The sequence below is a fragment of the Cavia porcellus genome, unplaced genomic scaffold (assembly GCF_034190915.1).
Source record: "Cavia porcellus strain 051 isolate PalLab524CR breed Dunkin Hartley unplaced genomic scaffold, mCavPor4.1 scaffold_46, whole genome shotgun sequence".
NCBI classification, from domain to species: Eukaryota; Metazoa; Chordata; class Mammalia; order Rodentia; family Caviidae; genus Cavia; species Cavia porcellus.
In genome coordinates, this window is record NW_026947529.1 from 2,448,105 (window position 1) to 2,520,193 (window position 72,089).

A 72,089-nucleotide genomic window follows, 5' to 3' on the forward strand; every position below is an offset into this window, starting at 1 on the left:
TGGACTTGCTTTGAAATCTGTTTGCTTAACTTGTTTCCTTATGAACTGTTCTGTTCTGTTTTGTCATGTTTAATCTTACCCTCTTTAGGGGCTGGGGGTTTAGCTCAGTGGCATAAGCACCTGCCTTGCAAGCAGGCGGTCATGAGTTTGATCCCTGGTACCGATAAAAATGAAAAAAGACCAAAAAAAAAATCTTACCCTTTTTAAGAACAAAAAGTGTGTAGGACAGATAAGCATATTAACAACTTTTTGTTGGATCATTGAGGTGAACTGTTGACAGTGTCATTATTTGAATATCACTTTGTATGCTTTAATTTTGTTACTTGAACAACTACTTCTAAGATGACAATATTTAACTAATCAACTAGTGATTTCTTATGGTTTATTTTTCTGAAATTCTGTATTATTTCTACACGTTTTCTTTTTTCTCTTTAAATAAACAACATTACAATTCACCAAAAAATATAAAATTTAAGTTTTACAGAAAAATATTAAGTACATAGACACTATCCATACTTGAAAGTGAAAAGCCCATTTCAATTTAGCATGTTTAATTAAAGATGCCATGTTGAAACACAAAGACACTTTAAAAAATCTAGAGAGGTACAAGTGATTAACTGAAAACCATACAACATGTGCACCTAAGGAGAGCTCCACCTCAGGTTTGTCATTTCTGGAATATTTGTGAAGATATATTGACATCTAACTTCTGTATTGATTATTTCTTCAGGTCTCCCTGTGATTTTTAAAGTAAATTTAGATCTAAACTGTCTGAACAGTGACACTTTTTCTATGGATTTAACAAGAAACATGGATTGCCATATTTCTCACATTGTTAATCCACATAGGATCTCTGCCCAGTGAGCTCTTTCAGATATGTAACAATGATCAAGTATGCTGAGAGTATTCCCGTAACACATAAGATTTATCTCTTGTGTGAGTTTTTTCATGTATTTCACTTATAATCTGGCTGCTGAAAGTGTCTCCACTTGCTTACATAGCCAGTGGTTTTTCCCAGTGTGAATTCTTTCATGTGTTTTACAGTGACTGTATGTGGTAAAAGCTTTGCCACATTGTTATATAAATAGGGTTTCTCACCAATGTGAAGTCATGGATGTATTTTACAATATCCATGTTTGGTGAAAGCTTTCCCACATTCTTCATGTACACATGGTTTCTCAACAGTCTAAATTTTATAATGTATTGCACGATGAGCATTTCTGCTGAAACCTACCCCACATTCCTTACATATATAAGTTTTCTGCCCAGTGTGAAGATTTTCTTACATTATGCAATATATACGTGTGCTCAAACCATTCTCATGATTCTTATATACACTGGTTTTATCTTGAGTGTGAACTTTCATGTTGCTTACAATGTCCATGTTGGGTAAAAACTTTCCCACATTGCTTACATACATATGGTTTCTCTCCAGTGTGAATTCTTTCATGTTGCTTACAATGTCCAGAGTTGGTAAAACCTTTCCCATATTGCTTATATACATAGGGTTTCTCTCCATTGTGAATTCTTTCATGTTTCTTACAATCTCACTACATTTTAAAAGCTTTCCCACATTATTTACATACATAAGAGTTTGTCTCCAGTGTGAATTCTTTCATGTTTCTTACAATCTCCCCATGTGCTAAAAGCTTTCCCACATTGCTTACATACATAGGGTTTCTCTCCAGTGTGAATTCTTTCATGAACCTTAAAATATGCACGTGTTTTAAAAGCTTTCCCACATTGCTTACACACATATGGTTTCTCTCCTGTGTGAATTCTTTCGTGTTCGTTACAATTTGCATGAGTGGTAAAAGCTTTCCCACATTGCTTACATACATATGGTTTCTCTCCAGTGTGAATTCTTTCATGTCTCTTACAACCTTCCCGTCTGTTAAAAGCTTTCCCACATTGCTTACATACATATGGTTTCTCTCCAGTGTGAATTCTTTCATGTTTCTTACAATATCCCTGTGATTTAAAAGCTTTCCCACATTGCTTACATACATATGGTTTCTTTCCAGTGTGAATTCTTTCATGAACCTTAAAATATGCACGTGTTTTAAAAGCTTTCCCACATTGCTTACACACATATCGTTTCTCTCCTGTGTGAATTCTTTCGTGCTCGTTACAATTTGCATGAGTGGTAAAAGCTTTCCCACATTGCTTACATACATATGGTTTCTCTCCAGTGTGAATTCTTTCATGTCTCTTACAACCTTCCCGTCTGTTAAAAGCTTTCCCACATTGCTTACATACATATGGTTTCTCTCCAGTGTGAATTCTTTCATGTTTCTTACAATCTCCCTGTGTTTTAAAAGCTTTCCCACATTGCTTACATACATATGGTTTCTCTCCAGTGTGAATTCTTTCATGTATCTTACAATCTCCCTGTGTTTTAAAAGCTTTCCCACATTGCTTACATACATAAGGTTTCTCTCCAGTGTGAATTCTTTCATGTTCCTTACAATGTCCAACTTGGGTGAAACCTTTTCCACATTGCTTACACACATAGGGTTTCTCTCCAGTGTGAACATTTTCATGTATTTGAAAATGAATTTTCCTGCTAAAAGCTTTCCCACATTTCTTACATATATGCGATTTTTGCCCAGTGTGAATTTTTTCATGGATTACACAATAAGTACATGTGCTGAAAGCTTTCTCACAGTGCTTACATTCATAATGTTTTTCTCCAGAGTGAAGTCTTTCATGTACTTGACAATATGTACGTGCTGTAAAAGCTTTCCCACACTGATCACATATGTAGGGTCTCTTTCCTCTGTGAATTCTTTCATATTTCTTACAAATTCCATGTGTGGTAAAACCTTTCCCGCATTGCTTGCATACATAGGGCTTCCCTCCACTGCAATATTTTTCATGAATCTGAACATTGTCATGTGTTTCTGTTTCTTTCACATTCACATTACCTTCTTCAGTACCAAGGAAGACTTCTTTACACTGATTCCAAGATGTATGTCCATAGGATTTCCCTAGCTTTCTGTAAAGAAACAAATCACATATAATATTTATAACCATATTACTAAGTTTTTGCAATCTCGCTGTTTGAATCCCCACTTCATATGTTTCACTTTTGTATTTCATAACTATTTCCATGAGCAGCATATGTAATCATCATCTTGCGATTTCTCACTGTTTATTTTCACTTTGAAAGTAGCATTATTTCTACTTATTTTGTTTTGTTTAAACTTTCCTTATATAAATTTAAAAAAGAAAAATTCACAGTGAAATGGGTCTCTGTTTAATGACTGCATTAATGTCAAGTTCTGTTTTTAATGCCTGCTAAGAAAGTCTGACTATGAAGCAACAGAATGGCCGTGTAAGATATGTTGTAAACAACCATTCCCAAAAGACTGGCACACATTTAGAAATCTTAAAAGTTGGTACTTTGAAATGCAGAATCTTTAGCTTCACTTTGGGCATGGGCACATATGTGTATCACATATGGATTATTCTGATATGTTTCCCCATTCCAATCTCCCTTCTGTCCTTAACCTGTAGTTCCCTTTTCCATATGTTCAGTCTTACTTTTATCTATAAACTGTCTTTCATTTCATTCCACAATTTATATTTTGGTGTCTCATCTAAAAGAAACCCTGTGACCTTTTAGGTTTTATAGCTGAGCTATTTCACTGAATTGATGGGTAAAAGACCCATCTATTTCTTATGGCAAATGACATTATATTATTTATTTTTTGACATTATATAACACATTTTTTCTTTTCTGGGCTGGGAATTAACAACACGTATTAGCATAAAATCTGTAGTTTTTAAAAATCTATTTTAAGAGATTCTCACTGATCATTAAGCTGTGAAGTTTGAACTTGAATTTGCCATTCTGCAAAATCCTATTCCTAGTGTGTTGGGTTTACAGAAATGCATAATCACAGAGAGTCTATTAACATTTTCCTTCTCCACAAATCCAGTGATAGATAGCTAAGCCTCAAGGCCTGATCTGTTATAACTTGATCTGCTTTGTATATGAGTAAGTATGTATCAGTATTTTATGCAGATTTGAGATTTTAAAAATATCCAGGACAAGTACGAGGGGATCAATTTCTAGAGACAACTGCATATTGATTTTCAAAATGAGTGCACTAACATTCCACTAGCCTACTAAGAATATTAATCAGAATGGCTGATTCTCTAGAGAATGGCTGGGAAACATGAGCACTCAGTTTTATTTCAAATTCTATTGCAAACTTAGCAATTGTTAGATAATGAATGTGTTATATTCACATGTAGTCATGGGTAGAAAAACTGAAGGCAGAATGTAATAACTCAAAATGTATTCTTTTCATACTCATCTATATGCAATGTCATACATTTTCATGATTTAATTCCCTCATATATACACCAGCTTATACATCTTCGGAGAATATTACTGACACTAAATTGAATGGTGCCTCATTTCTTTGGCGGTCATTTTTCTGCTGACTCACTAATTACTCATTCCTATACTTGTGTGTATGAATTACCTTAAGTAACTCCAGTAAATTTTGCCTTCTTTTTCAGCTTCCTGGATATCCCCGAGTCCACCTGAATTGTAGACATAGAAATACCAGGACTCTTAAAGTAATACATACAAATTAATAGGTTTTGTTTAGATTTATGATATAATCTGTCCAGGTGTGAGATATTTTTTAAAATGTTTTCATATTCTTTTTCATGAAACAGCACTAATGAGCAACAAACAATATTCTGACAGCATGAGTGACAAAAAGATTGCATCCTTACCTATCATAGTCATGTTCCTAAAGGTTTCACCCATCACATCTCTGTAGAGCTTCTTTTGGGATGGACTCAGCAAAGTCCACTCCTCATTGCTGAAGTTCACAGCCACATCCTCAAAGGTCACCAACTCCTATAGGATCATAAATATATTTCTCAATGGAAGGTTGAGACCCCAGGTTTGGGATATCTTAAATTCTCTCCTAGAAATCTGAATCAAAAGCAAAGTGTGGTGGTGCATATCTATAATCCCAGCACTCAAAAGGCTGAGACAAGATGGCATCAATGAGGTCAGGGCAATTCTAGGCTCCATAGGGTGTTCAAATCCATCTGATATACATACAGAAAGCTTGTCTCAATAAAACAAAACTAAACTAAACAACTAAAACCAAACAAAACAGCTGAATGAAGACTGATTTCTTCAAATTTTAATCCATGTCTTGGTCAGTAATTTTGTGTATATACACATTTTTGAAGACAGCAAATTTGATGCTAGATTGCAACTCTCTGTAAATGTAACAGCCAAATAGGAACACTGATTCTTGTGCTGAATCATGGCAAGATTCCTCGTGCACTGTCTCTAAAGCAGAGCGCACAGTAACAAGCCTACAGGACCAGCAACCACAAAGCACAGAGGCAGATAAATATCCCACCAATTGACTGGAATGCCAAGCAAGCACCTTCCCTCCCAGGTCAGCGGTGGTGGTTTGGCAAATTGAAGCCCTTCCAAGGGGAAAACAAGCAGAAGCTCCTGAGATCCATCCCATGCTGGAATTTAGGACACTGGGGAGCCAGTCAAGCACCACTTCTCCCTGGTAAGCAGTGGCAGTCTGTCAGACTGCAGCCCTTCCAGGGGGAGAACCAACAGCAGCTCCTGAGATCCATGCTATGTTGGAACTTAGGATGCTGTGAAACAAAACAACCAGCCTGTCTCCCTACTAAGCAATAGTGAACCTACTGATGCACCACCTAGAATCAAACATCCCACTTCCCTACCCCTCTTCTTCTGTCACCCCCCATTAGCAAATTGGAACCAGAAATCTAAGTGCCTCCTGGGAAATAAACCATAGCAAATAAGGGGGACTTCCTTCTACTATCTCTTTGAAGGAAAATGGTTTTATTATTGTTTCACTCTATTCTGATTAATAGTATTGCTCTATTCAATATTTTGTTTTGATAAGTTCTATAATGTTCTGTATTTCATCTCATTTTGATATATGTGATTAAGGAACAACTATTACAAAGATAACAAAATATACTGTGATACCTACTACTGTTATCCCAGTAACCCGTTGTGAAGTTGTGTACCAACTTCACTGTATGACCTTAGTTGACCTTATGCTGCCTTGTTCTGTTGTATTTTACCAATTTCAAAATTAAATTAAAAATCTAATCAATCACTTTGATAGACTACAGATGATGTCTCTTCAAATCTCATTTAGGCCAATGAGTACTTTGTTCTTAATATACTTAAGCAGCATTTTGAAACATTAATTTGGATTCATAGAACAAAACATAAATAACATCAAATATGGTATATAAATAATAACTCAAGTGTTACGGAAAAACAGCTGTATTTTAAAAATATGTATATAAAATGAAACCAGGCCCAAGCTGTAAATTATACCACACTGTCACCAAGTGATCACTTTCAATTCAAATATAAGAAATATATCTTGGGATGCTGGTAAAGGATTTCTTCCTTGAATTTGGGGCTATCCTAAGTTACAGAGCTGTCTAAAATAGACAAACCCTGATTGAGACACCGAACAGACAAAGTAAAACGTAAAAAGAGACTGCATAAGACACCTTTGGTTTGTTTTTAAAAAATTATAGCCATACAATACAGAAAAATTCCAACAATATTCAACACTTTCTGAGAAACTATGTGGATCTCTTCCATACTACACAGAAAACACTTTCCTAGTTGGGTATTGAGCTCAGTGGCATGAAGGACTGCCTGGAAAGCATAGGTCATGCATTTGATCCTTGGTACAAAAAAATTGAAAATTTCACCTTCATGACACTGGGGCATAATTAGAGATAATCAAATTAGATCTCAAGTATGGAATACAAAAATCATGTGTTGACAGGGATGTGGAATACTGATTGTTGCCAGAGCTGGTGTTGATCACCTCAATGAAGCAATCAGAACCCAACTTTACTTCATACTTACTCTAAAAACTACCTGACTTTCAGTGAAGACGCTCTCTGTTGTATGTCCTGCTATTTGCTGCCTGTATCCTGTCAGCCACTTCCACATCTTTTCCACACTCCTCTGATCCATCCTAAGCAGGAAACCCTTCATGCCTAACTACAATATCACTGCAAAATTTCTATTTAGGGCTTCTCATTCACACTACTTAGATAAGTCCATTGTACAGAATTTCCATATTTAAATTGTCTATTAACAACGAAGCTACTAAACCAGCTCTTAATTCAGAGATGACACCTCTATTCCTTTCCATTCAGAAGGATATCACATGTATATGTCCATGCAAATGCCTAAATTTTGGCATTTTCCGATGAGAATTTAACAGGTAGCCCTTTCTGGAATTTCTCCTTCACAAATTTTTACCCTCTCCTTGATAACACTTTCATATTTGCTTCATTTTTCTCAGACTTCAAAACTCTATGGCTGTTTTCACAAACCTAGTCTGTGAGTATGGGTGACACCTAAATAACTAAGTATGTTCAGAAATTATTTTGCAATGTTCAAGAATACACAGGAGTTCACCAATTGTTTGGGAAGCCTTTCTCCACTGAGGCACACTACTACATATCTCTGAATTCTCAGGACCTTTGTCACTACCTGTCATGAGGATAGAAATAGGAGAACATACTATAAATTTAGGAGATCACTATAAATACAAAAAAGCCCAAGTTTAAGTTGAGCCATTGTGGCTATGAGGCCCTGCATTACATACATTAATAAACTCTGGACATTCCAGATCAGCTGCTCTGAGGAAAGAGAGCATAGACCTAGCTCATTACTGCTCTACAAGCTACAAAAGCATCATAGTCAGGGTCTTCCCAAGCCCCTCCCAGTGCCTAAGATGGTGAACTTACCAGGCTAGCAGTGAATTTCAAAGATGATACTTGTGTCTGCTGCTATCATAGTGAAGCCAGGGTTCTGGTGACCCCAAATTACCCTTGCCAACGGCAAGAGGCAAAAGGGATAGTGAATGACCCATGGCCAAAGCTGGAGGACCTCAAGAGCTGAAGATAACTAAATACCTGAGGCTACAAACACCGGAACTACTCCTAAACACTTGGAACTGGTTCCTCCCAATCCATCTTATTTCTGGGCTACTATCCACAACCTCACTATTCCATGGATCCAGGATCTCTCAGGTTCTTTGCTAATCAGGCCACAGGACATCAAAAGTATTAAATGAGATCCAGCAAGCATTTTGCTACCAGTGTTGTACTCAGAACAGGTAAATCATGCTGAGACACCAGAACAGACAGAAGTCACAGCCAGCAATGGCCCACCTCATTGGACAGTTCATATAGCCTGCCCCTTCATCACTGATTGACTCCTGCTCTATTGACCTCCTTCTGAGTCAAGAATAAACAGAGAAAGGAACCACTCCCTGCAAGAGAGGATCCCAAAAGATAGACTGTAGTGCAGAGACTTCTGGAGCTGCCATTCTTCTACAGTGGTGAACTCAGCTCGACAAAGGAGTGTTTGTATTGAAGAGCTTTACCTCAGACTTTTAACTTTTAAATCCATTTTATTTCAAGGAAAAAAGAACACATCAACTAAAATTAAATTTCAAAACATATCAATCAGGGGGCAACAATGGTATATACATTGCACATTGTCATCCCCAGATCATTCACCCAGAGCACAAGACATCTGTACTCAATTTTCCAAACAGTACTGTTACAGGGACGTGAGTTATTTAAATACTATTGGCATGAGACATGGCTAGGTCCCCCAAGGAGCCCATGCAGGAGACCAGATACCTTGCAACTATGGGGAAGACTGACACCTCATGCTATGGGCCAAGGCTCAAGACAAATGATAAGCAAATTCATCCATATCCTAAGGATTGATATTCTAAATAGTTCCCTAGCACTCTGAGGAAGTCAGGAGTCACCATTTAAAGAAATGTATCCTTATCCTAAAGACTGACATTCTAAATAGTTCCTATCATCCTGAGGAACTCAGGAGTCACCCTCCCAAACCTCTAAGGGAAGAGATACAGCTGCCTAAGAATGCCTGCTTTCTATGTGACTCCCTTCCCCCTTTGTTCCCAATTTAATCAACTTTACCTGAACTTATAATCTTATTGGCTACCATAACTCTGTCCCATCTTATGCCCATCTGCATTGTGAGTTCTTAGTTTCCCCCACCTTAAACTCACTTCACCACATGATTTTACTCTATAAAGGTCCCTAGAATGCACAGTGTTTGGCAACCTGCTCAGGATACCTTCTCTCTCTCAGGCAACATTTTTTCTCTCAATAAGTATATTCTTCTCTTAATTTCTGTTGTTCCTAAAATTCATTCTTGGACTTTACAGGACAAAAACCTAATATCAGACATAGTAGACAGGGAGATTCATTCCAGTATATCAATATCAGTATAAACTTTTCTCTTTCCTGAAGTCAGAGAAATCCAGTAGTTTGTATCACACATTGTTGATCTCACCATGCCATGGATATTTGCATTGAAGGCTTTTATCCCTGCCTTTAAGTGCTGCTTCTTTTTCTGAAACTGAAGTGATCTGTAATTTTGGTTATGGTATTGAAAATGCATTAAGGAATTGACTCAAAATATTTCTTATGAATGGTTTACCAACAGCCATGGAGGAAGACAGATAGCAAAAATTCTTTGTTTTGATTTCTTCATTCAAACCAAAGGATGTACTTGAAAGAGCTTTGCCCTTCAAACAATTACAGGACCTCATGGTTGTAGTTCAAGGTGGAAGAATATGAAATCAAGGATACTTACTCATAAGGCCACTTCCTCTTTTCTCCTTGAATACAACTTCCTCTTTCTTTCCCAGAGGCCGAAAGAAAATTCCCATCAGCTCCTTGCATGACATCAATGTCCCCTCCAAGCACCACATCCAGTCAAAAGTCACATATACCCCATAACCCCATAGTCATTGGGGGGGGGGGAAACCCTTGGTGGGTGTGGGCTCCTCTCCACATTCTTTAAATAAAAGGCCACTTTTACATTTCTTATATTCTGCTTCTCTATTGTGCTAATTTACCTCCTCAGTAATCTCAGTAATCTAACCTACTTTAAACCTATCTCATCACATGATTTTATTCTGTAAGGTCTCTAGAAAAGACACAGTCTTTTGCTACAGGATCAGAATCTCTCCTGTTTTTCTCAGATAGAAGCTTTCTGATAGGATTTTTGGTGTAGTAAAGAAGAGAATACAAAGTCAAAATGGCCTTTATTCTAAGAATATGGGGAGAACCCCATGACCACTGGGGGCTCTTGCTTTTTCTTCTGGAAGTATGTGTGTGGCATACATATAGTTTTTGACTTGGGTGGTGCTTAATTAAAGATGGCATTGCTGATATGCAAGTAACTGATTGAGATTCTTTTCTGGCCACAGGTAAGTTGAATAGGGGAGAGGAAAGTGACTTCAAGGTAAAAGTCCCCTAGTTCCACCTCCCAATTCCAAAATATCCTATTTAGAGCAAAACACATTCACTTTCTATCTCTCAATAAATATATTCTGCTCTTCAACTCTGTTGTTCCTAAAATTCATTTTTGCAGTTTAGAGAACACAAACTCATACCAGACATAGAAGTTCAAGAATTTCATTCCACTATATCATGGTATGGTTGCCTGTATTTCTAACTAACTCAGCTGCCTGTAACTTTAAGAATTGTTTATGAATTTGACTTGGGGTAATTGTAGCAAATAAAATGTTCTTAATGGATATAGGGAAATATATCACTAAATTGAAAAAAAATGATTATCACAGTTTTTCTAGCTAGCAACAGCCAACATTTTCAACTTTCAAGTATGTGGGAAAACAAAAAATAAAAACAACTCAGAAAATACCAATCCTATAGGGGACAGTACATCATTTACTGAAATTGCCATGTTATGTGCAGGTATTTCATAGACCACAAAGGAAACATTAAGCCTAGTAATTAACAAGTATCAGTTTCAATAAATGTGCTCATAGCACTGCATCACTGAAAACTGTGATTTTTTTTTTGTATGAGAGATTGAACTCATATCCTTGTGTGCTCCAGGCAGCTTCTTGTATCACTGAATTCCATCCCCAGAATCAACAACTTTAGATATTAAATATGACTATTAACAATGTTTAATTTGCCATTGACATATTTAGTTATAAATTTTGTAATCCTACATTTTTGCAAATGAAATAATTTTATTTCCTTGCAGTTCAAATTACTTTTGTTTATAGGTACTGGTGATCAATGTTACAACCTAGCACTTACAGGCAGACATTTCTGCCTGCTGAGCTTAAATCCCTGGCCTGTATTAATGAATATTTTTAAATGTATAAACATCACTTTATTCATTCAAATACTATTGTGATTTTAGCAAAGGATGTCAATGTAGACAGAAATTGATATACAATCAGAGAAGAACTGGAACCTCAAAGAGTCAATGCAAAAAACTAAACACAACAATCACTGCTACAGGCACAACTGAAGAAAACCAGACCTGAAGGTGAAGATGCAGTGACAATGTCTACATGCTCCTGAAGAGAAAAACAATAGTTTGAAATGTACTGCAGTTTCCACCACCTGCTCCAGGAAGTCCTGATAGGCCTCAATTACCATACTCAATGAGCAGAACAACTGGACTATTGTTCCCACAAAATGCCTTGGCTCTTTCCACATACCTTTTCTGGCTGACTTGTTCCCCTGCTGAATAATATTAGTTAAGCAGCTATAACTTTATAGGTTGATTGTAGTCTGAGACCCACACTGTACCCACATTGGGACTTTCCTGTATAACTCCCCTGACAATAGTTCTGTGGCCAAACCCTGAAGACCACTCCAGAAAATTCAGGGCTATTCTTCTCTCTTTTTTTCTAAGAAAATTTTTGAACTTCACTTTGTGACTTCATTTCTCAATGTTGCCCATTTGACAGTAAACAGAGCAGGGCTATATTTCTCTTATTTCAATTTAAATATGAAATGTCTGCTAAAGGCCATGTTCCAAAGCCTGAATTTTAAGCTGCTTGTTTGCCATGAGTTTCACATTTCCATGAGCTTTTAGAAGTCCTCAGTCTAGTGAACTGCAAATGTTTTGGAGGAAGGAGGTCACTGTTGTCCTGTAGCACAATAGGTGCCATTCCTAAGTCTGTGTTTGTCACTGTCTCCTGGATACCTGTACATGGCCTTCTTTCCTCTGCAGCATCATTCAATAATTCTCATTTTACATGAGTCAACTTTCACTCAGCTCTATTATTGTTTTTTTAAAATACTTTTTCTGTCTCCTTGGTTGTTTAATTTTTTCATTTAAATTTTTTTATTTAATTTTTTATTTAAAGACATAGTCTCTCTTTGGGGTTCTGGCCAGCCTTGTACTGACTATGTAGGTTAGGCATCTTTGAATAGATGGCCATTCTCCTTTTTGAGCTTCTTCATTGCTGGGGAAAAGAGGTGGGCATTATAGCACATGGCATTTGTCTTTTTTCTCCTCTCCTTTTCACTACTATTCTTTCATTTCAGTGCCACTGTCATTTAATCCTAGTGTCTGCTTGTGTCAGTAAGGTTTCTGCAGCCTGAGTTGAGTTTGTGAACAATAATATAGGAAACCAAGCAACCCAGTTGCGAAATGTGGAATTTCATTAGCAGTTCTCAGGACCACTTGCATGCAGAACCCCTACCCAATTTCAGTATCTAAAAAAGACGCTCTGAACTGGAAAGTTAGAGATTTTTTAAAAGATAAAATCACAAAAAGATCCTGTTGGAAATCATTTAGCTAGAATCTTATAATAATTTTTGGATGACAAATGTATTCTGCTTCTTTTGTTGAGCAGGTTAATTTTTTTCTTTAGGTACAGCTCATTTTGTTTTTCTCCTGGGACTTATACCCTGTGTGATTTTCCATTTTTCTGAGTGAAATACAGGGCACTAGTTAAATGCAAAGCTCAAGATGGCATCTATTATGTCAACCTACAACACAGCTAAGTTACAAGCCTCAATATTTTCTAGGGTAAAAACACACATATCTATAATCCCACACTTAAGACGCTGAGAGAGGAGTGTTGCTTTGAGGTTAGGGCAATTCTGCACTCCATAAAGGGTTCAAAACTAGCTGATATACATAGAGAAAACTTGTCTCAATAAAACAAACCTAAACTAAACAAATAAAACCAAACAAAACAGCTGAATGGACCCTGATTTCTTCAAATCTTAATTCCATGTCATGGGGATTAATTTTTGGTATATACATATTTTTTGAGACAGCAAATTTAATGCTCTATTGCAACTCACAGCTAATGTAACAGCCAAATAGGAGCACTGATACTTATGCTGAGTCACTGCAAGAGTCACTGTGCACTGTCTCTACAGCAGAGTTCCTAGCAAGGGCCTGCAGGACCAGCATCCATAAAGCACAGAGGCGGACAAATATCTCATGAATCACTTTGATGTACTAACAATGATATCTCTTCAAATCTCATTTAGGCCACTGAGTCCTTTGTTCTTAATATACTTAAGTAGCATTTTGATATTTTAATTTGGTTTCATAGAACAAAACATAAATAACATCAAATATGATACATAAATAATAACACAAATGTTCATGGAAAACTGCTGTATGTAAAAAATGTATAAAAAATGAAACCAGGTATAAGTTTCAAATTATAGTTCATTGTCACCAAGTGATCACTCTCCATTCAGATATAAGAAAGATATCTTGGGAGGCTGATGCAAGAGAACTTCCTTGAGTTTGGGGCTAGCCTAAGTTACAGAGCTGTCTGAAATATAGAAACCCTGACTGAGACACCCCACAGACAATGTGAAACTTGAAAAGTAACTGCATATGACACCTTTGGTTTGCTTTAAAAATTATATCCATACAATATAGAAAAATTCCACAATATTCAACATTTTCTGAGCAACAATGTTAATATCATACATAGTATACAGAAAACACTTTCAGAGCAGGGTGTTTAGCTCAGCAGCATGAACACCTACCTAGCAAGCTTGAGATCATGAGTTCAATCCCTGTTACAAAAAAATTTCAAATTTTGCCTTCATAACAATGGGTCATAATTAGAGATAGTCAAAATTAGATCTCAAGTGAAGAACAAAGAATTCATGGGTTGACAAGGATGTAGAATACTGATTCTTACCAGAGCTAGTGTTTTTCACCTCAAGGAAAAAATCATAAGCCAACTTTAACTTCATGCTTACTCTAGAACTACCTGACTTTCAGGGAAGACCCTCTCTGTTGTATGTCCTACTATTGGCACTCTGCGTCCTGACAGTCACTTCCACATCCTTTCCATGCTCCTCTGATCCACCCTAAGCAGAAAACCCTTCATGACTAAACTATTGATATCCCTGCACAATTTCAATTTATGGCATCTCCTTTACACCACTTAGTAAAGTCCACTGCAGAGCATTTCCATATTACAACAATGTATATGATCAACCAAGCTATTAAATCATCTCTTAATTTAGAGATGACACCCACATTCCTTTACATTCAGAAGGATATCACTTGTATATGTTCATGCAAATGACTACATTTAGACATTTTTCAGTGAGAATTTAACAGGCAGCCCTTTCTGGAATTTGTCTTAGCAAGCACACTTTACCCTGCCCTTGATGACACTTTTATATCTGCTTCATTTTTCTCAAAATTTAAATCTCTATGGCTGTTCTCCCAAACATCGTCTATGAGCACATGTGTCACATAAAGTATGTGCAGAAATTCTTTGCATTGTTCTGTATAATACACAGCATTTCATCTGGTGTTTGGGAAGCCTTCCTCCACTGAGGCACATCACTACACGTCTTTGAATTCTCAGAACCTTTGCCTCCACCTTTCATGAGATTGGAAATATGAGAACATAGTATAAATTTAGGCGATCACAAAATACATAAATGCATAAGTTTAAGGAGAGCAGTTGTGGCTATCAGGTCCTGCAGCACAGACATTTATAAACTTCTGGCTTTCATATCTGTTGCTGACAGGAATGAGAGCAGAGACCTAGCTTATTACAGCTGCACCCAGCTTGAAACCACATCCGAATCAGACTCTCCTCCTGCCCCTTCCTGGGTCCTGACTGTTGGAAGAGCAAGGGCAGCAGGCAATTTCAAAAACAGCATTGTGGCCTGGTGGTATCACAGTGGCGACAGTGCTCTAGGGAGCCAGAGCTGTCCTGGCCCAGGCAAGAGGTAAAAGGGACAGAGGGTGACTCACTGCTAGCACTAGAGGACCTCAGGGTCTGAGGCTAAGCACACAGGCTCTAGGGAGCACAGCTGCTTCTCACCACTTATTTTTCTCCACCCCCCCCTTTGGTCTTCGTTTTTTTTTTTTATCGGTACAGGGGATCGAACTTATGACTGCCTGCTTTCAAGGCAGGCGCCCATGCCGCTGAGCTAAACCCCCAGCCCCTTCTCGCCACTTCTAACTGGTCTCAATCGGATTCCACCCCATTTCACTGCTCCCATCCCATAACGTCACCATTGTGTAGTTTGGAGGTCTCCCAGGTTCTTTCTAAGCACTCCACCGCGAATACAAGCAAAAAATAGTGGTCTAGCAAACATCTAGCGCTCCCATTTGTGCCCTGGCCTTGACATTGACGCCATGACACCGGAAGACACCGCCTACCTTGGCCCGCCTGATTGGACAGTTCTTCAGCCAGCCTCTTCATCACTGATTGGCCCCACCAAGAATAATTACAGAAAAAAAAACCCACCCTGTAACTGTGGGTCCCCAATGAAAGATGGTGGAGGCTTTTGGAGCTGGCTGTCTTCTGGAATGTTGACCTCAGCTCATCTGATGGGTATTTGCACTGAAAGTCTTTACCTCAGTCTTTGTTTTTTCTCCCAAACCCATTTTATTTGAAAGTTAAAAAGTAAAAAAGTGGTCCAGGGATTTAGCTTAAGCGCCTGCCTGGCAAGCTGGAGATCATGCATTCCATCCATGATCTGGCCTCCACAAACTGCTGCTATAAACGTGTGTGCACATATATCACTGTGGTATGATGATTTTTATTCTTTTGGGTAGATACCCAGAAGGTGAATAGCTGAGTTGAGTGGGAACTGTAGACGTCGTTTGTGTGTAATCTCCACACTGATTTCCACACTGGTTGCTTTACCACCAACAATGGAGAAGGGTTCCTTTTTCCCCCACAACCTCTCCAGCATTCGTTTTGCTTGATTTCTTCACAGTAGGCATTTTTTCTGGGGCAAGGTGACATATCAGTGTTATTTAATTTGCAATTCTTAAATGAGGAGTGATGCAGGACATTTTATCACATATTTCTTTGCTGTATCTATTTCTTCATCTGAGAACTGTGTCTCACCTCAGATGCACATTTTTGGATTGGGTCTTTAAATCTGGGAAGACTGAAATTTTTTTAGTTTTTCATGTTCTCAATAGTAATACTTTGAGGAACAGTTGGCAAACATTTTCTCTCACGTTGTGGGTTGTCTTTTCACTCTGTTAGTGATTTCTCTTGGTGTTAAAAAGTTTTTTACTAGGGTGAGATTCTCACTTAATTCTCTTTGATTTTTGCTGTTCAATGGAAGTTTTCTTTATAAAGACTTTGTTTACATCAATGTCTTCAAGAGTTTTACTTACTCTATCTTGCAGCAGATTTAATGTTTCTGTTTTAATATAAGATCTTTGATCTATTCTGATCTTAGCTTAATACACTTTGAAAGATAATATTCAGAATGTATAGAGCCAGTTTTTCCAGCACCATTTAGTAAAGAGGCTGCTTTTCTTCCAATGACTCTGTTTGGCACCTTTGTCAAAGATAAGATGGTTTAGTGGTCTGGGGTTGTTTCTCCATCTTCTAATTTGTTCCTTTGATCTTTGGGTCTGGTTTTGTTTGTTTTGTTTTTTGTCAGTACCATATCTTTTTTTTTTAATCACAATACCTTTATAGTATAAATTCAAGTCAGGGATTTTGATGAACCCTATCTTTCCTTTGTTGCCCAGCATCACCTTTGCTACTCTAGGTCTCTTCTGGTTCCAGATGAATTTTAGGATTTCTTTTGTGTAATTCTTTGAGATATACTACGGGGTTTTGATTGGGATTGCACTAAATCTGTACAATAGCTTTGGAAGTATGGTCATTTTCACTATATTGAATTTCCCTATCCAAGACTATGGGATAGCTCTTCATTTTAGAATCTCTTCTTCAATCTCCTTGTTGAGAGTACTGTAGTTTACAGTGTAGAGATCATTTACATCCTTTGTTAGATTGATTCCTAAGTATTTCATTTGGTTGGATGCTATTGTAAAAGTTATTGTTTCCTTGATTTCTCTTTCCATGAGTTTTTTATGCTTGGTTATGAAGTCTATTGATTGTTGAGTGTTGCCTTTGTAACCAGCTATATTACTGAATTTGCTTCTTAAACTGGAAGTCTTTTGGTGGAATTTTTAGGGTCTTCTAAGTAGAGTATCATGGCTTCTGCAAATAGTGATAGTTTTTTTTTCCTTTCCTATCTTTATACCTTTTATTTCTTTCTCTTGTCTAATTGCCCCAGCTACTTTCCAGTACTATATTGAATAAGAGTGGAGACAGTAGACATGCTTGTTTTGTTCCTCATTTTAGAGTGAAAGCTTTCAGTTTTTGTCCACTTAGTATGAGGTTGACTGTTGGTTTGTAATAAAAGGCTTTTATCAGATTGAGATAAAGATCATCTCCCCAATTTTTGTAGGTTTTTTGTTATAAATAGGCGATGGACTTTGTCAGAATCTTTTTCAGCATCTATTGAAATGATCAAATGATTTTTGCTTTTGGATTTGTCAATACGGTGTATTATATGTATGGATTTATGTACGTTGAACCACCCCTGTGTCCCAGGGAATAATTCCACTTGATCATGGTGTAAAATCTTCTTGATGATATTCTGCAGTCTGTTTGCCAGTATCTTATTGAGGATTTTTGCTTCAATGTTCACTAGGCAGAATGGTCTGTAATTCTCTTTCTCATTTGGATTGTTCTCTGGTTTTGGTATGAGGGTAATGATTGCTTCCTGGAATGAATTGGGAAGTACCATTTCCCATTCGATTTCATTAAATTTTGAGAAGTGATGGTGTTAGGTCTTCTCTAAATTTCTTATTTGACCCTGCCATTTCATGGCTACCCCTGCTTTGTTTCAAGGATCAGTGGACTCTTTCCATAATGGCCTGCAAATGTTTTCAGGATTCAGGTTCAGTCCTCCAGGAATAAAAATCAACTGATGTGAGAAAATATTCTGAGAACAGGCCAGGGCAGGACACAACAGAACAGAGTTGGAAGTCTGTGTTAGAGTCAGCAGACTTCATTTTCATAATTTTCACACATTTCTATTAATTTTCCACCAAGAAACCCAGTATGTGAACACAAAAGGAGCACAGTTACCGTTTATAGTGAAGACATTACATTTAAATGATAGTAATGGTCTGCAACAGAGTAAGGATGAAATAAAAGCAAGCATCAGTTCTCCAAGACAAGCTTGCTACTCATTCAGACTCATAAAAATGCTGAATTCTGAAAGTGATCATATTGCCAAGCATGGGGGTGACAATTATTGCTGAAATGGAACCAAATTCCTAATCCAATTAAACATTTCCTTCTGGTGAGGAAGGGACACTCAAGGACTTCACACTCTAAGTTCTCCTTGCCATATATTTCCCTTGTCACTAATTGGCACTCAGCTCTTCGTTGTACTCTACTTAAAAAAAAACATGGCCCCATGATGAAATACGGGGCAAGACCCCAAGATGACAAATGGGGCAAGACATCTTTTTTAAAAGAAGCACTTTTATTTTAGCTGGCTCAGTGACACAGTGCAGATGGAATTTGCAAAGCTGTGCAACTGAGTTAGAGTTTTGACTGATTTTTATAGTTCATTTATGATTAGCTCATTGATCAGTAAGTACATAGTGATGAGAAACAGAACTAAGGTGGGCATATGTTCCCCTTTGCTTGAGGACAGAGGCATTTCACAGTGGGTGGTTAGCCAATTCATAGCCCTTGGTCTGCCAATTCCAGGAACATTTGTCTCTCATAAAGGGAACAATGGTGGACACAGCATCATTTGTCTCTTACAAGGGGAACAAAAGTTGACATAGCACACCGGTCACTAAGTGGGGGGGGGGGATGATGCATTACAGAACAGCAGAAAGATGTGGTCAGTTAATTTATAACTATGTGGTTGGTGCTTGGTTACTAGGGCAATGAGCTCATTAGAATGATAATATTACTAATAACTATCTTTTTAAGTAATTATTTTTGTTAATTATCTTTTAATCAATTATTTTAATTTTTAGCATCTCAGTATAACACTTTTCCAGATTTTAATATTCCTAGAAGTCATATATTCGCTAAAGCCTGGTCATCCATTTGTTAACACCTTTTTGGCTTCAGAAATGTTTAGGAGATTACTATGATTGCTTCTATATGTATAAACTGCAGCCATGTGTGTTGGAACCCATAAACGAAATCTGGTCCCTGGATCCTTCCTCTCAGGTTCTGAAACAGTTCTCTGGCTCCTTGACCTCATAAAAAAGTTACCTTTTCCTTTTCACTTTTTTCCAAGGTATTTATGCTTTGGAAACAGTCAAAACCAAACATCCCTCATGGAAACCATGAGATAAAGAATATATTTAAATTAGATTCTGTAAGTCAGGTATTTTGTACCTGTATAAAAGTAAAGAAATAAACATCTAATATAATTCAGCTAGCTGTATGTTCTGAATAATCTTCCAAATGCATCAACTCATTCTTCAACTAATTATGTAAATGAGTTTTTAATCTATGTAAACCCTAACAGTTTTTTTAGCATTTATGTGTTTCAGTTTGACTCCAGCAATTTTTTGGCGATCAAAACCACTTAACTTTCTGTACAATCCATTCGCTGCCAAGCAGGCATAACTGGCATCTGCTCAGGAATTCATGGTTAAAACAAATGAACTGCTAGAAACACCGAGACTCATGTTACATAGTACTTAGCAAGTTGGTGGAGGCCTCCGTTATTATCTACCAATTTCACTTATAAGTACTGACTTATAAAAGTTATGCAGAATACTGACAATGATGTAAAGAGGTGTATAATCATGCCTTCTGAGAAATCACTATAATACCCCTCAATACGTTAATAATGAAGCATATGTTGATAAGTTAACAATATATTTGTTGATAATAACACTTCCATCTACAGGTAAAGAAAATTTACATGAAACAAAATTTTCAGGAAACTTACAGTTATCCTACCTGGAAGTTAATTTTTTATTGTAGCCTATGCCTAAATACCTAGCCCCCAAAAATTTGCACAGCAAAGGACCAAAAGAAGGAGAAAAGTGGCATTGTCTTGAGGGCAACAGGAAGAGTGAAATCTTCTTCAGAACTCATAACTCTGCTAACCAGCCAGCCACCTGTCACTAGGCAGCCCATATTTAATCAGAACAAGCAAGGAAGTGAGTGGACAATGGTAAAAACCTGAGCAGGCCCCTGGGAGAGGTTCAAGAAACCCACAGAGCAACAGATTATTCTAATTAAGAAAAATTATTCAGGAAGTCTCTAGGTGGCCTCAGCTGTGGCCTATCTTGTTCCTTGCGGTGTCTCCTCATTCTCAATTCAATCATGCCCAGGCCACACCACAGCCCTGCACATGTATTCAACTTCAACCCTTTCCAACAACTCTCTCTTATTTTGTTTTGTTGACTCTCAGGATGGGTGGCCAGCTTAAGGTGGGGAAGCATTGAGGAGAACTCCAATTTAAACTCATCATAGTCCATCAGTTCATAACAGCAGTTATTTACCAGAAGAGCCAGCAATTGTCAGAGGATGTTAGCGATCCTAGCTCCCCTCACAGCGAAGCTTTTGCATTGCACTATATCTTCAGAGGCCAGACTTTTCTTCAGGATGTCCAAGGCCAAGCTAACATGAGACCTGCATTAACTACTGTCTTAGTTATCTTTTACTTGTTTCTGAGACAAAATACGTGAAGCCCAAGTTGAGAAAGGAAAGATTTATTTTTTCATTTTTTGGAGGTTTCAGTCCACACTCAGTTGGTTCCAAGGCAGGTGTGCATGGCTGGGCCGCATTTCATGGCAGCTGCAAACAGGAAGCAGGAAACAGCAAAAAGCAAGACACACTTTCTTCCTGCCATTATATTACATCCTGGCTCCACCCCTATGTGGGTGTAGCACTAACACCATCAATCCAAGTACTACACAATGAACCATCACAAATGCACAATGCAAACTCATGAAGCCTGGGGGACACAGGCACAACCATGACATTCCAGCCATGGCCCCAGGACTCATGTATATCCATTACGCGAAAGACATTTAGTCCACTTCCAAGAATTGCCAATGTCCTGTGTTTCAGCATTCCTGAACAGTCCAATTCCCAAGTCTCCTCCAAGATCTAAGGCAAACTCTTAACCATAACCCCTGTACAAATGAAACAAGGTTAAACATTTCTCAAATGCAAAGGCACAAGGTAAACATTACCATTCCAAAAGTTACAAGAATGGGAACATAAAGTACTGGAAACAAAAGAAGTCCAGCAGGGTGAACATTAAGTCCTAGAATTCCATGTTCAGCATCAGAAGCAATCTGGTTGCAAACTCCAAAACGTTTGGGTAATTCTACCCCCATGGCATTTCCAGCGATTTTAACTCCAGCAGCTTTTCTCTTAAATCTTCTCTGCTCTCTTTTTGCAGCTTCCCTTGAATCAACTACATTCTTGTCTTTTCCAAACATCTGAAGTCTCCACCGCACCTTGGGCTTCACCCTTACGTCTTCACAAATGGCCCTCTCAGGGGAACACCTTTTTGCCTCCCAGGCACTTTGCAATTGAGGTGGATGCCATCTTGCCTCAGAATTTGTGCATTTTCCTTGCACCTCAAATCAGCACCTTGTGGATGCCACCAAGGTTTGCTGCTACATACACTTTTCTGCCTTTTGGCTATAGGGGTCAGTTGCCTGGATTGCAGGGCTCTGTTTACATGATTGTGAGGAAAAGCTTCTCAAAGGGGCCACCATTCTGGAACCTCAAGTGGCTTCTGTTGCCATTCTAAAACATGTTACTCTGCAGCATTTCCCTCTGAGCAAATTCTTTCACTTTGGCAGTGAGGCTGCACAGGGTGGGGACCCCCTTCCTATGATGCCCTGGGGCCATCTTTCTTATCTCTCTGTTTCTCCTCAGGAATCAAAATCTCAACTCTGTCTTTGCAACCCACAATCTTCCTGGAATTTTCCTTCTGGCCAAACTCACAGCATTGTACACTATCCTGCTGTTCTCTTTGCTTTTGATATGCAACATAAATCTGGCTAAAAGCCCCAACAATATCCATGCCACAGCCTCAAGGTTTGATTGCTTTTTAATTTCTTTTTCAAGATTAATCAGTCCATTGCCCTTTGTCTCAGTCTCAGCAAAGTCTCTGGGCAGTAGCAAAATGCAGACAAACCTTCTGCCAAGCCATACCACACATCAGGTGGAGTCCAACAACCAATGCAGTCCTTCTTCCCAACAGAAACCTCCCAAGCCTGGTTTTTATTATCAGGCCCTCTATCAGCCTTCTGGTCTCCTGAGCTCTGACCAGAATCCCCTCTACAGAACAGCCTAAGCTGCTCCAGCTCTACACATCCAGGCAACATGTCCAAACCTTTCCAAACTCTGCCCACAAGCCATTTCCAAAGCCTCTAGAAAAACATGGTCAAGAATAGTCACAGCAAAAGACCCCACTCCTAGGTACCAAATTCTGTCTTAATTACTTTTTACTTGTTGCTGAGACAAAATACCTGAAGCCCAATTTCAGAAAGGAAAGATTTATTTCTTACATTTTTTGCAGGTTTCAGTTCACACTCAGTTGCCTCCAAGGCAGGCAGGTATGTCTGGGCCACAGTTCATGGAGGCTGCAAAAAGCACACAGGAACCAGCAAAAAAGCAAGATACACCTTCTTCCTGCCATTGAATTACATCCTGGCTCCACCCAATGTGGGTTTAGGACTTACACTATCAATCCGTACAGTACACAATGAACCATCATAAATGCACAATGCAAACGCATGAGGCCTGGGGGGCACAGGCATAAACCATGACATTCCACCCCTGGCCCCCAGGACTCATATACATCCATTATGCAAAAGACATTTAGTCCACCTCCAAGAGTTGTCAAAAGACCTTCCTATCAAGGTCACTTAGGTCTTCTCAGGAGTTATCTTAGAACCATTCATAACACCTCATGGCTCTTCTATCAGTGTCAGCCACTTAGAAGAGTCACAATCATTGCTTCACCACGTTGCTCTCTGTGAAAGCTTGGGAGATTTTTCTCCTGTGACTCTTCTTAGGCACACCTTGCATTGAAGGTGACTTTCCTCTGTGGTTTCATCATCTCCTTGATGAGACAACCAGGGGCTCACTGAATATCTTAGGATGATGCAATCAGAGATTATTTTATATCCTGGGTCTCCACCACCCTTGAAGGGCTGGGGCCAAAATATTGGCTATCCATTTAGCCCATCTGTTTCTCTGAGTTTTGGCTTCCAAACCTTAGCTGTCAAACATCCAAAAGAAGTTTTTCATAACAATACAGTATATTACAGGCAGTAAGTGTAATATTACTATTTTATCTAAAGATGAAACATCTTAGAACATTAAATGAATCCTATTTTCTTCTATCCATGGACATTTTAGCCTTTGAATACCTACAGTATTAACACTTGCATATTTTACATAATATATCAGGAATCAGAACCATACATAGTATTGCATCATGACAATCACGAGATTCTTGTAATAATCTAAATTCTTGTTTGACATAAAATATCCCTTTTAGTCAATCACCCTTATCTAATACACAAGAAGTTTTTTGTATATTATTGAAAAACTTATTGATCTTTAGTTGAATGTGAATCTCACAAGTCTTTGTGAGCAGCAAAGGTATGCACATGAGACAAAAATCTGTTACCATAAGTAATCCCCATTTTACAATCATGGAGTCTTATGCATCCAGAATTATGAATATATGCAATACATCATATAGTTGATTAAAATCAACTGTCATAACCGTGTGAAACCTTTATACAGGCATCATCAAACCAAAAATATGTATTACTTCATTTGATAATGACCAATGTGAACATTTAGGAATAAATTTCATAAATTTATTTGAGGTGTCTCCTATAGTGATCTGGAGATCATTGAGGTCTCTAATCAATGGATAAAAACTGGTTAAAAATGTTACCAGACAGCTGCTTTCTTATTTATCAATCAGAGCTTGGTCCACCAATCTAACTGCTAAGGGACTTTATTTATTTATATTTTTAAATTTATTTTTATTTAAAGAAAGACAAAACAAAACAGAAAGCAGGTATAAATAGTACATACATTCAAATTAAAGAATAAACAGTAATAAATCACTACTTTGTGTGTTTTATTGTCCTCTTTCAAACAATTGTTCAAGATACAAATGTGGACCATATAAATGGGAATTCAAACAGGGAGACTTCAAGTAGTTCTGTTCAACTATCTAATAAAAACTAAGTAATATGGCAATCAATCCTATACACTTAATCATGTATGTATTTATCCATATCTTCATTTATGTTGAGTTTAAACAAACCAAAGCAGATGAAAATCACTCTAGTTGAAGATTAATAGTATTGTTTGATTTCACATCATGACACTATAGAACCAGCACTGGGTACTGTAGTCCCCTTTTTTCTCCTTCAAAGTATTTGTTCATCGTGTATCATAAAATCAGTTTTTCTAAATTATTGATAGGTTTTATGGAAGCATGCATCTTAACATGTGTTACTATCCTTTCTATATTAGAGGGAGAAACAGAACAAAGCAGGACAGAGCAAAACATAATCCTAGACATACAAAAAACTAAAAAGACATATAAAACTGCTGTACAAGGAGTTCTACCATGGTTACTGTGTTGTCTCTTGTTATCATCAATAAAAATGGCTATATCATCGGATAAAGTATAATTGAATACATCACTGCATAACAGTATTAACAGAAATAGAACTTTGTAGATAGTGTAGAGCTACAAAAACAGATATTAATCAAGTCAGAATGGGTATTATAGAGAATCATTTCTATTTTCAGTGTAGTTGTCTACACTCTGACGATACTATCAACCTAACGGTTTTGAATAAAATAGTCAATAACAAGAAGCAATCAAACAAATCAGATTTAAATAAATTCAGTAATGATATAACAGTATAAGTTATAGAGGAATCTGGTTTAAGTTAACAGGAAATTAAAGATGATTACTGTGGTATATCCTGATATTTTTGGGATAGCTGTCTGTGCCCTCAGATTTAGTGCTTGTATAAAAACTGGGATGGAATAAGTTCTATCTAAACAGAGTGGTACAAGTAATATGGGTTTTAATTCCTGATACACTTATAGCAATGTCTTCTTCTGTCTTTTTAAAGTCTATTCTTCCCTGGAAAAAAAAAGAGCTCTAACGGATATAACAGCAAGTGTGTATAGGGCTGTTAAATAGCTGACTATATTAATGTTTTTGGATCATTGAACACAGCTGTTTGCAGTCTCTCTGTTTGAATGTCTACTTTGTATTCTTTGATACTGTGATTTGAGCAACTATTTCCAAGATGATAATATGTAATCTATTAACAGGTGATTTCTTACTGTTATGTTTTTTTTTTTGTAGTTCTGTATTATGTGTAATCTTACACTGCTTTGTTTTGTTTTGTGTTTTTCTCTTTTTCCTCTTAAATTAAAAAAAATAAAGTCTATTCTTCCGCTTTCACTCCCCCAGGGTGTACTGTGTATTTTTGGGTCTCTCCAACACCTTTGGTTTTATATTGTGTGGGCAACCTGCTATTTATCTAAGTGTTTCTGAACTTTCTCACTCCAGGACTTGATCTCTAGTTATATTTCTTTACTTATTAAAGCCTTTCTTTCCAACCTACCCATAAATACTGGTCCAGTTGCCCCTATTACTCTCTCATTCCCTATCACATCGAGTTCTATGTTCTCATATTCAATTTTGGTCCAAATACCCTTCTTCAGGTCAATTTATACTTCCTATAAAGAGCATCTCAGTTGGCCCTATTTCTTGATCCACTCTGTCTGTGATTCTCTCTTTTTTTCCTTAATTTAGTGTATATAGGACATCTGCATTAGAAATTATATCCAACCTTCTCTGTCTCATTTCTGTTGTTCTATTTTTCTGTCATCAGTTGTCTATTTGTCTTCTTCACTTTGCTTTTTGCTCCATTCATTGTGGCCTCTCTACCACTGTTCCTGAAATCTTGGTGATTTTCTCTCTCTTTAGAATGTCCTATAGTATTCTCTGTAGGGTTGGATTGGTGGTTGTGAATTCTCCCAGTTCCTCTTTATCTTGGAAGCATCTTATTTCTCCATTAATTTCTAGAAAAACTTTTCAGGATACATCAATCTGGGCAGTAGGTTATTTTCTTTCAGGACTTGGAATGATTCACTCCATTTTCTTCTCGATTTGACGGTTTGTGCTGAGAAGTCTGATGTAATTCTGATGGACTTTCCCTTATAAATGATCTGTTTCTTGTCTCTGACATATTTTAATATTCTGTTCTTTTATTGGATTTCTGGGATCTTAATTATTATATGCCTATGTGTAGTTCTGTTTTGGTTTAGGTGGCTGGAGTTCTGTACACCTCATGCACCAGAGTATCTTTTCCTTTTCCAATGCTTGGGATGTTTTCCTTATTTTTGTGAATAGCCTTTGTAGTTCCTTTGTTTGTACTCCTGCTTCTTCATTTACATTGGTTATTCTTGGGTTATACAGAATTTTGTCATCATCTAGCCTTTGTATTTTTACTACTTGTTTCCTTGTTATTTTTAAGAATTTTTTCCTTTCATGATCCCACAGTGCAAACCTGTCCTCTAGTTTGGATAATGTATCCTTAGTTTCTTGCAATCAATTTTGCCAGCTTTCAAAGGAGCTTTTAAATTCATGGTTGTCTCTTTGAACCAACTTCCTTTCTTCTATCTTTGCTCTATTTTCCTCATGAAACAATTCTCCCCTTTTTTTGTTTTCTTCCCTTTTTCCATGTTTTTTCTTGAGAGGTGCTTAGCATTTTTTAAAATATTCTATTTATATCTTGCCTTCCTTGGTTAAATACTTCACCTTTCAAATTATCTGTGCATTCCTGAAGATATTGCTTTATGTTTACTGGGCCCATGTCTGATATTGCATGTTTACTGTTCTCATTCTCCTTTGCTGGATCCATGTTCTCATGATTGGGGAATGGGAACCCTTTCTTGTTGCTTCCTCTTATTATTTTTTATTCCTTCCATACAGGTGTATATGGGAGGTCCAGGTTCTTTCTTTGTTGGTTACAGTTTGTCTGAAGTGCTGATTGTATGTTCCTACCCAGTGCAGTGTACTATGTAGATACAGACCAGGGAAGTCTATGCTGGGCCCACCCCTCTGGATTAATCAGCCTGCTGAAGGCTTCACGGCATTAGGGTGAACTTACAGGCATCGGGACTGGTATGGGCTAGCCTATTGGTCTCAGCCTGAGGCATGACACAGGTCAGGTGCTCCCCATCAATCCCACTTGAGAAGGGAGAAGCTGACTGACGTCACTTCAGCCCCTTGTTTTGGCCAATTTGCCCCATCCCAGAATGTCATTTCTTGGAGCTCTATGGAAGGGGTTTATTCCCATCACTTGCCACAGGTCGATGCAGGGTTCCCTGCCATCTCAGCTTGTCATTTAAGATCACCGGCTCCCGTCCTCAGTGCAAATGCATCTCCAGTGAGATTAAAATGATGAGCTTTTGTGTAGTTCCATAAATCTTGGCTGCATGAGATCAAGTGTAGGAGTGGCAGCACTGAGACTGTAGCTGTTTCAGGAGGAGCACTGGGACTGTATTTTTAAATGGTTTCTCTCAGCTTAATTTATTCCAGGCTTGGGATGGTCTATCTCCCTCTGCCTGGGTCTCACTATGCTGTATTATTTTTGGAATCTAAGTTAACATCTCAGAGAGTCTCTGTAGCCTGCTGTTAACTATCCACCATCTTTTCTCCTCCAGGACTTTGTTTATTCATCGTAATAATATAATTTCTAAATAATAAGACTATAAATCAGTGTTGAATAACAACATATTGCAGTCATATACCCAGTATTTGTGACATTTCGAGCAGCTGGCAACCAATGTGAATCCATGCCTCATAAATTCACAACCCAAACATGTCTTTGATCAAACAATGCAAACTTGGAAAAAAAGAAAAGTTACTGAGCTTAAAATGAAAGGAACAGCTGTTTGCAGAGTGGACAAATGGACAAACAGACAGATGATCAGTGTGGATTCAAACAAGCACAGAAATCAGCACACAACTTGTTGGGGTCTCTGAGAATATTTAAGTTCCCAAAGGCCATTTATGTACTTGTACCATGCCTCTTTGTTAAACTAGCTGCCCTTTTAAACCCCATGCTCCCAGTGCTGGAACACCTGTTCACCTCAAGCACTCCATGCCCTCAGCATGTTTCCCAGATGTTCTGTGCCTGTATGGGTATTTTTGCTTTCTGCTTTACAGGTATGAACAATGACTAGCTCAGCAATTCCCAGCAATTGCTTAAAAATGGACTGGACAAACAGGCAACTGATATATGGACAGATTGATAAACATCTTATGAAATCGGAGTGCACTCAAGCATATCCTTAATCAAGCCAAATTACAATACCTTCTTTCAAATTTCAAATCTACAACTATGAATCAACCAAGTGGATTTGCTTTAGACCAACTTGTAGAGATCTTACGAAAAGGATCAAAGGCCTGATTCAGGGAGAGTTGAAATGGTGGAATTGCATTTTGTAGCCTGTGATGCCAACTCATTCCATACAGGGCAAACACAATTAGCATTAATCCACACAAGACCTTAGCAAAAACACAGAGGATGCCCCTTCCCCAGATCAACAGAGGCATCAGCTCTAGCCCACATGGGCCTTGGGGAGTTTTGTAACATACAAAAGGGTTGTCAGAGGTATATACTGGCAAGAATGTATTTGAATCAGGGAAGAAAACAGCCTAAAATTGAGACAGACAACTGACCTAAAGTAAATAGCACCATGAAGAGAATAGTAAAACCTGTGCAGGAAGTGCATTTTTCTTTTTTAATTGTTTAAAGAGAGGAAATATTCTTTTCTTATTTTTTATTTAAAATAGACTAAACAAAACAGAAAACAGGTAGAAAAGATATACGCTTTCAAAGACAAACTAAACTATAAGAAATCACTGGTTGATGTTTACATATTGTCCTCTTACAAGTAAGTGTTCAAGATACAAGAGTGGATTACATAAAATGGGGATGCACATGATTCCTCATTATGTGGCCTTGAAGCCTTACAAAATTTTCACTTATTATTTGGAATGGCTTTATTCTGGGATGCTTGATATGGAAATATTTGAAGCTATAGTATATTAAATTATATTCAAATATTTCAAGGAAAAAGACAGACACTATGGTAACTACTATTAAGTCGGGTTATTTGTGTGAAACACTAGGTTGCTGAAGTTGTCATGCTTTGACCTGTATTGTTATGTTGTTATGTTCTCTTTTATCTCAATCTCTCCCTTATTTATTAAAAATATTATTTAGTTATTTTTTAAGATTTTTAATTAAGGTGAAAAATTAAAAGAAATCAGCAGGATATATTATAGTGATTTTTTGATTTCCTATTAACTTGATTTGAAGTCCTGTAATACTCCCACTATCTTGTTATGACTGATTAGACTCTGTTCCATTCTGTATGATAGTATCAAGTTTAAGAGTATAGGCAACTACTTAGAAGGCAATAAGATTCACTAAGATACCCATTCTGATTTGACTATTATCTCCTTTGGAAGTTGTGTAATGTTTACAATGTTTAGGTTTTATTGGTCTTATTCTCTACTGTTTAGTTCAACTTTATAATACCTAATGAGATAGACAATTCTTTTCAAGGAAGCAAGAGGCTTCAAGGAGACCAACCAGACTATTACAACTGAAAAGGCTCAGCACCATCCCCTCTAGGAAAGGGAAACTACCCATCAGGGACACAAAGCCCATGGTCTGATTGGCATGGGAGGAAAGGAAGTGACAGCAGCAGCTAGGAGGCAAGTTCCCCAGGAGTGATGCACATGTGTCCTTCTTCAGAATGGAGTGATGATGTTAACTCCCCTTCTACTCATCACCTGCTGTCCCCCCTCCCTGGAGGTCAGAGTTTGGAGCACTACAGTGTATAGCTGAGTTGAACATCTAAGGATGAATAAATAATCTTTCCTAAGCACTTGAGAGTAAAACTGGCTATGAATCCTCCTCCCCTGGATATATGGGGTTTATAACATGAGAACTTCAGATTGTTTGGTAAAATTATTATGGGTATTCTGCTTCCTAATGGAACTGAAATTAAACTAATATAAGCCCAAGAAAGGAATTCATCCTAACATTTGACGAATCTTTAACAGAAGACAATGTGTCTTTCATCCTCCGAGACAATGGATCCTTTGGATGAACATTTCTGTTTGGCACCCAGCCTGACACATCTGAAGCATCTACATGTTTGCTGCATTAAAATTTTCAAAGTCTAAATGTATACACAGTTTTCTAGCATTTTAACTTGTTGCTTCTAAGGAGGACATAGATTTGTTCCACAACAAAAATAAAGGTGATATCACAGAGGAAGGCCAAATTGTGGATCCCAGTGCATGACCTCACTTCCTTGGTGACAGGTCCAAACAGATCTCTGAAGGCTCAGGTCACCAGGCACCTTGGTCTGGTGACAGTTGGTCTTTACAGACAGTTGGCTCAAGACAGTGAACAGCAAGCAGGTTATGCTGCTTTCCCAGGACACGGGACCCCAGCCTCAGGATCCCACATAGGCAGACCATGTGGGAATGGCTGAAAAAATGGTTCTCTCATCCCAGAGCCTTCAGGATGATTGCTGGCAAATGTCAAATGACAAGCGCTTTAAAGGACAGGGCTCATTGTCCCCAGCCTTCTGGGACCCAGAGGCAGGAGAGAGACCAGGACAGGTATCACAAGACTCAGCCAAAGCCACTCAGACTCACTGAGTCCATCAGAGTAACATTAAGGCCTGACCACCACTGTGAATCCCCCTACACAATTCCTGCCCTAAGTCAAGTGTGACTGGGTCTGACATGCCCTGAGGGCAGATACTCATGGGCAGGTGCAGGTCTGGAGGGGATGCAAGCCTGGGCCACTGTCAGGTTCCCATCCAGACCGGGCTGGCAGAGCAGAAGAGCAGCACCCCTGTCTAATCCACAGTCTCCAGATTCCTCTTCTGTCTTCCTGGGTAGAAATATGGGACAGAGCTGTCTGTCTTACAGAAACATAAGATTATCTATGTTCACAAAGAAAAACCAGTGGTGTCTCAGAGCCTCAGAGCCTCTGGCTTCCTGCCAGCTGTACTCTGCCTCAGCAGAGTGGCATATAGGACACCAGTCTAGAGGCGGTCACAAAGCTATGTGTTCCATGGCCTTGCAGCAGACTCTGGGACCCACAACAGGTGCTGGCTCAGGCACAAAGTGTGTGTACAGAAAGGACTATAGAGACTCTCAGATGACAGAAAGTTATCTTTAGGTCAGTGCTACACTGTACTTAACTGTCAGCATTTGCATGAAACTCTAGCCAGGGTTATTAACCCTCTGATTATGCATGGAAATTTTAAAAATGTTTTCTAAGGAAAGTAGAAAAAGAAACAGTTATGTACAGCTATGTTGCACTGCAGTACACTGACAGCTCTGAACCCAGCATACAGTGTCATGAGGTTGGGGATATGCACATCACCACCTCCATAAGGCCAAAGTTTCTACAAATGCTGGAGGTAAAATATGGAAATACTTTAATGTTGGGCTCAGGCGCTCAACATACCATACCCCACCCGGGACTAAGGACCACACCAGCTTCCGCAATGCGCTACGTCCCTCTTTAAATTAGCCAACCCGTGCGCACCCCGCGCTCACTCCGTACTCTGTGGCAACACCTGATTGGCCACAGCTGGATACAGTAGCCAGAGCCTGCATCCCATTCCCGCCCTGCTTCCTTGTGGCAGCCTGTGATTGGTCACGGCCAAATATATAAACCAGAGCCCGCGTAAATAAACTAGCAGTTAACTGTCGTCCACAAAAGCGTCTCCTGTCTCCTGTTTCATTGGAGCTGCGCCAGTCACTTTAACAACAAAAACAGTTGAAATAAAATATCCTGAATATGCACTTAATATACCAAATATAAACTAGGCCTGGTGGCTCTTGTGTGGAGCCCAGTACTTGAGACACTAAGGAAGGAGAATTGTTTGAGACCACTCTGGGTTATAATGTGACCTCAAAGCCAGCCTGAACTTCATAGCAACATGCTTTCTCAAAAAGATAAATACATCAAATCTAATGAACGTAATAGTGTACTAGTGATGGCCTTGTGACATTAGCATGACTATCATATTTATACTGACCTGTAGTCTACTGGAAAACCTAAGTCACAGCCGACTTCACAATAAAATATCACACTGTTTATCAAATGGAGTACACTAGTGAGTATTTGTTGTTCGTCATTGGTATTTGGTGGTGATGGAGCAGTGCTTGCTGCTGCTCTCCACAGAAAAATGATTATTGCTGCAGTAACAGGAATCTGCATGAATCACAGCAATATGTCCTTAACTCTTTGGGGAAGAGACCCACTAAAGGAAGCACTGCACTAATGAGAATTACTAATTTTAGTCTTTTGAATACTTTAAAAACTGAATTCAGTAGTAGTTGAACTACTTACCTACATTTCCACCAACAAGATTAAATAATTCCTTTTCTCCTGTAGTCTCCTGAATGTTCTTTAGATCTTATGGTGAGTGTTCTCTCTGCAATGAAATGATGTCCATATTTGCATTTCTCTATTGTGCAAAAATGCTCAATAGTTCTTCAAGTATTTCTTGGCAATTTGTACATATTCTGAAAAATGTGTTTTCCTTTCACGTTCCTATTGGTTTTACATGTCAGCTGTCAGGGAGTAATAGGCAAAATTTCTCTTATTCTGTAGTTTATTTGTTCTTCCTTTTGGTTTGACTTTTTTGTGGCTTGTATGCTTATGCAGGAGGATTGAAATCTTACAAAGTCCTTTTTGCTTCTTTTGTCACTCTATCTTATTTTTTACAAAAAACAGCTGGAATAGTATTTTAAAAAAGGTTTTTTAACACCTCTACACTCAGAACATGGAATGTCTGGGTCTTTCATGTTTCACTATGTTTTACTCCAATAGAGGCATATTTGAGACTGCTGCATAAATTACCAAAAAAACTACACTTCCTGAGTAAAAGAAAAATCACAATTTGCAGTAGTGATTCTTTTACTCTATCGTACATTCATATTCTTGACCTCAATGTACTTGTTTTCTTAAACTTCAAATGCAGGCATAAAAAGAACTGTTTCACACTCTGCTAAACCATCTAGCAATTGCCTCCCAAAGTCAGCTTCCAAGCCATTACCATCCCATCTCATCAGGAGAGCCTGATGCTTGAACTAAAGAAATCATCTTTAGCCTAATCTTTATAGGTAACTCCTTACCAATGCAATTATTTAAATACAAAATGATCAAAAATTGCATACTTTTTGTTAGTTTTTATAAAATAACAAGGAATATAAAAGTGACAATTCTACTGTATTCAATACAAGAATGAATGGGTTAAACTGACAACTGCCCAAATCATGCTCAGGATGGTCCCTGTGAAAACAAATGTGTTTCACAAGTGATTCTCTGGAATAACTGCTACATGGCCAACCCATAAAAAGACAACTACTGATGTGCAATTGTAAGTATTAAAAAATGTTGATGCTGGGGAAGAAAGGGAGGAGGTCTAAAGCATTAAGCAACATCTGCAGAACTTGAAGATCTATTTTGAGACAAGGTCACCCTAATTGTGTAGGTTAGACTCAACTTCCTTTTCCACTAATTTAAGCCCACTGAGGTGTTAGGATTACAAGCATGCATCAACAGGACCAGCAAGATTTACTTTCATGGTAAAATGAGAAAGTGCATGTACTCAGGATATATGTCTTATAGATTCAGTATTCTATTAGCTGTAATACAAACTCCAAATATTCCCATTGATGGTAAGCAGAAATATGCTGCAGGGAATCTGGCGACATGCTGTAGTGCATAGAGGCAGACAATGTAATTCACAGTGTCTTTTACTTTGTGAAGTATATCAGGATCTTCAGGTACAAAATAGATATAGTTTTAGTGGTGATTACATAAGAGGTGAGTAATTTATTTTCCCAAGGATAATTGAGACTTGGGCAAGCTATCTTCACTGCATTAGGGGTATTTACTGCAATATTGACTTGTGTTTTCATGACACCACAGTTTTTAACAACATAATTCCTAAGCAGATTTTGTATTCAACAACACTGCATTAAACACGTTACAAATTTCATGAATGTTAAAATGGAAGTGAAAACCACAGGCCATAGGAAACCAACTGGGACTCAGGGCCCAGTGTATGTGTTTAAAGATATTCAGTACACACCACAAACGTCATGCACTGATCATTATAAATAAAGTTATATGCCATTGTATAAATTCACAATTTAGTAAAACAGAACACAATCTGAATCATAATTTAGAAAATTTACTTTTTACTGTGTTGACAGCTCAAAATTTAGGTTTCCCTTCATGCCATTACTTCAGTATTTTAGGAAAAAACAGTAATAATTACAAAATATATAATGCATTCACAGCATCAAGGAATAAAATAAAGGCATTTGCATGATATATCCAATAACAACCTTTTCCCCCAAAACAATTCCATATTTAAGAAAAATTGATTTAAAAGTATGGTTACTCATAAATCATGCCAAATTTTATAATTTCTGGAGATATTGATATATATATATATTGTGATGTGCTATTGGAGACAAGTTATGATTCTGGCAGTATGGCACAATCAGAAATTCACAGTAGTATGGTTTACATTTGGTACATGTGGGGAAACCTTACTAGCAAATAAAGATGTAATATAAACATAACAAGTAAAATTCTGATGGTTAGAAAAACAAAGGTTTACTTAAATGACAAATATTGGCTCCACTGAGAAACAAAATCAGGCAACAAAATTTACATGGTATGATATCCAGTGATGTTAGGAAATCAGCAGATGTCTTGTCACAACTTGGAAAACATAACATTCATTAATGTACAAGTTATATGAAAAGAACACAACTTTTTCAAAAACACATACTCCAAGCCTCTACAAATGTATATCTTAATGCCAAATATTGGCTCAACATCAGAAACATCATTTATGAAAGAGAAAATGAAGCATGTGCATCAAAAGCTTAAAACAAAGCCATGTTAAAATTACAATTCCCCAAAAAAATAAGAGACTAGACTAATATCACTCTGAACAGTGAATAATAGTATTGCTCAATTTTATATCATAATGCTACAGAATTAGCATTGGGTTTCTTAGTGTCACTTCTTCTTCAGAGGATCTGTTCATTACATTATGCATTATATTATTGGTTCCAATAAATATGTTAGAAATTCTTCCCATGTGTGAATCTCTATGTGTATATCTATCCTTTCTGTGTTATGGGGGAAAACGGATCAAAATAAGACAACAAAACAATTTCCTAGAAAATCATGATATGAAAGAGACATATAAGACCACAATATTAGGTGATATACAGTACTTACTATGTTTTCTCTTGTTATTTTCAATAGAATTGTCCACATCATCAGTGACTATATAATTAAGCATAACATTATATAGCTATTTTTATAAAAACACAACTTTGAAGACATTGTAGGATGTGAAAGCAGTTAATAATCAAACATGATGTAGAACCCGTGGTTTCTGCCAGGACCAGCGAGTCAGGCCAAGGCACAGAATCCCATCCCAGTCTGGAGGAACTCCCTTCCTCACCTGGGGATCAGGTGGTTGCCCACTGGGAACAGTGAGTTTGGACCAGCGAGTCAGGACCAGGGAGTTGGGCCAAGCCAGATAATCCTTTTTCAGTCTGGGGAAAATATCTTCCTCACCTGGGGATGAGGCCGCAGATTCCTGCCGGGACCAGCGAGTGGGGCTGAGGAACAGATTCCAATTCCAGTCTGGGGAAACTCCCTACCTTGCCAGCAAGTTCAGCTGAGACATGGAATCCCATCCCAATCTGCGTGAACTGCTCCCTCACCTGGATCAACACTTGAAGCTTGAAAATACAGCAAAATGACAAAATGAAAGACCAAAATGCAATTTCAAACATCCATCCCATCCCAAAAAAGCCTAGGAGCCATGTGCATAGAAGAAAACACATTCCACATAACTGAAATACCTGAAATAATAGTAACTGAAATAAAGAAGCAACTTTGGGAAGCATTAAAGAAATTCAAACTAGAAACAATCTTGTAGGTAAAACAAGAAATGTTAAAAGAGATGAAGGAGATTCTGAACATATCTAAAGAAGACACAGTTAAAAAATTGGAGGAACTAAACAAAAAGATAGAATCCCTGGATGAACTCTATAAGAAACACACAGAATACATAAAGCAGATGCAAAGTGATATACAGGAAATCAAAAGCTCCACTGAAAGGTGTAAAAACTGTCACAATGAATATAAAGATAGAATCTCAGACCTTGAAAACAAGATTGCAGCCAGTGAACAGGAAAGGAAAGATCTTTTAAAAATAACAAAAATCAGGAAATAACTATTGAACACCTGCAAGATGATGCAAAGCAGAACAACATAAGGTTGATAGGGGTAAATGAAAAAGAAGGGGACAATATAAAGGATGTCAAGAGGATATTTAGAGAAGTAATAGCTGAAAATTTCCCAAATACGGATTGGAAACTGATATCAAGATCAATGAAGCGTATGGAAATCCAAATAGCCATAACCAAAATAAATCTACACCCAGACATATAATAATGACCATCCCAGAAATTGAGCAAATGAATAGAATATTAAAAGCTGTCAGAAAGAAGAGACAGATCACCTATAAAGGAAAACATATCAGAATCACAGCAGACTTCTCAGCAAAAACAATGAAGTCAAGAAGAGCATGCAGTAAAGTATTTCAGATCCTAAAGGAAAATGATTTCCAACCTAGACTGATGTACCCTGAAAAACTGTCCTTCAAAATCAATGGAGAAATAAGATACTTATATGACAAAGAAAAGCTGAAAAACTTCATGATCACCAAGCCAACTCTGCAAAGAATACTGAAAGACAGCCTAGATACATTTAGGGGAAAAGCACTAAACAAAACAGACAGTTAAAAAGAGCAGAAAGATAAAGATGCAACAGCAGAAAGATAACATGTCAACAATAAACCAATATATAACAGTTCTAACCATTAATGTAGATGGTCTCAATGGACCAAATAGAAGAAACAGACTGGCAGAATGGATTAAGAAACAAAATCCAAACATATGCTATCTACAAGAAACCCATCTAAACCCAAAAGGATATTCACAGACTGAAAGTCAAAGGATGGAAAACAATACTTCATGCAACAGGAACCAAAAAAAAAGGGGGGGTAGCTATTCTGTTTGCAGACAATGTGAATTTCAAGCCAATAATGATCAGAATGGATAAAGAAGATCACTACATACTGGTTAGGGTAAAACTCCAAGAGGAAGAGAAAACTATCTTAAATTTATATGCACCAAACTCCAGAGCACCCAGTTATACAAAACAAGTACTAACAAAAATGAAAAATCAAATTAGCATTAACACAATTCTAACAGGAGATCTTAACACACCATTGACACCAATGGACACATCAACCAGACAGAAAATGACAAAGAAATAAAAGAACTGCATCGCACCTGTGAATAAAGGGACTTAACAAATATACAGAGTATTCCTTCCAACAACAACAGCATACACATTCTTTTCAGTATTACATGGGTCACTCTCTAAAATAGACAATATATTAGTTCACAGAGCATATTTAAATAAATGCAAAATGGTTGAAATTATACTTTTCATGCTACCAGACCATACCACTATGAAATTAGAAATTAATGATGAAAGATACTGCAAAAATCCCACAAACACATGGAAACTGAATAACACTCTTGAGTAATCAGTGAGTCACAGAGGAAATTAAAGAAGAAATTAAACAATACCTACAAACAAATGGAAATGCAAATACAACATACCAGAATCTGTGTGATGCAATGACAGCTGTCCTCTGAGGAAAATTTATGGCACGAGTTTCCACATTAGGAAAACAGAACGAATACAAATAAATAACCTGATGTTATACCTCAAACATCTAGAAAAAGAAGAGCAAGTCAAGCCCAAAGCCAAAAGAAAAGAAGAAACTATAAAAATCTGAGCAGAAATCAATGCAATAGAGACAAAAAAATAATCCAAAAAATCAGTGAATCAAAGACGTGGTTCTTTGAAAGAATAAATAAAATCAAAAAGCCCCTAGCCAACCTTATTTAAAAAATGAAAGAAAATGTTCAAATCCATGCAATAAGGAATAAAAGCGGTGAAATTACTACAGACCCTATTGAAATACAGAAGATCATCAACACCTGTTTCAAAAACCTCTACTCTCAAAGGTTTTATAACACAGAAGACATAGACAGATTCCTAAAGCATATGAAGTACCAAAGCTAGGTCATGAAGATGTAAAACTACTGAATAACCCAAATTCTATTAATGAAATTGAAAACATAATAAAATTGTTACCTATAAAGAAGAGCCCAGGCCCAGACGGATTCACTGAAGAATTCTGCAAGAAATATAAAGAAGACCTAATGCCAACACTCCACAAACTCTTCAATGAAATGGAAAGGGAAGCAATCCTTCGTAAATTGTTCCTAGAAGCAAATATTACTCTAGTACAAAAACCAAAGGAGGACCCAAATGAAAAAGAGAACTACAGACCAATCTCCCTAATGAACAAGGATGCAAAAATCCTTAATAAAATATTGGCAAATAGGATGCAGCAAATCAACAAGAAGATCATATATCATGACCAAAGGGGATTCATCCAAGGCATGCAGAGATTGTTTAATATATGTAAATCAATAAATGTGATATACCATACCAACAGAGCCAAAAGTTATAATCACATGATCATTACTATGGATGCAGAAAAAGCTTTTGATAAGGTCCAACGTTCATTTATGATAAGAACTTTGCAGAAAATTGGAATAGATGGTCCTTACCTCAATATAATTAAGTCCAGCAATGACAAAACAACAGCCAGTATCACACTAAATGGTCAAAAATTGAAGGCCTTTACTTTAAAATCAGGCACAAGACCAGGATGCCCCTTATCACAGCTCCTATTTAATATAGTACTGGAAATACTGGGCAGAGCAATAAGACAAGAGAGAGAAATAAAAGGTTTAAAGATATGAAAAGAAGTTAAATTATCATTATTTGCAGATGACATGATACTTTATATAGAAGATCCCTGAAGCTCCATTGAAAGACTCCTAGATATAATAAATTCAGCAATGTAGCTGGATACAGAATCAATACTCAAAAATCAATAGCATTCCTATACACTAACAACAAAGTCACAGAGACAGAAATAAGAGAGGCCACACCCTTCATACTAGCAACCAAAAAAATGAAATATTTAGGAATTACTCTCATGAAAGAAGTGAAAGACCTATACAGAGAAAATTACAACACACTGAAAAATGAAATTGAAAATGATCTCAGAAAATGGAAAGACATCCCTTGCTCATGGATAGGAAGAATAAATATTGTGAAAATGGCCATTCTCCCAAAACTTTTATACAGATGCAATGCAATCCCGATAAAAATACCATCAACATACCTCATAGAACTTGAGAAATCACCCCTAAAATTCATCTGGAATGAGAAGAAACCTAGAATAGCAAGGACAGTTAGAAGCAGCAAAAGCAAGGCAGGAGGTACCACAATCCATGACTTGAAGTTATACTACAAAGCAACTGTAGTATAATCAACATGGTACTGGAACCAAAACAGAGCCGAAGATCAGTGGAATAGATGAGAAGATATAACCACCACTACAAACACACTCAACTCCCTTATCTTTGATAAAGGGGCCAAACATGTTCACTGGAAGAATGACATTCTGTTTAATAAATGGTGGTGAAAAACTGGCTCTCCATATGCCTAAAGCTAAAACTAGACCCATGCCTATCACCATGTACTAAAATAAAATCTAAATGGATCAAAGATCTAAATATTAAAACAGAAACACTAAATCTATTGGAAGACAAATTGGGTAAAAACCTTGAAGACATAGAAGTAGGTAGAGAATTGATAAACAGGACTCAAACCGCATGGGAAATGCTTCCCAGAGTCAATAATTGGGATCACCTCTTATTAAAAAGTTTCTGCACATCAAAAGAAATCTCCATTATAGTGAAAAGAAAACCCACAAACTGGGAAAAAAATCTTAGTGAACTGCCCCTCAGACAGAGGACTTCTGTCTAAAACATATAAAGAATTTTCAAAAAGGAGACCACCAAAATTCAAAAACCCAATCCAAAAATGAGCATCTGAGATGAATAAACAATTTTGAGATGAAGAAATACAAATGACAAATAAATAGATGAAAAAATGTTCACCATCAATGGTCATTAGAGAAATGCAAATTAAAACCACACTGAGATTTCATCTCACTCCGGAAAGAATGGCCAAGATCAAGAAAACCACCAACAACAAAGGTTGGAGACACTGTTGTGAAAAAGGAACTTTCTTGCACTGTTCACGGGCGTGTAGACTGGTGCAACCATTGTGGAGCTCAGTCTGGAGATTTCCAGAAAGCTGGGACTGGAAGCACCTTTTGACCCAGCTATTCTACTTCTAGGCATATTCACAGAACTGAAAGCATCATTCCATAGTGATATATGTGCACCCATTTTTATAGCAGCATAGTTTGTAATAGCCAGATCTTGGAAACAACCTAAGTGTTCATCAACTGAGGAATGGATAAAAAAGTTATGGTGTTTTTATACAATGGAGTACTACTCAGATATAAAGAATGATCACATTGACATATAAATAAATGGACACAGCTTGAGACCATATTCAGAAGTGAAATAAATCAAACTCACATGTATAAATACTGAATATATTCCCTAGTATAAGAAATGATAATACATAGAAGTATGTGGTAATCATGATACCCAATCATATCGGTTTGAATCCATATAATGTTTTCACTCATTAAGTGCAATGGTTTTATCCTGGGTTTCTCGATTTTAGTATCGGCGATCGTACAAATAGCTATTCTGAAGAAAATAACACATCATAAAAGCCAGTGCTGATTTAATATCCTCTTCTTTGGAACTCCCATCAAGCTGTTGTACATGTTTCCACTGGTTTTAACATGTTGCGTCTTAATATATTTTACTGTATGTGATAGTATAAATAAAATGTTTTACAGGCAAAGAGATAATATAGAAATCGTTGTTCATTTTCTGTTAACTGGCTCTAAATACCCTGTAATTCTTTCATTGTCTTGAATGGCTTCACACTGTCTTGATGTGATTGATTCTATAGTATACAAAATTATACTCAAATAATTCAAGGAAAGAGGCATTATGGTGACTACTATTATGCTAGATTACCTGGTGGTGAAACCAAATGATGCTTTAATTGTTCAGTTCTGACCTATGTTGTTCTATTACAATGTCTCTTTTATCTCGATCTCCACCCTTTTTAAAAAAATTATTCTATTTTTTATTTTTTTTCTATTAAATGAAAACTAAATTAAAAAATAGCGGGATATATTATAGTAATTATTTGTTTTCCTATTAACCTGATTTGAACCCCAGTATTGCTCTCCCCATCTTGTTCTTTCTGATTTTACTATATTCTATTTTGTTTGATAGTATCAAGTTTGAGGGTATAGGCAACCACTTTGTAGGCAATAAGATTTAATATGATGCCCATTATGGTTTGACTATTATCTTCTTTTGAAATCCTGTAAGGTCTCTAGTGTATGTTTTATTGGTCTTGTTCTCTACTGTTTTGATCAATTCTATTATACCTGACGATATAGCAACTCCTTTTGAAAATAGCAAGAGGCACAATGATAACCATTTTTGATCAGCTGATATTCTATTTTTGTGTCAAGTACTATGCCCATCCTTATGTTATAACCAACTCTGTTTTGTTAACTCACTTGAGGTTTTATTCTCTTCAAAAAAAAGTAATAAGAACTATGGGAGTAAAAAAAAAGTGTAATTGTTATTGTGAAGAAGAGAGGAAAGGAAGGTGGTCTAAGGGATATAAGTGCCTGTTTGAGTGTGTAGGAAGGAAAACCATATTACTGAGCTTTTGTTGGATCACTGAACAGAACTGTCTGCAATCTCGCTGTAGGAATGTTCACTTTAGATGCTTTAATTTTATAATTTGGACAACTGTTTCTAAGAAGACAATATATAAAACCTATTAACTAGTGATTTCTTACTGTATTTTTTTTCTTGAAATTCTGTATTATTTGTACCCTTTTACTGCTTTGCTTTTTTATGTTCTTTTTTTCTCTTTAAATAAAAAAAATTAAACCTGGAATTTATATCTTTTATTTATTTATTTTTTTGGTACTGGGGATCAAACTGGCAACCTCACACTTGCCAGGCAGGGGCTTAAGCCCCTTAAGGAGCTAAATCCCCAGCCCCACAATATATATCTGTCACATCTTATCATCTTCAGAGTAGTTGCCTCTACTGTTGGACTTGATACCAGCAAGCATACCAAATGTGAATAAAATCAATCAAGGCCAAATAACATTCAAACAAACCAGCTTCAAATAACATCAGTCATAGTAAGACAGTGTAAGTAATAAAGGGTTTCAGTTTTAGTTAATAGGAAATTAAGGACAGTTACCATCATAGGATAACCTTCTATTTTTGGGTTATATCTCTGTGCCCTCAAATCTAATATGAGTAGACAGACCACAACAAAATATAATCAAACTAAACAGAGCAACAGAACTACTGTAGCTTTTAAATCCTGATACACTTTTAACAATGTCCTCTGCCTTCTTTTTTTAGGCAATTCCTCACCTTTCTCCTTCTAAGGATACTATTATTCACTGTTCAGAGTGATATTAGTTTACTCTCATGTTCAATTTCAGCATACATAAAAATAAAGACATCAGCTATGAAGAGAATGAGACACATTATGGTAATCATTATCAACTTCCCAAAATCAGTCTTGAAGATCAAAAAAAGTGTGCATCATCCTGTAATTATTTGATTAGTTCTATAATGTTCAGTATATATTCAATGCATGTGAAGATGGGAACAAATATTTTGAAGAAAACTAGAGACAGTAAGATAGAAAATGAACATCTCAGTGGACTTGATGTGAAACCTGTGTTTCCTTAACTTCTTTCCTTGTGAACTGTTCTGTTTTGTCATGTTTAGTCTTACCATCTTTAAGATAAAAAACAAGTTTGTAAATCAGATAAGCATATTAATAAGTTCCTGTTGGATCACTGAGGTGAACTGTTCACAGTGTCATTATTTGAATATCACTTTGTATGCTTTAATTTTGTGACTTGAACAATTACTTCTAAGATAACAATATGTAACTAATCAACTAGTGATTTCTTATTGTTTATTTTTCAGAACTTCTGTATTATTTCTACACTTTTTGGTTTTTTTCTTTAAATAAAAATAATTCATCAAAAATATAAAAATTAAGTTTTAAAGACAAAATATTAAGTACAGAGACACTATGCATACTTGAAAGTGAAAAGCCCATTTCAGTTTACCATGTTTAAATACAAGATGCCATGTTGAAACACAAAGACACTTTAAAAAATCTAAAGAGGTATAAGTGATTAACTGAAAGCCATACAAAATATGTACTTGAATAGAGCTCCACTTCAGATTTGTCATTTCTGGAAAATTTGTGAAGAAATACTGACATCAAATTTCTGTATTGATTATTTCTTCAGGTCTACTTGAAATTTTTAAAGTAAAATTAGATCTAAACTGTATGAAGAGTGCTGCTTTTTCTATGTATTTAACAACAAACATGGATTGCCATATTTCTCACATTGTTAATACACATAGGATCCAATGAGCTCTTTCACATATGTAACAATGATCGTGTGTGCTGAGAGTATTCCCATAACACATAGGATTTATCTCTTGTGTGAGTTTCTTCACATATTTCACTTACAATCTGGCTGCTGAAAGTGTCTCCACTTTCTCACGTAGCCAGTGGTTCTACCAAGTGTGAATTCTTTCATGTGTTTTGCAATAACTGTGTGTGGTAAAAGCTTTGCCACATTGTTATATACATAGGGTTTCTCACCAGTGTGGAGTCATTGATGTATTTTACAAAATCCATGTGTGGTGAAAGCTTTCCCACATTCTTCACATAAACAGAGTTTCTCAACAGTGTAAATATTTTCATGTATTGGACAATGAGCATTTCTGCTGAAACCGTTCCCACATTCCTTACATATATAAGTTCTTCCCAGTGTGAAGTTTTTCATGCATTATGCAATATGTACTTGTGCTCAAAAAATTAATAATGCTTACATACACTGGTTTTTTCTTGAGTGTGAACTTTCATGTTGCTTACAATTTCCCTGTTGTTTAAAAGCTTTCCCACATTGCTTACATACATATGGTTTCTCGCCAGTGTGAATTCTTTCATGTTGCTTACAATGTCCATGTCGGGTAAAAGCTTTCCCACATTGCTTACATACATAGGGTTTCTCTCCAGTGTGAATTCTTCCATGTTTCTTAAAATATCCCTGTGTGTTAAACGCTTTCCCACATTGCCTACATACATAGGGTTTCTCTCCAGTGTGAATTCTTTCATGTATTTTACAATTTGCCCGTGTGTTAAAAGCTTTCCCACATTGCTTACATACATAGGGTTTCTCTCCAGAGTGAATTCTTTCATGTTTCTTAAAATCTCCCTGTGTGTTAAAAGCTTTCCCACATTGCTTACATACATATGGTTTCTCTCCAGTGTGAAGCCTTTCATGTTTTTTACAATCTGCCCGTTTGTTAAAAGCTTTCCCACACTGCTTACATACATATGGTTTCTCTCCAGTGTGAATTCTTTCATGTATTTTACAATTTGCCCGTCTGTTAAAAGCTTTCCCACATTGCTTACATACATATGGTTTCTCTCCAGTGTGAATTCTTTCATGTTGCTTACAATTTCCATGTTGGGTAAAAGCTTTCCCACATTGCTTACATACATATGGTTTCTCTCCAGTGTGGATTCTTTCATGTTGCTCACAATGTCCAGATTTGTTGAACCCTTTTCCACATTGCTGACATACATAGGATTTCTCTCCACTGCAATATTTTTCATGGATCTGAACATTGTGGTGTGTTTCTGCTTCTTTCACATTCACATTACCTTCTGCAGTACAAAGGAATACTTCTTTACACTGATTCCAAGATGTATGTCCATAGGATTTCCCTAGCTTTACATTTCTGTTTTAAAAAAATCACATATAGGATTGATAACCATATTACTAAGTTTTCATGGGAGAGTTGACCAAAACTGTTTGCAGTCTCACTGTTTGAATCCCCACTTCATATGTTTCGCTTTTGTATTTCATTAACTATTTCTATTAGCAGCATAGGTAATCACTGTCTTTAGATTTCTTACTGTTTATTTTCACTTTGAAAGGGGTATTATTTCTACTTATTTTGTTTTTTTTCTCTTTCCTTACATTAAATAAAAAAAACAAAAATTCACAGTGAAATGGGTCTCAGTTTAATGACTGCATTAATGTCAAGTTCTGCTTTTAATGTCTGCAAAGAATTTCTGAACATGAAGTAACAGAATGGCCTTGTAAGACATGTTGAAAACAACCATTCCCAAAAGCATGCTACAGATTTGGAAATCTTAAAATTTGGTACCTTTTCAAATGCAGAATCTTTAGCTTCATTTTGGGCAAGGATACATATGTGTATCACATACAGTTCATTCTGATATGTTTCCACATCACAATCTCCCTTCTGTCCTTAACCTGTAGTTCCTTTTGCCACATGGTCAGTCTTACTTTTCTCTTTTAACTCTCTTTCATTTCATTCCACAATTTATATTTTGGTTTCTCATCTAAAAGAAATCCTGTGACCTTTTAGGTTTTATAGCTGAGCTATTTCACCGAATTGATGGGAGAAAGAACCACCTATTTCTTATGGCAAATGACATTATATTTTTATTTTTTGACATTATATAACACATTTTTTTCTTTTCCATGCTGGGAATGAACAATAGCTATTAGTATAAAATCTATAGCTTTTTAAATGTGTTGTAAGAGATTTTCGCTGATCATTAAGCTGTGAAATTTGAACTTGAATTTGCCATTGTGCAAAATCTGATTCCTAATGTGCTGGATTTACAAGAATGCACAATCACAAAGAGTCTATTAACATTTTCCTTCTCCACAAATCCAGTGATAGATAGCTAAGCTCCTTCAAGGCCTGATCTATTATAACTTGATCTGCTTTGTATATGAGTAAGCATGTATCAGTATTTTATGTGCATTTTGAATTTTTAAAAATACATCCAGGACAAGTATGAGGGGATCAATTTCTAGAGACAACTGCACACTGATATTCAGAATGAGTGCACTTAACATTCTACCAGCCTTCTAAGAATTTTAGTCAGAATGGCTGATTCTTCAGAGCATGGCTTGGAAACACAAGAACTCCATTTTATTTCAAATTCTATTGCAATCTTAGCAATTTTTAGATGATGAGTGTGTTGTATTCACATGTATATATGGATAGAAAAACTGAAGAGAGAATGTCATAACTCAAAGTGTATGCCTTTCATACACATCTATATGCAATGTCATACATTTTCTTGATTTAATCCACTCATTATACATACCCTAACTTATAAGTCTTCAGAGAATATTACTGACAATAAATTGAATGGTGCCTCATTTCTTTGGCGGTCATTTTTCTGCTGACTCACTAACTACTCAGAAACATTACTTCTCCTTATGAGTGCGAATTACCTTAAGTATCTCCAGTAAATTTTGCATTCTTTTCCAGCTTCCTGGATATCCCCAAGTCCTCCTGAATTGTAGACATAAAAATACCAGCACTCATTAGAATAATACATACAAATTAACAGATTTTGTTTAGAGTTATGACATAATGTGTCCAGGTCTGAGCTATTTTTAAAAATATTTTCACATTGTTTTTAATGAAACAGCAACATACAACATTCTGACAGCATGAGTGACAAAAGTATTTTGTCCTTACCAATTGCAGTCATGTTCCTAAGGGTTTCGCCCATCACATCTCTGTAGAGGTTCTTTTGGGATGGACTCAGCAAAGTCCACTCCTCATTGCTGAAGTTCACAACCACATCCTCAAAGGTCACCACCTCCTAAAGGATCATACATATATTTCTCACACGAAGGTTGAGACACCAGGTTTGGGATATTCTAAATTCTCTCCTACAAATCTGAATCAAAAGCAAAGTGTGGTGGTATATATCTATAATGCCAGCAATCAAAGGGCTGAGGCAGGATGGTTTCAGTGAATTCAGGGCAATTCTAGGGTGTTCAAATCTAGCTGATATACATACAGAAAGCTTGTCTCAATAAAACAAAACAAAACTAAACAAATACAACCAAACAAACAGCTGAATGAAGACTGATTTCTGCAAATTTAAATCCATGTCTTGGTCATTAATTTTGTGTATAGACACATTTTTGAAGAAAGCAAATTTGATGATAGATTGCAACTCACTGCTAATGTAACAGTGAAATAGGAGCACTGATTCTTGTGCTGAGTCACTGCAATATTCCCTGTGTACTGTCTCTAATGCAGAGCTCACAGTGAGAAGCCTGTAGGACCAGCATCCACAAAGCACAGAGGCAGATAAATATCCCATTAATCAACTGGGAAGCCAAGAAAGCACCTCCCTTCCCTGGTAAGTGGTGGCGGTGTGGTGGACTGTGGCCCATCCAGGGGGCAAACCATCAGCAGCTCCTGAGATCCATGCCATGCTGGAATTTAGGACACTTGGAAGGCAAGCAAGCACCACTTCTCCCTGGTAAGTGGTGCAGGTCTGGCAGAATGCTGCCCTTCCAGGGGGAGAATCAGCAGCAGCTCCTGAGATCCACACCATGTGGGAACTTAGTATGCTGTTAAACAAAACAACCAGCCTGTCTCCCTACTAAGCAATAGTGAACCTACTGATGCACCACCTAGAATCACACATCCAACTTCCCTACCCCTCTTCTCCTGTCACTCCCCGCCCCCCGTTAGCAAATGGGAACCAGAAATCTGAGCGACTCCTGGGAAGCAGACGATAACAAACAAGGGGGACTTCCTTCTACTGTCTCTTTGAAGGCAAATATTTTTATTACTGTTTTTCTCTTTTCTGATTAATGGTATTGTTCTATTCAATATTCTGTTTTGATAAGTACTATAATATTCTGTATTTCATCTCATTTTGATATATGTGTTTGAAAGAACAACTATTGGGGCTGGGGATTTAGCTCAGCGACATAAGCACCTGCCTTGAAAGGAGACAGTCGTGGGCTCGATCCCCGGTACTGATAAAAAGGAAAAAGACAAAAAAAAAAAACTATTATAAAGATAATAAAATATACTGTGATATCTATTAGTGTTATCACAGTAATCAGTTTTGCAGTTGTGTACCAATTTCACTGTATGATCTTAGTTGGCCTTATTCTGCCTTGTTCTGTTGTATTTTACCACTTTCAAAATTTAAAAAAAAGAAAAAAAAAACTTCATCAATCACTTTGATAGGCTGCAGATAATGTCTCTTCAAATCTCATTTAGGCCAGTGAGTACTTTGTTCTTAATATACTTCAGCAGCATTTTTAAACATCAATTTCGTTTCATAGAACAAAACATAAATAACATCCAATATGGTACACAAATAATAACTCAAATATTAGTGGAAAATGCTGTTTTCAAAAAATAAGTATATAAAATGGAACCAGGCCCAAGCTGTAATTTATAGCTCACTGTCACCAAGCGTTCACTTTCAATTCAGATATAAGGAATATATCTTGTGAGGCTGGTGAAGGACTTCTTCCTTGAATTTGGGGCTATCCTAAGTTACAAAGCTGTCTAACATAGAGAAACCCTGACTGTGACACCCCACAGACAAAGTGAAACTTGAAAAGAGACTGCATAAGACACCTTTGGTTTGTTTTTAAAAATTATAGCCATATAATATGGAAAAATTCCAACAATATTCAACACTTTCTGGGAAACAATGTGGATATCTTCCATACAACAAAGAAAACACTTTCATAGTTGGGTATTTAGCTCAGTGGCATGAACGCCTGCCTGGAAAGCATAGGTCATGAACTTGATCCTTGGTACAAAAAAAATCCACATTTTACCTTCATGACACTTGGGCATAATTAGAGATAATCCAAATTAGATCTCAAATATGGAACAGAAAGTTCATGGGTTGGCAAGGATGTGAAATACTGATTGTTGCCAGAGCTGGTGTTGATCACCTCAAGGAAGCAATCAGAACCCAACTTTAACTTCACACTTACTCTAAGAACTACCTGAATTTCAGTGAAGATCATCTCTGTTGTATGTCCTGCTATTGGCTTCCTGCATTCTGTCAGTCACTTGCACATCCTTTCCACGCTCTTCTGATCCATCCTCAGCAGGAAACTCTTCATGCCTAACTATTGATGTCACTGCAAAATTTCTATTTAGAGGTTCTCCTTTACACCACTTGGTAAATTCCATTGCAGAGCATTTCCATATTTAAACTATGAACAACCAAGCCACTAAATCAGCTCTTAATTCAGAGATGACACACCTTTTCCTTTCCATTCAGAAGGATATCACGTGTATATGTCCATGCAAATGCCTAAATTTCAGCATTTTTCGATGAGAATTTAACAGGTAGCCCTTTCTGGAATTTGTCCTTCACAAATTTTTACCCCGTCCTTGATAACACTTTCATATTTGCTTCATTTTTCTCAGATTTCAAAACTCTATGGCTGTTCTCACAAACCTAGTCTGTGAGCAAGGGTGCCACCTAAATAATTAAGTATGTTCAGAAATTATTTTGCACTGATCTGTATAATACACAGGAGTTCACCCGTTGTTTGGGAAGACTTTTTCCACTGAGGCACACTACTACACATCTCTGCATTCTCAGGAACTTTGCCACTACCTGTCATGAGGATGGAAATATGAGAACATACTATAAATTGAGGAGATCACTATAAATACAAAATGCCCAACTTTAAGTTGAGCCATTGTGGCTATGAGGTCCTGCATTACAAACATTAATAAACTCCGGACATTCTAGATCTGCTACTCCGAGGAAAGGGAGCAGAGACCTAGCTCATTATTGCTCTACAAGCTACAAAAAGCATCATAGTCAGGGTCTTCCCAACTTCCTCTAGTGCCTAAGATTGTGGAGTTACCAGGCTAGCAATGAATTTCAAAGATGATACTTGAGTCTACTGCTGTCATAGTGAAGCCAGGGTACTGGGGACCCCAAATCACCCTTGCCAACAGCAAGAGACAAAAGGGACAGTGAATGACCCATGGTCAATGCTGGAGGACCTCAGGAGCTGAAGCTAACTAAATACCTGGGACTCCAGACACCGGAACTACTCCTCAATACTTGTAACCGGTTTCACCCAATCCACCCTACTTCTGGGCTCCCATCCACAAACTCACTATTTCCATGGTTCCAGGATCTCTCAGGATCTTTGCTAATCAGGCCACAGGACATCAAACGTACTAAATGAGATCCAGCAAGCATTTTGCTACCAGTATTATACTCAGAACAGATAAATCATGCTGAGACACTGGAAGAGACAGAAGTCACAGCCAGCAATGGCCCACCTGATTGGACAGTTCATACAGCCTGCCCCTTCATCACTGATTGACTCCTGCTCTACTGCCTTCCTTCTGAGTCAACAATAAACAGGGAAAGGAACCCCTCCCTGCAAGACAGGATCCCAAATGATAGACTGTAGTGCAGAGACTTCTGGAGCTGCCATTCTTCTACAGTGGTGAACTGAGCTAGACAGAGGAGTGTTTGTACTGAAGAGCATTACCTCAGGCTTTTAATTTTCAAATCCATTTTATTTCAAGGAAAAAAGAGCACATAAACTAAAATTGAATTTCAAAACATGTCAATCAGAAGGCAACACTGGTATATACATTGCACATTTTCATCCTAAGATCATTCACCCAGAGCACAAGACATCTCTAATCAATTTTCAAAAAAGTACTGTTAAAAAAAAAAAGTACTGTTACAGGCACCTGAGTTACTTAAATACTCTTGACATGAACCAAGGCTACGTCCTCCAAGGAGCTAATGCAGGAGACCAGATACCTTGCAACTACGGGGAAGACTGACACCTCATGCTATGGGCCAAGACTCAAGACAATGACAATCAAATTCATCCATATTCTAAGGATAGATATTCCAAATAGTTCCCTAGGATGCTGAGGAAGTTAGGAGTCACCATTCAAAGAAATTTATCCTTATCCTAAAGACTGACATTCTAAATAGTTCCTGTCATACTGAGGAACTCAGATATCACCCTCCCAAACCCTTAAGGGAAGAGTCACAGCTGCCTAAGAATGCCTGCTTTCTATGTGACTCCCTTCCCCCTTTGCTCCCAATTTAATCAGCTTTTCCTCAACTTAATAATCCTATTGGGTACCATAGCTCTGACCCATCTTATGCCCATCTTCATTGTGAGTTCCTAGTTTTCCCCACCTTAAACTCATTTCACCACATGATTTTACTCGATTAAGGTCCCTAGAAAGGATAGTGTTTAGCAACCTGCTCAGGACCCCTTATCTCTCTCAGGCAGCTTTCTTTCACTCAATAAGTACATTCATTATTTTGATTTCTTCATTCCAATCAAAGGATGTACTTCAAAGTGTTTTACCCTAGAAACAATTACAGGACCTCATGGTGGTAGTTCAAAGTGGAAGAAGGTGAAATCAGGGATGCTTACTCATATGTCCACTTCCTGTATTCTCCTTAATTACAACTTCCTCTTTCTTTCCCAGGGGCCTAATGAAAATTCCCATCAGCTCTCTCATGACATCAATCTCCCCTCAAGCACCACATCCAGTCAAAAGTCACATATACCCCATAATCCCATAGTCAGTTGGGAAAAAAAAAAGCCAAACCCCTGGGGGCTGTGGGCTCCTCTCCACATTCTTTAAGCAAAAGGCCACTTTTACATTTCTTATATTCTGCTTCTCTACTGTGCTAAATTATCTCCTCAGTAACTTCAGTAATCTAATCCATTTTAAACCTATCTCACCACATGATTTTATTCTATAAAATTCCTAGAAAAGACAGAGTCCTTTGCTACCAGCTCAGAACCCCTTCTGTTTCTCCCAGACAGAAGCTTTCTGATAGGATTTTTGGTCTAGTAAAGAAGAGAATATTAAGTCAAAATGGCCTTTATTCTAAGAATATGGAGAGAACCCCATGACTACTGGGCGTCTGGCTTTTTCTTCTGGAAAAGTGTGGGTGGCATACAAGTAGTTTTTGACTTGGTTGGTGGTTAAAGTTGTCATTGCTGATATGCAAGTAGCTGATTGAGATTCCTTCCTTGCCACAGGGTACCTTGAATAGGGAAAAGGAAAGTCTCTTCAAGGTAAAAGTCCCCTGGTTCCACCTCGACTTCCAAAATATACTATTTAGAGCAAAATATTATCACTTTCTTTCTCTCAATAAATATATTCTGCTCTTCAACTCTGTTGTTCCTAAAATTCATTCTTGTGTTTTACAGAACACAAGCTCATACCAGACATAGAAGGTCAGGAACTTCATTCCATTTTATCATGGTATGGCTGCCTGTATTTCTAACTAACTCAGCTGCCTGTAACTTTAAGAATTGTTTATCAATTTGACTTGGAGCAATTGTAGCAAATAAAATGTTCTTAATGAATATAGGGAAATATATAGAGAAATATATCATTAAATTGAAAAAATGATTATCACAGTTTTTCTAGTTAGCATCAGCCAACATTTTCAACTTTCATGTTTGTGGGAAAACAAAAAATAAAAACAACTCAGAAAATAGCAATCCTATAGGGGACAGTATATCATTCACTGTAGTTGCCATGTTATCTGCAGGTATTTCATAGATCACAAAAGAAACATTGAGCCAATTAAATACCAAGTATTAGTTTTAATAAATGTGCTCATAGCAATGCATCATTGACAACTGTGATTTTTTTTTTCTGTATGAGGAATTGAACTCATGACCTTGTGCTCTCCAGGCAGCTCCTTGTATCACTGAGCTCAATCCCCAGCCTCAACAACTTTAGATACTAAATATGACTATTAACAATGTTTAATTTGCCATTGACATAGTTAGTATAAATTTTGTAAACCTACATTTTCACAAATGCAATTATTTTCTTTCCTTGCAGTTTAAATTACTTTTTTTTTAGGTACTAGAGATCAAAGTTACAATCTACCACTATCCAGGCAGGCATTTCTGCCTGCTGAGCTAAATCATCAGTGTGTATTAATGAGTATTTCACTTTATTCATTCAAATAGTACTGTGATTTTAGCAAAGGTTTTCAATTTAGACAGAAATTGATATACAATCAGAGAGGAACTGGAACCTCAAAGAGTCAATGCAAAAAACTATACACAACAATCACAGCTACAGGCACAGGTGAAGAAAGCCAGACCTGAAAGTGAAGATGCAGTGACCATGTCTACATGCTCCTGAAAAGAAAAACAACAGCTTGAAATATACTAAAGTTACCATCTCCCCCAGAAAGTTCAGATAGGCATCAATTACCATAATCAATGACCAGAACAACTGGACTATTGTTCCCACAAATGCCTTGGCTCTTTTCACATACCTTTTCTGGCTGACTTGTTCCCCTGATGAATAATATTAGTTAAGCACCTACAAGCTTATAGATTGATTGTCGTTTGAGACCCACAGTTTGCCCACATTGTGACTATCCTGTATAAATGAGCCCTGACAATATGACTGTGGCCAAAACACTGAAGATCACTCCTGAAAATTCAGAGCTATTCTCTCTTTTTTTCTAAGACAATTTTTGAACTTCTTTTGGTTTGTGACTTCATTTCTCAATGTTGTCAGCCATTAAATGATGTATTTGATATCAAGCAGGACAGGATTATATTTCTCTTATCTCAATTTAAATATGAAATGTCTGCTAAAGGCATTGTTCCAAAGCCTGAATTTCAAGCTGTTTGTTTGTCCTGGGTTTAACATTTCCATGAGCTTTTAGAAGTCCTCAGTCTAGTGAACTGCAAATGTATTGGAGGAAGGAGGTCACTGCTGTGCTGTAGCACAATAGGTGCCATTCCTAAGTCTGTGTTTGTCACTGCCTCCTGAATGCCACTGCATGCCACTACCTGGCCTTCTTTCCTCTGCCAGCATCATTCAATAATTCCCATTTTACATAAGTCAAATTTCACTCAGCTCTATTTTTGTTTGTTTTCAATAGTCTTTCTGTCTACTTTGTTGTTGTTTTTTTCATTTTAGTTTTTTGATTTAAAGACATGGTCTCACTTTGGAGTTCTGGGCAGCCTTGCACTCACTATGCAGGTTAGGCTGTCATTGAACACAAGCCCATTCTCCTGTTTCAGCTTCTTCATTGTTTGGGAAAATACGTGGGCATTATAGCACATAGTGTTTGTCTTTTTTCTCCTTTCTTTTTCACAATTATTCTTTCATTTCAGTGGCACTGTCATTTAATCCTGAGGTGTGCTTGTGTAAGTAAAGGTTTCTGCAGCTTGAGTTGAGTTGGGGAACAATAATATAGGAACCCAATTGAGAAATGTGGAATTTCATAGCTTATCTCAGGACCACCTGTATACAGAACCCCAACCCATATCAGGATCTAAACAAGAGGCTCTGAACTGGAAAGTTACAGATGTTTTAAAAGATAGAATCACAAAAAGATCCTGTTGGAAATCATTTAGCTAGAATCTTATAATAATGGTTGGATGACAACTGTATTCTGCTTCTTTTGTTGAGCAGGTTAATTTTTTTCTTTGGGTACAGCTCATTGTGCTTTTCTCCTGGAACTTCAACACTGAGTAATTTTCCACTTTTCTGGGTGAAATACAGGGCACTAGTTAAATTCAAAGCTCAAGATGGCATCTATTATGCCAAGCTACAACACAGCTAAGTTACAAGCCTCAATATTTTCTATGGTAAAAACACACATATCTATAATCTGAACAAAGAGGCTGAGGCAGGAGTGCTGCTTTGAGGTTAGGGCAATTCTGTTCTCCATATAGTGTTCAAATCTAGCTGATATACATAGAAAAAACTTGTCTCAATAAAACAAAACTAAACTAAACAAATAAAACCAAACAGAACAGCTGAATGGAGACTGATTTCTTCAAATCTTAATTCCACATCTTGGGGATTAATTTTTGGTATATACACATTTTTTGAGACAGCAAATTTAAAGCTCTGTTGCAACTCACAGCTAATGTAACAGCCAAATAGGAACACTGATTCTTATGCTGAGTCACTGCAAGAGTCCCTGTGTACTGTCTCTAAAGCAGAGCTCATAGTGAGAGCATGCAGGACCAGCATCCATAATGCACAGAGGCAGACAAACACTCATGAATCACTTTGATGTACTAACAATGATATCTCTTCAGATCTCATTTAGGCCACTGAGTCCTTTGTTCTTAATATACTTAAGTAGCATTTTGATATTTAAATTTGGTTTCATAGAACAAAACATAACATCAAATATGATAAATAATAACTCAAATGTTCATGGAAAACTGCTGTATGTAAAAAATGTATAAACAATGAAACCAGGTACAAGTTTCAAATTAGAGCTCAGTGCCACCAAGTGATCACTCTCCATTCAGATATAAGAAATATATCTTGGGAGGCTGACGCAGGAGAACTTCCTTGAGTTTGGGGCTAGCCTAAGTTACAGAGCTGTCTGAAATAGAGAAACCCTGACTGAGACACCCCACAGACAATGTGAAACTTGAAAAGTGACTACACACGACACTTTTGGTTTGCTTTAAAAATTATATCCATACAATATAGAAAAATTCCACAATATTCAACATTTTCTGAGGAACAATGTTGATATCATACATAGTATATAGAAAACAACTTCAGAGCTAGGTATTTAGCTCAGCAGCATGAACACCGACCTAGCAAGCTTGAGATCATGAGTTCGATCTCTGTTACAAAAAAAATTCAAATTTCACCTTCATGACACTGGATCATAATTAGAGATAATCAAAATTAGATTTCAAGTGAAGAACACAGAATTCATGGGTTGACAAGGATGGGAAATACTGATTCATACCGGAGCTGGTGTTTTTCACCTCAAGGAAGAAATCAGATGACAACTTTAACTTCATGCTTACCCTAAGAACTACCTGACTTTCAGGGAAGACCCTCTCTGTTGTATGTCCTGCTATTGGCACACTGTGTCCTGCCAGTCACTTCCACATCCTTTCCATGCTCCTCTGATCCACCCTAAGCAGAAAACTCTTCACGACTAAGCTATTGATATCCCTGCACAATTTCAATTTATGGCATCTCCTTTACACCACTTAGTAAAGTCCACTGCAGAGCATTTCCATGTTTAAACAATGTATATGATCAACCAAGCTATTAAATCACCTCTTCATTCAGAAATGACACCCATATTCCTTTCCATTCAGAAGGATATCACGCATATATATTCATGCAAATGACTAAATTTAGGCATTTTTCAATGAGAATTTAACAGGCAGCCCTTTCTGAAATTTGTCCTTAGCAAACACACTTTACTCTGCCCTTGATGACACATTTATATCTGCTTCATTCTTCTCAAAATTTAAACCTCTATGGCTGTTCTCCCAAACATCATCTATGAGCACATGTGTCACATAATGTATGTTCAGAAATTCTTTGCATTGTTCTTTATAATACACAGCAGTTCATCCAGTGTTTGGGAAGCCTTCCTCCACTGAGGCACATCACTACACATCTTTGAATTCTCAGAACCTTTGCCTCCACCTTTCATTTGCATGGAAATACAAGAACATAGTATAAATTTAGGCGATCACAAAATACATAACTGCATAAGTTTAAGGAGAGCAGTTGTGGCTATGAAGTCCTGCAGCACAGACGTTTATAAACTTCTGGCTTCCAGATTTGTTGCTGACAGGAATGAGGGCAGAGACCCAGCTTATTACACCTGCACCCCGCTTGAAACCACATTGGAATCAGGGTCTCCTCTTGCCCCTTCCTGGGCCCAGACTGTTGGAGGAGCAAGGGCAGCAGGCGATTTCAAAAATGGCATTGTGGCCTGGTGGTATCACAGTGGCGACAGTGTTCTAGGGACCCAGAACTGTCCTGGCACCAGCAAGAGGTAAAAGGGACAGAGGATGACTCACTGCTAGCACTAGAGGATTTCAGGATCTGAGGCTAAGCACACAGGCTCTAGATAGCACAACTGCTTCTCACCACTTTTTTTTTTTTTTTTTTGTCTTTTTCCATTTTATGGTTACCGGGGATCGAACTCATGACTGCCTGCTTTTAAGGCAGGCGCTCATGCCGCTGAGGTAAACCCCCCGGCCCCTTCTCACCACTTCTAACTAGTCTCAACCGGATTCCACCCCATTTCACTGCTCCCATCCCATAACATCACCATTGCGTAGTTTGGAGGTCTCCCAGCTTCTTTCTAAGCAGTCCACAGAGAATAGAAGCAAAAATAGTGGTCTAGCAAACATCTAGCACTCTCTTTTTTGCCCTGGCCTTGCAATTGACGCCATGACACTGGAAGAGACCGCCTACCTTGGCCCGCCTGATTGGACAGTTCTTACAGCCAGTCTCTTCATCACTGATTGGCTCCTGCCCCCCTGCCTGTCTTCCCCACCAAGATTAATTACAGAAAATAAACCCACCCTGTAAGTGTGGGTCCCCAATGAAACATGGTGGAGGCTTCTGGAGCTGGCTATTTTCTGGAATGTTGACCTCAGCTTGTCTGATGAGTATTTGCACTGGAAGTCTTAACCTCAGTCCTTGTTTTTTCTCCCAAACCCATTTTATTTGAAAGTTAAAAAATACCACCAACAATGGAGAAGAGTTGCTTTTCCCCCCACAACCACTCCAGCATTCGTTATTGCTTTGTTTCTTGACAGTAGGCATTTTTTCTGGGGCAAGGTGACATATCAGTGTTATTTAATTTGCAATTGTTAAATGACGAGTGATGCAGAACATTTTGTCACATATTTATTTGCTGCTTTTATTTCTTCATCTGAGAACTGTGTATTTCACCTCAGATGCACATTTTTGGATTGGGTCTTTAAATCTGGGAAGACTGAAAATTTTTAGTTTTCCGTGCTCTCAATAGTAATACTTAGTCTGAGAAACAGTTGGCAAACATTTTCTCCCACGTTGTCAGTTGTCTCTTCACTCTGTTAGTGATTTCTCTTGCTATTAAAACATTTTTCAGTAGGGTGAGATTCTCAATTAATTCTCTTTGATTTTTGCTGTTCACTCCATGTTTTCTTCATAAAGTCTTTGCTTACATCAATGTCTTCAATAGTTTTACTAACTCTACCTTGCAGCAGGTTTAATGTTTCTGTTTTAATATAAGATCTTTCATCTATTCTGATCTTAGCTTAATACATGTTGAAAGATAATATTCAGAATGTATAGAGCCAGTTTTTGCAGCACCATTTAGTAAGGAGGCTGCTTTTATTCCAATGACTCTGTTTGGCACCTTTGTCAAAGATAAGATGATTTAGTGGTCTGGGGTTGTTTCTCCATCTTTTAATTTGTTCCTTTGATCTTTGGGTCTGGTTTTGTTTGGTTTTTTGTCAGTACCACACCTTTTTTTTTTAATCACAATACCTTTATAGTACAATTTCAAGTCAGGGATTTTGATGAACCCTGTCTTTTCTTTGTTGGCCAGGATCACCTTTGCTACTCTATGTCCCTTCTGGTTCCAGATGAATTTTAGGATTTATTTTATGTAATTCTTTGAGGTATTCTATGGGGTTTTGATTGGGATTGCACTGAATCTGTACAATAGCTTTGGAAGTATGGTCATTTTCATTATATTGAATTTCCCTATCCAAGACTATGGGATAGCTCTTCATTTTAGAATATCTTCTTCAGTCTCCTTGTTGAAAGAACTGTAGTTTATAGTGTAGAGGTCATTTACATCCTTTGTTAGAGTGATTCCTAAGTATTTCATTTTGTTGGATGCTATTGTAAAAGTTATTGTTTCCTTGATTTCTTTTTCCATGAGTTTTTTATGCTTGTTTATGAAGTCTATTGATTGTTGAGTGTTGCCTTTGTAACCAGCTATATTAGTGAATTTGCTTCTCAAACTAGAAGTCTTTTGGTGGAATTTTTAGGGTCTTCTAAGTAGAATATCATGTCTTCTGCAAATAATGATAGTTTAATATTTCCTTTCCTATCTTTATTCCTTTTATTTCTTTCTCTTGCCTAATTGCTCCAGCTAGTTTCCGGGACTATATTGAATAAGAGTGGAGATAGTAGACATCCTTGTTTTGTTCCTGATTTTAGAGTGAAAGCTTTCAGTTTTTGTCCACAGTGTATGAGGTTGACTGTTGGTTTGTAATAAAAGGTTTTTATCAGATTGAGATAAAGATCATCTCTCCCAATTTTTGTAGGTTTTTTATTATGAATAGGTGAGGGACTTTCACAAATCTCTGCATGTATTGAAATGATCAAATGATTTTTGCTTTTGGATTTGTCAATACCATATATTATATGTATGGTTTTATATATGTTAAACCACCCCTGCATCCCAGGGAATAATTCCACTTGATCGCGGTGTAAAATCTTCTTAATGATATTCTGCAGTATGTTTGCCAGTATCTTATTGAGGATTTTTGCTTCAATGTTCACTAGGCAGAATGGTCTGTAATTCTCTTTCTTATTTGGATTGTTCTCTGGTTTTGGTATCAGGGTAATGCTTGCTTCCAGGAATGAATTGAGAAGTACCATTTCCCATTCGATTTCATTAAATTTTGAGAAGTGATGGTGTTAGCTCTTCTCTAAATTTCTTATTTATGTCTACCATTTCATGGCTACCCCTGCTTTATTTCAAGGATCAGTGGACTCTTTCCATAGTGGGCTGCAAATGTTTTCAGGATTCAGGTTCAGTCTTCCAGGAATGAAAAATCCACTAATGTCAGAAAATATTCTGAGAACAGGCCAGGACAGGACACAACAGAACAGAGATTCAAGTCTTTGTTAGAGGCAGCAGACTTCATTTTCATGATTTTCACTCATTTCTATTAATTTTCCACCTAGAAACCCAGTATGTGAACACAAAAGGAGCACAGTTACTGTATAAAGTGAAGACATTACATTTAAATGATAGTAATGGTCTGCAACAGAGTAAAGATGAAATAAAAGCAAGCATCAATTCTCCAAGATAAGCTTGCTACTCATTCAGACTCATAAAAGTGCTGAATTCTGAAAGTGATCATATTGCCCAGCATGGGAGTGACAATTATTGCTGAAATGGAACCAAATTCCTAATCCAATTAATCATTTCCTTCTGATGAGGCAGGGACACCGAGGACTTCACACTCTAAATTCTTGCCGAATAGTTCCTGTGTCACTAATTGGCACTTAGCTCTTCAGGATTTTAATATTACTAGAAGTCATATATTTCCTAAAGCCTGGTGATCCATTTGTTAACACCTTTTTGGCTGCAGAATTGTGTAGGATATTACTACGATCGCTTCTATATGTATACACTGCATCCATGTGTGTTGGAACCCATGAACCAAATCTGGTTCCTGGATCCTTTCTCTCGGGTTCTGAAAATGCTCTCTGGCTCCTTGACCTCATAAAAAAGTTACCTTTTCCTTTTCACATTTTTGCAAGATATTTATGCTTTAGAAATAGTCAAAACAAAACTTCCCTCATGGAAACAATGAGATTAAGAATATATTTATATTAATTTCTGTAAGTCAGGTGTTTTGTACCTGTATAACAGTAAAAAAATAAATATCTAATATAATTCATTTAGCTGTATGTTCTGAATAATCTTCCAAATGCATCAACTCATTCTTCAACTAATTATGTAAATGAGTTTTTAATCTATGAAAACCCTGACAATTTTTTAGCATTTACCTGTTTCAGTTTGACTCCAGCAATTCTTTGGAGATCAAAACCACTTAATTTCCTGTACAATCCATTCTCTGCCAAGCAGGCATACCTGGCATCTGGTCAGGAATTCATGGTTAAAACAAATGAACTGCTAGAAACACCAACACTCATGTTACATAGAACTTAGCAAGTGGATGGAGGCCTCCTTTATTATCTACCAATTTCACTTATAAGTACTGACTTAGAAAAGTTATGCAGAATACTCACAATGATGTATAGTGGTGTATAATCATGGTTTCTGAGAAATCACTATAATACTCCTCAATATGTTAATAAGGTAGCATATGTTGATAAGTTAGCAATATATTTGTTGATAATAACACTTCCATCTACAAGTAAAGAAAATTTACATGAAACAAAATTTTCAGGAAACTTACAGTTATCCTATCTGGAAGTTAATTTTCTGTTGCGGCCTATGCCTAAATATCTAGCCCCCCAAAAAGTGCATAGCAAAGGACCAAAACAATGAGAAAAGTGCCATTGTCTTGAGGGCAACAGGAAGAGTGAAATCTTCTTTAGAACTCATAACTCTGCTAACCAGCCAGCCACCTGTCACTAGGCAGCCCATATTTAATCAGAACAAGCAAGGAAGTGAGTGGACAATGGTAAAAACCTGAGCAGGCCCCTGGGAGAGGTTCAAGGAACCCACAGAGCAACAAAAGATTCTAATTAAGAAAAACTATCCAAGACACACCTTCTTCCTGCCATTGAATTACATCCTGGCTCCACCCCAATGTGGGTTTAGCACTGACATCATCAGCCCAAGCACTAGACAATGAATCATCACAAATGCACAATGCAAACTTATGAGGCCTGCGGGACACATGCATAAACCATGACAACTACAGTCAGTTACTTACTTCCTACCAAGGTCACTTAGGTCTTCTCAGGAGTTATCTTAGAACCATGCATAACACCTCATGGCTCTTCTGTCAGTGTCAGCCACTTAGAAGAGTCACAGCCATTGCTTGACCACATTGCTCTCTGTGAAAACTTGGGAGATTTTTTTCCTGGTGACTCTTCTTAGGCACACCTTGCATTGAAGGTGACTTTCTTTTGTGGTCTCATCATCTTCTTGATGAGACAACCAGGGACTCACTGAATATCTTAGGATGATGCAATCAGAGGTTATTTTATATCCTGGGTCTCCACCATCCTTGAAAGGCTGGGGCCAATATATTGGCTATACATTTAGCCCATCTGTTTCTCTAAGTTTTGGCTTCCAATCCTTAGCTGTCAAACATCCAAAAGAAGATTTTGGTAACAATAGAGTATATTAGAGGCAGTAAGTTTAACATTACTATTTTATCTAAACATGAAACAACTTAGAACATTAAATGAATCCTATTTTCTTTTCTCCATGGATATTTTAGCATTTGAATACCTACAGTATTAACAGTTGCATATTTTACATAATATATCAGGAATCAGAACCATACATAGTATTGCATCATGACAATCATGAGATTCTTGTAATAATCTAAATTTCTGTTTTGACATAAAATATCCCTTTTAGTCAATCACCCTCATCTAATACACAATGAGTTTTTTTATGTATTATTGAACAACTTATTGATCTTTAGTTGAATGTGAATCTCACAAGTCTTTGTTATCAGCAAAGGTGTGCACATGAGACAAAAATCTGTTACAATAAGTAATCCCCATTTTACAATCATGGAGTCTTATGCATCCAGAATTATGAATATATGCAATACATCATATAGTTGATTACAATCAACTGTCATAACCATGTGAAACATTTATACAAGCATCATCAAACCAAAAATATGTATTACTTCATTTGATAATGACCAATGTGAACATTTAGGAATACATTTCATAAATTTATTTGAGGTGTCTCCTATAATGCTCTGGAGATCATTGAGGTCTCTAATCAATGGACAAAAACTGGTTAAAAATGTTACCAGACAGCTGCTTTCTTTGTTATCAATCAGAGCTTGGTCCACTAATCTTGCTGCTAAGGGACTTTGTTTATTTATTTATCTTTTTAAATTTATTTTTATTTAAAGAAAGACAAAACAAAACAGAAAGCAGGCATAAATAGCACATACATTCAAAGAAAAGAATAAACAGTAATAAATCACTAGTTTATGTTTACATATTGTCCTCTTACAAATAATTGTTCAAGATACAAAAGTGGAACATATAAATGGGAATTCAAACAGGGAGACTGCAAATAGTTCTGTTCAACTATCTAATAAAAACTAAGTAATATGGCAATCAATCCTATACATTTAAACATGTATGTATTTATCCATATATTCATTTATGTTGAGTTTAAACAAACCAAAGCATATGAAAATCACTCTAATTGAAGATTAATCATATTGCTTGATTTCACATCATGACACTATGGAATCAGCACTGGGTACTATAGTCCCCTTTGTTCTCCTTCAAAGTATTTGTTCATTTCATCATGTGTCATAAGATCAGTTCTTGTAAATTGTTGATAAGTTTTATGGAAGCATGCATCTTAACATGTGTTCTTTCTATATTAGATGGAGAAACAGAACAAAGCAGGACAGAGTGAAACATAATCCTAGAGATACACAAAACTAAAAAGACATATAAAACTGCTGTACAAGGAGTTCTACCATGGTTACTGTGTTGTCTCTTGTTACCATCAATAAAAATGGCTATATCATCAGATAAAGTATAATTGAATATATCAGTGCATAACAGCATTAACAGAAATAGAACTTTGTAGACAGTGTAGAGCTACAAAAACAGATATTAATCAAATCACAATGGGTATTATAGTGAATCATTGCTATTTTCAGTATAGTTGTCTACACTCTGATGATACTATCAACCTAATGGTTTTGAATAAAATAGTCAATAACAAGAAGCAGTCAAACAAATCAGATTTAACTAAAAGCAGTAATGATATAACAGTATAAGTTATAGAGAGATCCGGTTTAAGTTAACAGGAAATTAAAGATGATTACTGTGCTATATCCTGATATTTTTGGGATAGCTGTCTGTGCCCTCAGATCTAGTGCTTGTATAAAAACTGGGATGGAATAAGTTGTATCTAAGCAGAGTAGTACAAGTAATCCGGGTTTTAATTCCTGATATACTTATAGCAATATCTCCTTCTGTGTTTTTAAAGTCTATTCTTCCCCTTCACTCCCCCAAGGTGTACTGTGTATTTTTGGATCTCCCCAACACCCTTGGTTTTATATTGCTGGGGGGCAACCTGCTATTTATCTAAATGTTTCTGAACTTTCTCACTCCTGGCCTTGATCTCTAGTTGTAGTTCTTTACTTACTAAAGCCTGTCTTTCCAACCTACCCATAAATACTGGTCCAGTTGCCCCTATTACTCTCTCATTCCCTATCACATTGAGTTCTATTTTCTTATACTCAATTTTGGTCCAAATACCCTTCTTCAGGTCAATTATAGTTCTTATAAAGAGCATCTCAGTTGGCCCTATTTTTTGATCCATTCTGCCTGTGATTTTCTCTTTTTTTCCTTAATTTAGTGTATATAGAACATCTGCATTAGAAATTATATCCAACCTTCCCTGTCTCATTCCTGTTGTTCTCTTTTTCTGTCATCAGTTGTCTATTTGTCTTCTTCACTTTGCTTTTTGCTCCATTCATTGTGGCCTCTCTACCACTGTTCCTGAAATCCTGGTGATTTTCTTTCTCTTTAGAATGTCCTATAGTATTCTCTGTAGGGTTGGATTGATGGTTGTGAATTCTCCCAGTTCCCATTTATCTTGGAAGCATCTTGTTTCTCCATTAATTTCTAGGAAAATTTTTCAGGATACATCAATCTGGGCCATAGGTTATTTTCTTTCACAACTTGGAATGATTCACTCCATTTTCTTCTCGATTTGACAGTTTGTGCTGAGAAGTCTGATGTAATTCTGATGGACTTTCCCTTATAAATGATCTGTTTCTTGTCTCTGACAGATTTTAATATTCTGTTCTTTTATTGGATTTCTGGGATCTTGATTATTATATGCCTATGTGTAGTTCTGTTTTGGTTTAGGTGGCTGGAGTTCTGTACACCTCATACACCAGAGTATCTTTTCCTTTTCCAATGCTTGGGATGTTTTCCTTATTTTTGTGAATAGCCTTTGTAGTTCCTTTGTTTGTACTCCTGCTTCTTCATTTACATTCGTTATTCTTAAGTTATACATACTTTTGTCATCATCTAGCCTTTGTATTTTTACTACTTGTTTCCTTGTTATTTTTAAGAATTTTTTCCTTTCATGATCCCACAGTGCAAACCTGTCCTCTAGTTTGGATAATCTATCCTTAGTTTCTTGCAATCAATTTTGCCAGCTTTCAAAGGACTTTTAAATTCATGGTTGTCTCTTTGAACCAACTTCCTTTCTTCTATCTTTTCTCTATTTTCCTCATGAAACAATTCGCCCCTTTTTTTTGTTTTCTTCCCTTTTTCCATGTTTTTTCTTGAGAGGTGCTTAGCATTTTTAAAATTATTCTATTTATATCTTGCTTTCCTTGGTTAAATACTTCACCTTTCAAATTATCTATGCATTCCTAAAGATATTGCTTTATGTTTACTGTGCCCATGTCTGATAATGCATGTTTACTGTTCTCATTCTCCTTTGCTGGATCCATGTTCTCATGATTGGGGAATGGAAACCTTTTCTTGTTGCTTCCTCTTATTATTTTTTGTTCCTTCCATACAGGTGTATATGGGAGGTCCAGGTTCTTTCTTTGTTGGTTACAGTTTGTCTGAAGTGCTGATTGTATGTTCCCACCCAGTGAAGTGTACTATGTAGATACAGACCAGGGAAGTCTATGCTGGGCCCACCCCTCTGGATTAATCAGCCTGCTGAAGGCTTCACGGCATTAGGGTGAACTTACAGGCATCGGGAATGGTATGGGCTAGCCTATTGGTCTCAGCCTGAGGTATCATACAGGTCAGGTGCTCCCCATCAATCCCATTTGAGAAGGGAGAAGCTGACTGAAGTCACTTCAGCCCCTTGTTTTGGCCAATTTGCCCCATCCCAGAATGTCATCTCTTGGAGCTCTATGGAAGGGGTTTATTCCCGTCACTCATCACAGGTCAATGCAGGGTTCCCTGCCATCTCAGCTTGTCATTTAAGATCACCGGCTCCCATCCTCAGTGCAAATGCATCTCCAGTGAGATTAAAAGGATGAGCTTTTGTGTAGTTCCATAAATCTTGGCTGCATGAGATCAAGTGTAGGAGTGGCAGCAAGTTCAAGTGGCAGCACTGAGACTGTAGCTGTTTCAGGAGAAGCACTGGGACTGTATTTTTAAATGGTTTCTCTCAGCTTAATTTATTCCAGGCTTGGGATGGTCTATCTCCCTCTGCCTGGGTCTCACTATGCTGTATTATTTTTGGAATCTCAGTTAACATCTCAGAGAGTCTCTGTAGCCTGCTGTTAACTATCCACCATCTTTTCTCCTCCAGGACTTTGTTTATTCATCATAATAATATAATTTCTAAATAATAAGACTATAAATCAGTGTTGAATAACAACATATTGCATTCATATACCCAGTCTTTGTGACATTTCGAGCAGCTGGCAACCAATGTGAATCCATGCCTCATAAATTCACAACCCAAACATGTCTTTGATCAAACAATGCAAACTTGGAAAAAGAGAAAAGTTACTGAGCTTAAAATGAAAGGAACAGCTGTTCGCAGAGTGGACAAATGGACAAACAGACAGATGATCAGTGTGGATTCAAACAAGCACAGAAATCAGCACACAACTTGTCGGGGTCTGTGAGAATATTTAAGTTCCCCAAAGGCCATTTATGTACTTGTACCATGCCTCTTTGTTAAACTAGCTGCCCTCTTAAACCCCATGCTCCCAGTGCTGGAACACCTGTTCACCTCAAGCATTCCATCTCCTCAGCGTGTTTCCCAGATGTTCTGTGCCTGTATGGGTATTTTTGCTTTCTGCTTTACAGGTATGAACAATGACTAGCTCAGCAATTCCCAGAAACTGCTCAAAAATGGACTGGACAAACAGGCAACTGATATATGGACAGATTGATAAACATCTTATGAAATCGGAGTGCACTCAAGCATATCCTTAATCAAGTCAAATTACAATACTTTCTTACAAATTTCAAATCTACAACTATGAATCAACCAAGTGGATTTGCTTTAGACCAACTAGTAGAGATCTTATGAAAAGGATCAAAGGCCTGATTCAGGGAAAGTTGAAATGGTGGAATTGCATTTTGTAGCCTGTGATGCCAACACATTCCATACGGGGCAAACACAATTAGTAGAAATCCACACAAGACCTTAGCAAAAACACAGAGGATGCCCCTTCCCCAGATCAACAGAGGCATCAGCTCTAGCCCACATGGGCCTTGGGGAGTTTTGTAACATACAAAAGGGTTTGTCAGAGGTATATACTGGCAAGAATGTATTTGAATCAGGGAAGAAAACAGCCTAAAATTGAGACAGACAACTGACCTAAAGTAAATAGCACCATGACGAGAATAGTAAAACCTGTGCAGGAAGTGCATTTTTCTTTTTTAATTGTTTAAAGAGAGGAGATATTCTTTTCTTATGTTTTATTTAAAACAGACTAAACAAAACAGAAAACAGGTAGAAAAGATATACGCTTTCAAAGACAAACTAAACTATAAGAAATCACTGGTTGATGTTTACATATTGTCCTCTTACAAGTAAGTGTTCAAGATACAAGATTGGGTTATATAAAATGGGGATTCACATGATTCCTCGTTATGTGGCCTTGAAGCCTTACAAAATTTTCACTTATTAATTGGAATGGCTTTATTCTGGGATCCTTGGTATGAAAATATTTGAAGCTATAGTATATTAAATTATATTCAAATATTTCAAGGAAAAAGACAGACACTATGGTAACTACTATTAAATTGGGTTATTTGTGTGAAGCACTAGGTTGCTGAAATTGTCATGCTTTGACCTGTATTGTTATGTTGTTATGTTCTCTTTTATGTCACTCTCTCCCTTATTCATTAAAAATATTATTTAGTTATTTTTTAAGATTTTCAATTAAGGCAAAAAATTAAAAGAAATTAGCAGGATATATTATAGTAATTTTTTGATTTCCTATTAACTTGATTTGAAGTCCTGTAATACTCCCACTATCTTGTTTTGACTGATTAGACTCTGTTCCGTTCTGTATGATAGTATCAAGTTTAAGAGTATAGGCAATTACTTAGAAGTCAATAAGATTCACTAAGATGTCCATTCTGATTTGACTATTATCTCCTTTGGAAGTCCTGTAATGTTTACAATGTTTAGGTTTTATTGGTCTTATTCTCTACTGTTTAGTTCAACTTTATAATACCTAATGAGATAGACAATTCTTTTTAAGGAAGCAAGAGGCATTATGGTAACAATTGTTGATAACCTTGTACTCTGTTTTTACATCATGGGCTATGTCTATCCTTGGTTTTGACTGACGGCTTTGCTTTGCTATATTTGACTTTATTGTCTTCCAAAAAAAGTAATAAGAACTAAGGAGTAATAAAACCCAAAATGTGTAAATTGTGTTGTAAAAAGAGAGGGAAAAAAGTGGTCTAAAAGATACAACTGCATGTGCGTTTTGGGATGTTAAATAGATGACCGTATTAATATTTTTGGTTGGATCATTGAAGACAACTGTTTACAGTCTCACTGTTTGAATGTCCACTTTGTATGCTTTGATACTGTGACATGAGCAACTATCTCTAACATGATAATATATAATCTATTAACTGGTGATTTCTTACTGTTTTTTTTTGTAGTGTGTATTACTTGTACCCTTACACCACTTTGTTTTTTTTTTCTCTTTTTCATTTTAAATAATATTTTTTAAAGTGGGGATTCCAAGAGCAATGGATCAAAATCATGACTGTGCACTTGCAAGGCAGGCATTCATGCCATTGAGCTAATTCTACAGCCCTGTGTTTGCAGAGGGAACAGCAGAGGACAGCAAAAAGGAAAAGTAAGCCTTGATAAGTGGCAAGATAGTAGTGATTAAATCAATTCTAAGGACTATAGGTGTTCCAGTACATCTCAAGAGATGAGAGGGAATAGTATTGACAATGGAAATAAAATATCACCAAGTTAGTGAAGTAAAAGAGAAACATCAGCTCCATAGCAAACTTGAAAAGGAAAGGTGGTCAATAGTTAAAGAGAGGCTTCGGCATGCATCTCCTATGGGAATAGCAGCAGACACCAAATTGCAGTCAAATCCTTGATTTCCACAAATAACATGACAAGCTCTAGAGGAGACATAAGAGAAGACAGTTGAGCTACAGATTCAGAAACATTTAGTTGAATGGGTAAGAGAGATCACAATTGAATCAACAATATGCCTGTATAAGCACCATCAATGACATCAGGAATCACAAGAGTGGCTGTTTTTGATGCATGTGAACAGGAAACAACCAGGCCAGCTGTCACAGGAGGTAGGGGATCATGAAAAGTAGTAGGGACCTTATAAAACTTACCAGCGATTTCCAAAGTAGTGTCAGGTTTCATAGAAACGTCTTTCAAAGCATTTTTGTAGTCTGGGTTTGCATTTTTGTATGTTAATTGAGTTCAGATAGGTATATACTGTTATCATAATTATTTTTGGGAACTTAGGTTGTGCATCCTACATTTTTCTTCACATCAGAACATCAGTAAAAGACTTGAGAGACTTTCAAATTATTTTCGAATGAAAAATTACTTCCTCTGTGAGTGCATCCTTTAGTGACAATTTACGTACACAGAGGCCAGACAGCATAGGTTGCAAAGGCTCATGTTCTGGTGACTGGCAGCACCATGCAGGTTCCTAACACACCTACTTCTTGCCCATGCAACACACAATGTAATGGCTTGATAATGCTGGAGAAGCTAACAACAGTCCTGAAAATCAAGCTATTGATATAGCTGGGTTTCTCTCCAAGAGAAAAATGGCATATAACATTAGGTAACTAAAGAAATTTCTCCTGTCTCAAAAATGTCACATCTTATCCTTTCCCATCTGTTATAGTCAGGGTTTGTGAGGAAAGAAACTTAACATGGAACTTATAATTAATAAGATAATTTAAAAATATTTATCCCAGAATGTCAGATTTAGAGAGATGTAGAGCTTTTCAGATACTAGAGACCAAAAAACCCAACTGAGTACTTGAATGCTATGACAATATCCAGCACAAGTACAGCTGAAAAATTTTATCCCATGGCAAGGACAATCAAATATTTACCTGGAGACTTAGAGGCACTTACAATGTGTCATGAAAGTCTCTGTTAAGGTAGTGCACTAGGAAGGCTAAAAGTTCAGTGTTGGTAGCTAGAAACTCTGTTCCTTTGGTCATAGAATCTATGCCACAAAGTTGAGTGATCATTCCTGGAGCCAAGGCATGAAGCTCAAGGTAAGAAGCAGAGATCTGCAAAAGAGGATAGTAGCCATGCACAGCAATAATGAGGACCTGAGCTTCTTTGATGATGATGATGATGGCTGAGATCATATCTGGAAAACCATTGCTACCTGCTTCTCCATGAGAATCGACATCCCAGCTCCTTTCCCTCTAGTTCTCCTTTAATGCTCTTTTAAACAATCCATCAATGGATATTCTGTCCCAAAACCATGAAGACTTCATTCACTGGGTAATCCAAGTTGACCATTACTAAGCAGGCCACAGCACCAGAGCAGTTCTTTAGATACTTAAAATCCAAACAGGCTTTATATCACTTCATATATTAAAGTGATCATCTGGTCTGCTTCACATAAACAACAGTGAGAAAACCTGAGGCTCATTCTAATGAAATAATCAGGAACACAAACCTTCACAAAGTATTTTTTACATCTGCTTTGACAAACCTCTCCCTGGAAATATGTGATATGTTTCTATCTGTGTGTCCTACACACTACTTAACTGAGGCATTTGAATGAAACTATAGTCAGGGTAATTGACCCTCTGATTATCCATGGAAATTTTAAAAATCTTTTCTAAGGAATGTATAAAAAGAAACAGTTATGTACACCTATGTTTCACAGCAGTACACTGACAGCACTGAACCCAGGAGAGAATGTCATGAGGCTGGTGGTATGCAAATCACCACCTCAACAAGGCCGAGGTTTCTCCAGATGCTGGAGGTAAAATAGTGGAAATACTTTAACAACAAAAACAATTAAAGTAAAATATACTCAATACACTGAATATATCAAATCTAAACTAGGCCTGGTGGCTCATGCATGGAACCCATTACTTGAGACAATGAGGAAGGAGACTTGTTGAGACCACTCTGGTTTAAAAAGTGATCTCAAAGCCTGCCTGGACTTCATAGCAACATGCTTACTCAAAAAGATAAATATATCAAATCTAAGGAACATAATAGTGTACTAGTGATTGCCTTGTGACATTAGCATGACTTTCATGTTTATACTAACCTATTGCCTACTAGGAAACCCTAACTTACAGCCCATTTCACAATAAAATATCACACCATTTACCAAATGGAGTACACTGGTGAGTATTTATTGTTCATCATTGATATTTGGTGGTGATGGAGCAGTGCTTGCTGCTTCTCTCCACAGAAAAATGACTATTGCTGCAGTAACAGGAATCTGCATGCATCACTGCAATATGTCCTTAACTCTTTGAGGAAGAGACCCACTAAAGGAAGCACTGCACTAATGAGAATTACTAATTTTAGTCTTTTGAGTACTTTAAAAACTGACTTCGGTAGTAGTTGAACTGCTTACCTACACTTCCGCCAACAAGGTTAAATAGTTTCTTTACTCCTGCAGTCTCATGTACGTTCCTTAGATCTTGTGGTGATTTGTTTTCTCTGCAATGAGAAGATGTCCCTATTTGAATTTCTCTATTGGGCAAAAATGCTCAATAGTTAGTCAGGTATTTCTTGACTAGTTGTACATATGCTGAAAAATGTGTGTTCCTTTCAGGTTCCTATTGGTTTTACATGTTAGCTATCAAGGTGTAACAGGTAAAATTTCTTTCATTCTGTAGTTTATTTCATCATTTTGTTTGACTTTTTGTGGCTTCTATGTTTATGC

General features: G+C 37.1%; 2 protein-coding genes across 2 annotated transcripts; both read right to left on the reverse strand.

Moving 5' to 3' along the window:
* Window positions 1-365: 365 nt before the first annotated feature.
* On the reverse strand, window positions 366-27,403 carry LOC134474956 (zinc finger protein 709-like). Its single transcript, XM_063244032.1, has 4 exons — window positions 27,398-27,403; window positions 4,756-4,882; window positions 4,497-4,557; window positions 366-2,998 (listed from the first exon to the last, which is right to left on the reverse strand). The coding sequence occupies exons 1-4, from the start codon at window positions 27,401-27,403 to the stop codon at window positions 1,579-1,581; spliced, it is 1,614 nt and encodes a 537-aa protein (XP_063100102.1). The 3' UTR covers window positions 366-1,578.
* Window positions 27,404-44,516: 17,113 nt separating this feature from the next.
* LOC134474959 (zinc finger protein 791-like) lies at window positions 44,517-45,137 on the reverse strand (the record flags this gene model as incomplete). The annotated part of the gene is made up of 1 exon (XM_063244035.1): window positions 44,517-45,137. A coding segment is annotated over one exon (621 nt), but the record flags the coding sequence as incomplete, so codon positions are not given.
* Window positions 45,138-72,089: the final 26,952 nt, after the last annotated feature.

Coding starts and splice junctions, on each gene's coding strand:
- LOC134474956 (XM_063244032.1), bottom strand. Junction 4,558..4,755: donor TAGGAACATGACTATGATAG/GTAAGGATGCAA, acceptor TCTACAATTCAG/GTGGACTCGGGGATATCCAG. Junction 2,999..4,496: donor ATTTACTGGAGTTACTTAAG/GTAATTCATACA, acceptor GTTTCTTTACAG/AAAGCTAGGGAAATCCTATG.